The sequence below is a fragment of the Quercus lobata genome, chromosome 8, assembly GCF_001633185.2.
Source record: "Quercus lobata isolate SW786 chromosome 8, ValleyOak3.0 Primary Assembly, whole genome shotgun sequence".
NCBI classification, from domain to species: Eukaryota; Viridiplantae; Streptophyta; class Magnoliopsida; order Fagales; family Fagaceae; genus Quercus; species Quercus lobata.
Genome location: NC_044911.1, coordinates 21626449 through 21684457, shown reverse-complemented (window position 1 = coordinate 21684457; position 58009 = coordinate 21626449). Strand labels below are relative to the sequence as shown.

At 33.8% G+C, this 58009-nt stretch overlaps 4 protein-coding genes across 4 annotated transcripts; all 4 read left to right on the top strand.

Annotated features, from left to right (window-relative positions):
* Window positions 1-17325: 17325 nt before the first annotated feature.
* On the top strand, window positions 17326-20265 carry LOC115956598. Its single transcript, XM_031074926.1, has 2 exons — window positions 17326-20013; window positions 20122-20265. Exons 1-2 carry the CDS (start codon window positions 17326-17328, stop codon window positions 20263-20265), a joined length of 2832 nt encoding a protein of 943 aa, XP_030930786.1.
* Window positions 20266-28481: 8216 nt separating this feature from the next.
* On the top strand, window positions 28482-28910 carry LOC115956597 (translation initiation factor IF-1, chloroplastic). The gene has a single exon (XM_031074925.1). It carries the CDS (start codon window positions 28482-28484, stop codon window positions 28908-28910), a length of 429 nt encoding a protein of 142 aa, XP_030930785.1.
* A 3281-nt stretch (window positions 28911-32191) lies between these two features.
* On the top strand, window positions 32192-33338 carry LOC115958185. The gene has a single exon (XM_031076574.1). The coding sequence runs from the start codon at window positions 32451-32453 to the stop codon at window positions 33087-33089; it is 639 nt and encodes a 212-aa protein (XP_030932434.1). The 5' UTR covers window positions 32192-32450; the 3' UTR covers window positions 33090-33338.
* Window positions 33339-54254: 20916 nt separating this feature from the next.
* On the top strand, window positions 54255-54713 carry LOC115956596 (probable DNA-directed RNA polymerase subunit delta). The gene has a single exon (XM_031074924.1). It carries the CDS (start codon window positions 54255-54257, stop codon window positions 54711-54713), a length of 459 nt encoding a protein of 152 aa, XP_030930784.1.
* The last annotated feature ends 3296 nt before the right edge of the window (window positions 54714-58009 follow it).

Genomic DNA, 58009 nt, shown 5'->3' with positions numbered 1-58009 from the left:
GCAAAAGGGAGACTTCATGAGGAAGATCGCCGGAACGATCCATGCACAGAACAAAGAAAGCCCTCCGTTGGACAGCCGGAAAGGACCACAAGGGCCCTCGGATCAAGTCCGAGGATCCCATTCTTAGAGGTGGCAGTATGGCGGGGCTTTAAACGTTTAGGCCCAGTCCATTTTCCACAGGGATCTTTCTGAAATCCAGACCGGACCATCCCCCCGTGACCAAGCCCAAGCTTTTCAAGCCCACTCTCTACAAATCGTATTGTGAGGGATCTCTCCCGCGTGAACCCTAAGATGTCACTGGGCCGCGCAGGAACCGTGTCCCTACATTAACATTTTTTTTTTTCATTCAATTTATATGACATATTTTTTGGATATCTTCTTCTTCTTCTTTTCTCTTCCCCATTATCAATAATTTTCATTCTCTTACGATTCCTTCCTATGTTGTTTAGAAATCTAACTCTCCTTTGTTTTTTTTGTTTTTTTTTTTTTGTTTTTTTTTTTTTTGTTTTTTTGTTTTTGTTTTTGTTTTTTTTTTCCTTATTACTTAGGCAATTTGATGTTTGTGAAATTCATAGTAGAAGTCTTTATCAAACCCACCATCCAAACTATTACAGGCATGTATTTCTCTTCGCTTAATCCATTTATTATTCAAGAATTATCAAATTTTGTATTCTCTCCTACAACGAAGGTTCCATATGTATTCATGTTATGTTTATATATGCGTTATTAGATTAAATTAATTTTCTTGAGTAGTAAAAATTTTATTAATAAAAAGGAGAATAATTGAGCAATAGCATGATGTTTTAAAGAATTAGATTTTAGCTTCACACCTCCACAAATTAAGAGAGTTTGAATTTAAGTTTATTATTGATTTTTACTTTTAATGACACTCTTATGAAGATAGTTTTCTTGAGATTAAACTCTATTAGCTAAAGTTTTAATAGTATAAAATTCTATTTCCACTAAATCTAGAGTAAGTTTACAACTTTTAAACCATTGCTATATTAATATTTGGATAGATTCAAAAGTTTATTTGTTGACATCAACTTTTTTTTTCCCTCTTCATCACTATATGAATTATCTACAATTTTTATTTTATCACTATACTTTTTTGTCATATTTTAATTTAAGTGTTAATTTTTATGCTTTTAAAATTTTCAATCCACACACTTGAAAAAGTTTAAGTTTTACAAATTTTAGTTTTTTTCCGTGAATTAAGAGTTTTAGTTTAGTATTTATTTTACTTTTTAATGACACTCTTATGAAGAGTTTGTTTGTCTATTTGGTTACAAAATATGTGAAGATTTCATATATAATCATCTCAAGCAACTTTACTCCACACATATGGTTAACACTTATTCTTTCTTTGTTTACATTATGCATTATGAAAGTCAAAATAGTGCTCATAAGCCTCAAATGCCATGTTTTATCTCCTCAAAATGGCCAATCCTTTTCAAATTTTTCCTTTCAAAATTAAAGTTTTTTGGTAATAGGTTATACTACTCTATGCATACTGTCATTAATTATTAATATAGTGACAATAGATAGCTAATGCAAATCAAACTCTTTTATCAATAATTTAAAAATCTATTTTCTAAACTATAAGAAATTTAAAATTCTACTTCATCTAAGATTCCATTAGCAAAAGTTTTCAAGTAATTTAAAATAAATTTAATATTTATTTTAACTGTATATCATAATTTTATGTTTTAATATGTAAAATTTATATATTACACACCGTGCTCATAAAAAGTGACTCAAATGTATGTATTAATTATATGTCATAACATTAATGTTTTTTATAATGTGACTAACTAATTATTATCTATATACATATATAAAACCGAAGCCTCTGCTGGCACCACAATTTTTCATGTCAGCACAATATTTAAAAAATAAAAAATAAAAATAAAAACATTATAACATCTCAAAACCCTAGCAACCTTACCCCTCTCTCAAGTTAAGAAATATAAAGCCATAGTTTCTGCAAACTCTCTCTCTCCAAACGTAAATATCAAATTCAACCCCTTTAATTTCTCTTTATATTTTTGAGGCTTCAATAGAGTTATAGTGAGTTATACTGATTTTGTTTTTTTTTGTGTGTGTGTATAAATGGTCATAATACTCCGGTATTCCAAGAGAAGTTTGTGTTTTTGTTAATTGAATGCCTTAAAGAGATAAGTGTTGCAGTTTGGAACAACAATACAAAAGACGATTTCATTGGCAGCGGAAAGTAATTTTGTCTCATATTTTTGTTTTTTGAATTGATTTTGTGTGCTTTTTAGACCCTTTTGGATCAATTTTGTTAATTGGGTTTTTATTATTATTATTATTTTTTATAGGGTCCAATTGGGGAAGGTTCTTTCAAAGGGTTACGACGACCGCACTTGATGTCTGTATACTAATAGTGGGGGGTAAGTGGTATAAATTACTAACCCTTTTAAGTGTATAATCTGTTTCTAAAATTATCTATAATATTTTGTCCTCCAAAAATTTTCTCTCTTTAATTTTAGTATATTGTGTTTCTTAAGCTATAGACAGATTTTCTTTGTTTCTTATTTTCAATAATAAATCATTTTATTGCAATATCGGTAATTGTTTGAGAAATCCAATATGTTCATATTTCTATAGAATAGAGAATAGTAGAAGCCAATTTTATTACAACTACTTAAATTGAGTTGACTTAATTCCGTACAATTACAAAGTATAGCATGAAAGATAATGAAATTAATTGTTGTAATTTTTATTTTCTTTCCATGTTTTGAATTTCCATGTTTTGTTAGGGCTTAGTTGCACAATATGTGTAAATTCTTCAGAATGCTACTTTAAATAGTAAGTCAATGTGTCTCTTACATTTGGGTATTAGTTAGAATTATTTTCAAATGATTGTACCAATAAAAGTGAATGTGTATAAATTTTGTTTAAATATCCCGTGCATCGCACGAGTTAGCGACTAGTTAATATAGTTTTGAATCTTCTAATTTATTTACATATATCTTTTTAAGTAAACCGTGCATTGCACGGTCTTTAACTAGTATAAATATAAAGTAAAACTATATATGCTCAAACATTTTAAAAGGTTATACACTACAACCATGTACGTATACGTGTCCCTTAAACTTCTTTAATTAACATCTCTAGCTTAGGGAAGAACTGTATGAGCAGGGACGGAGCCAATCATTGGCTTTGGGGGGCCATGGCCCCTCCTATTTATTTATATTTTAATTTAGTATATATGTATAATTAATTTTAGTAATTTTTGTAAAGGTTAGGGTGTGAAGGTTAGAAGGTTAGATGTGATGGTTAGAAGTTTAGATGTTAATTTTTTCCGTTGGTTTGCATTTACACCATTCGCTCCGCAGATCACCTTTATGCAGTACCATTTCAAAGCCATCAGATGAATACACAAGATCATAATCGCAAGCTTAATATAATTCTGGGAGTAATTAAAGGGTCAACGATTCGAACAATCTAAATCTAAATATTATAACGTTTGATTCGATTGTTGAATATCGCAGTGATCAAAAAAAAAAAAAATATTATTCAACCAATTAAGCAAACAAACCATTTATATATATTCTTGGTGCGATGAGGCTCTTTTCCAGTGAATAAAAAAATCATTTATATATTTGCATGCGTGACAAGACTCTTTTTATTTATTTATTTTAGATTTAATGTCATAATTTTTCATTTATTCATTTTAATTTACTGCAAAAATAACATTTTTTTTTTAATTGAAGCAGTTCTTAAAAATGAAATGAATGAATAAACAAAACCAAATCAACATGTACCTAAATATAAATACAATGACATTGTTGGTAATGATTCAACTTCTACATTTGACTTTAGAACCATCAATGTAAAAGAGAAACATACACTTTCAAACCAAATCAAGTAATAAAATAAAAAGAAGATAACAACATGTCTAAATATATGTACCCCAAACCCTTATAATCTCATGTTTCTCCCTGTATAAGGTGTCTGACTCCAATGGCAATGCAATCCCATTCACAATCTATTCATAAAAATTAAATTAAAAAAAAAAAGGAAAAGAAACTCATAATTGTTAACACAATAATGAATAAACTAGAAAAAAAAAAAAAAAACCTTTTATTTGTAAACCAAATGAAATAAATAGTACAAAGAAAAAAAAAATCCAAAGACAGAATTTGATTCATTTTGCAATACTAAACTACCGTTTATCTCTTCAAATACTTGAATTTGGTTTTCTAATATTTTGTGAAAGAAAAAAAAAATTGAATTTGATAATTGAAAAAAAGTGGAGAAGTGCCGTTTTAGGACGTGTTACCAAATAAAATCATAAATTTTTGAGGACAATAGGCATGTGAAAAAGATTAGAAACATAAGCAAACAAACCTGCCACATAAAACACTTTCCATCTGTATCGATATCAAAATCTAAAGCATAAAACAAAGGAAAAAAAATTTAATTTTTATATAAAATTCATTGGAACTAACTAACTCAAAAAAAGAGATTACCTGTAGGATTAAAATCAATGATGTTGGAATCTTCCTCTGTTACAAGATTATGCTCTGTATTTTTGCATAGTTAAATGTGCTTCTGTATAGTGCTCATGAACTTCTGGAAGTTATTTTTGGGAATTTAGGACTGTTTGACACTGTTATTTAAACAACAGTTTTCAGAATTTAAATAATAATAACACTTCTAACACGTATTTTTATAATATTCAAACACGTATTTTCACAACACTTAAAATTAAACAACAATACTTAAATACTACTACCAAATGAATCCATTTGTTTGAGTTTGAAAACCAACTAGAGTGTGGTCTTATTTGGGTTTAGCTTACATCCAGTACTTTTTAAAAAGAAATCTCCTTTTATTTTAGAGAAGTGCTACGTCCACAACATTTTCACAACATTTTTACAACAAACCATAGGTGGTTAGTTGTTATTGGTTCAAATTTGAACTTATCACTGAGATTACTTTTTTGACTTAACAATAACAACCAGTAACAATCTGTCACTTCGAATTTGTTGTAAAAATGTTGTGAAAATATTGTGGACATATCATTTCTCTTTATTTTAATAAGAGTCCGTCACATCACCCATTATCGGGATTAAAACCCACAACCACTTGCTATTGTGTATTTAAAATAAAAGGAAATGTTCAGTAAAAAAAGTATTAGAGGTAAGCCAAACCCGTCCTATTTTTTAGTCATTGTTTTACGTGGAAATTAGAAATGTGGGAGTCAGAAATGTATTTTTAATAGATTGTCCTTCAATTTTGTCTTTACTTAAACCTAGGAATGTGGAGGTATTTTTGGGGTAATTATTGAGTACTCTTGAAGTACTATAAATGTATACTTCTCCCTCTCACATAACTTTGGGTTCCACTAATTAAATTTATGTTGAAACTCATAATTCATGTGAAAAGGGAGAGTACACATTTATGGTACTCCAAAGTAATCAATAATTTTTTGTATTTTTGAACCAATCAAATGTGGGAGAATTAGACAGTCCTTATGATGAATCACATCACTTATCCATTATTTCACTAAAAGAGTCCCATTTGTTTAAAATGTTGAGTCAGTAATTAGTTTTTGTTTTAAATTTTTTTTTTACTTAGCAATTTTAAATAGATGAGAGTCTTTTAGTAGAATGATAGATCACATCATTTATCCAATGTCCACCATTTTCATTTTTTTGGTAAGACAATGTCCACCATTCGTACTTTATAAATTCTCCAAATGTGGATTCCAAAATTATAACTTTGCAATGAACATGTTGTTTCACTGAAACCTAATCATAACACTACAATAGTTTTGGGAATATTTCTGATGCGGTAGCCGTAAGAGCAATTACATCAGCTTGTGCATAAATGTGCAAAATGAAAAAACTAACTACTTTTACAGAATTTGAGCAAAAAATCACCAACATCAATGGGTGTAAACTTGTGTATAAATACACAATTGTTACAGTAACTGTGCATATATGCACGGTTACTGTAGCATGTGTATTTATTATTTTATTAATTTCACGTTTGCTCTTTTTTTTTCTCTCTCTTCTCCATGCACAACGAACTCAGTGCTTCTCCTCTTCTCATCTTTTTTTTCCTCAGATGCACACAAATACACCCACGCACAAACACATCCACACAGACAAATCAACACAAAGATATACAAACAAACCCATACGGACAAACCAATAGAGAGACAGATTGGTACTTGTGGGTCTTGATCAGTGCTTGACTGGAGCTCGTGGGTATTGATCAGAGCTCGTGGGTTTTGCTTGATCGGAGCTTGATCGAGATGGGTCTTGCCTAATCGGAGCTAGGGAGATTTGACCGAGAGGGAGAGTTGATTTGTGTTGGTATAGAGATGGGTAGAGAGATGGGTCTTGCTGGAGATCGATGCTTGCTTGGAGATTGGGTCTTGTTTGAGGAGTGAAGATGTCTATGGAGATTTGACCAGGTATAGAGATCTGACCAAGTATAGCGATGGATGGAGATGGGTACAGAGAGAGAGCAATAAATTAGGAAAAATGGGTAGAGAAAGAGAGAGAGCGCATGTATGTAAAGGAGTAGTTGAGAGAAATAATAAAAAAATTGAGAAGAATAAATATTTTATTGAAATATCTTGTAAAATAGATAAACTGATGTGAATATTTTGTAAAAGTAATAGTGTAAAATAAAAAAAGTAGATTTTAAGTATAAAATAGATGGAATCTTATGCACAAATTGATGTAATTACTCTAAAGCTTGTAACCGTCAAGAAAGGAACTGTGCCTTCTGTAACTCATACAAAATTTTTTAATAGCACACATAGTACAACACATTCAATCAAATCAATCGATGAACACAAATAGTAAATCCACCGAAATCAGGTTAACGATTTATGAAACTTTTTGTAGAATCACAAAAATAAATTAAGAAAAACTTCAATATATATTGCATTACTTTTGTGATTATATAAACCAAAAAAAAAAAAAAAAAAAACAACGTAGATTTAACATGCAAGAACAATAGATAGAAAAAAAAAATAATAATAATAAAATATTATTATTTGGACAATAAGGAATGCTAAAGCAATGAGTGAAAAAAAAAAAAAAAAGTTTCAACAGTTGACATATTTGAAGAGTCACAATGACTATTATATGGTAAAAACTCAAAAGGCATAATAATTATTAAATAGATGGCAAAAATATCATTTTTGTTTCTACATTTTGGAGTCACAGTCAATTTAATCTCTATATTTTGGTAACAGTCAATTTGGTCTCTGTTATTTTTAATTTACAGTCAATTTAATCTCTGCTGTTAATTTACTAACGACAAATACCTACGTGGAAAAAGGTTTGTCCAGTTGGCATGTTTAGTGTTAAAATATTAAATCAAAAGCTGATGTGTGGCCACATCAGCGATTACATGAAAAAAAAAGCCATGTCAGCTTTAATATTTTTTTAACCAATTTTTTTTTTCCTTTTCTTTATTTCTTCTTTGAATATTCTTACAATTTTTTAACCAATTTCATTTTAATTCATTTCTTTCCATTTCTTGGTAACCAAACACTAATCTATAGTCCAACAATCACAGATCATATTCTTTCTAACCTTCAATTTGGATTTCATTCATAGCAAATTTTATGCCATCAATCAAGAAAGATCAAATCAACTCCATAAGTTTCAGCCAAAATCCCCAAATTCAGACCAAACCCCAAACCTAGATTCACTGCAACATAACCGTCCAGCACCATAGATCCATCATAGAGCAAGGAGATCGGCGATGTTACATGTATTTCAATACAAGATCGGCAATGGTGTCTTGACTCTTGAGGCATTTCGCGGTGGTGGCATGGCTGCCAGTGGGGTGGATCTGTGGCCACGGACTGGGTACCATGTTGGTCCTGTGGTACTTGAAGGTTGGGTTGTGGTGAATCTGAGTTTGGAGATGCTGGGTTTTCACACCCATCTTCTTCAAAAATTTGAAATTTTCAGAATTGACTCCTAGACTTTTCCACCATAGAACCTGACAGAAACATTTGGAAGAGCACCACCAGAAAAAAACACAGCCACAGCACAAATCCATTAGAAGTAATTAATCTAACTTTTTAAACAACAATAACCTTGAGAATCTTGCATTGGGTCTTTATGAAAATGGGTGCTCTCGGTTCTCCCAAAAGAAAAATACTAGAAAAGGTTCTCTTTTTAGTGGAATCCCAGATCTCAAAGAATCCATTTAGAGTCCCATCAAAATAAAGAAACAAATCAGAGCTAAGAAACAGATTTTCTTAGTATATTTCTCAGTAACAAGAGTTAATAGGTGAAGGGTCAGAGAAAGAGATGGATTGAGATCATAATAGGGATGATGATGACCTATATTTGGTCGTAGTCATAGATTAGATTTTTACAATACTTAATATATGCTACTGATTCTCAACAACAACAACCAAAAAAAAAAAAAAACTTGGAGAAACATGTTTTTTTTTTTTGAAATCAAATGTATGTTTGTGGTCTAGTTTTTTTATTTAGGAAAGGAAAAAAACTGGTACAAAAACAAATATTTTTAAAAGAAGATAAGGCTTTTTTTTGCCATGTAATTGCTGATGTGGCAACTAAAAATTAGACACATCAGCATCTAATTTAATATTTTAACATTAAACGTGCCAATTGGACAAACTGTTTGCCACATAGGCAGTTTCCATTAGTGAATTAACCGTAGGGATCAAATTGACTGCAAATTGAAAATAATAGAGACCAAATTGATTGTTACCAAAATATAGGGACCAAATTGACTGTGACCCTAAAATGTAAGAACCAAAATGGGGTTTTCACCTAAATAGATTGTTGACATAAACAAAAGAATGGGATGACAAAACCCTCTCATAGGACGTATTTGCGGTATATTAGTTTTGGTCAATTAGGCTTATTGTAATTGATGAGACGACTTTTGGTTGGATCAATTGCGTTATGTATTGCGTAAATTAGGGTTTATCAAGGTTTAATTTTAATGCTACGTAACCATTTTTACCCCTTTTATGCATCAGCTTACGAATAATCTCCTGAACAAGAATAATATTATCACTTGTCTAATGCCTCGGAACAAACCTTGCTTGACAAGGATTAATAATATTTGCAATATAGGGTTTGATACGCTGTAGGATAACTCGGGATTCCAAATTATATAGAGTATTACATAGACTAATAAGTCGAAATCGATTGATCATCTCTATGTGAGCCACTTTCGGGATAAGGACAAGATTGGTTATGCCCCGATTAGGCAAAATAGTTAACTTTTCAAAAATCTCTTGAATGACCTGAATCACACTTGGCCCGAGAATGTGCCAATTCTTTTGGAAAAAAATTGCACGATATCGATTCGGCCCGGGGCCTTCAAGGGAGGAAGAGAGAGGACATTCCTAGAAATCTCCTCCGGTTGGGAATACTTAAGAGCCACTAGTAATGTTCTAAATAGGGTCTATTTTGACTATGTTTCTCGCCTAAACTGGCTTTTGACCTTGTTTGAGATGAAGTAGCTGTAAACAAAATTTTAAATGCATCAATAATATGGGCAGTTAAAGCATCCCCAGAGAGCCGTAGCCCTATCCCATCTTTGAGGGTCATAATACAAGATTGGCTGCAATGTTGTAAGTTTTTTAGATGAAAGTATTTTGTGTTAGCATCGCCATAATTTAGCCATATGATCTAGATTTGAGTTGCCAATATAAGTACTCTTGGTGCAAGGTGGTGTTATATTCTTTGATAAGCTGTTGTTCCAGTGAGTATAGGAAACCTGAGGGTTTTCTAGTTAAAGCAACTTGGATACCACGAAGCCTAGCCAAAAGTTGGTTCTTTCACTAGAATAAATTTCCAAAGTGGTTTCTATTCCAATCTATGATCCTACCTGTTAAGAAATCTAGGCGTTGTTGGAACTTGGAGAGGGAAGAGGAGGATGAAGGAATAGTTTTCGAGGACTTCCAGCTTGTTTCCACTAAGTTGGGGAAGGAAGGGTTTGTGAGCCACATCTGCTCGAACCTAAAAGGCTTTTGTGATTTGCATTCCAGTGAGTCAGTATTTAGCAAAATGGGATAATGATCAGATTTAATCCTGGGGAGATGATGTACTTCTGTCTTAGGAAAACGTAGTTTCCATTCCACATTTCCTAGACCTCTTTCCAACCGATCTTTTATATTACAATGCCAAATCGGATTTTTATTTTTTTCAATCATAGTTACTGCGATGAGTGATAACTACAACCCTTCTCAAGTTCTCATATTTTCCCTTTGGTCTCTAAGATGAATCAAGATTCTTTACCTTTCTCCTTTACACTAATTTGTATCACAGTGAGCAAAAGAACAATATAATGATTGTTTCAATTGTTCTTTTCTCCTTTATGCTAATTTATATTATAGTGAACAAAAGAACAATATAATGATTGTTTCAATTGTTCTTTCCTGTGAAATTTATTGGCTTCTAAGATTAATCAAGATTCCCTAACTCTTTACCTTGCTCCTTTACACTCATTTATAATCTAGGAAGTACAGGCACTTTATTTGGGGTGTTATACTCGTGTAATACCTTTGTTGTATTTGGGTCTTACTTGCCATGTCTTGTTATAATTTTTTAAAAATTGCTTGTATCGCTAACTCATACCTGTATCCATACCAATACCCATACTTGTGTCTGTGTTTGGGCTTCCTAGTTTATAATAAAGTGAAGAAAGGAACATACCATATCCGTATCAATACCCATATCCGCCGTGTCCTGTTATAATTTTTTAAAATTTGCTTGTACCACTAATTCATACTTGCATCCATTCCAATACTAATACCCGTGTTTGTGTTTGGGCTTTCTAGTTTATAATAAAGTGAAGAAAGGAACATTCTAATGATTCTTTCAATTGCTCTTTATTGGTCCATGGTGACAATTTCCTCGCCTTTAGAAATTGTCCCACCATTTTTTCCCCTTTTGCTTTCAGTTTCTTATTTTATTAACTATAAAGCTTACAAACGGCCTCACTATTCAAAGATGTTTATAGCCATGACAATTCTTCTTTAGCCTAATGAGAGATTAACGCTCTGTTTGTTTCGATGTAAAATATTTGTAAAGGTAAAATATTTTACCTATAAAATATTTGTGGGAAAATATTTTCATTTTATAGTGTTTGGCAATGTATATGAAAATGTTGTGTAAAATATTTTCCAGTGTTTGGCACAACGTAAAATGAAAATAAAAAAAGGTAAAAATTTAAAATTGTACTGTGACATCACCACCAATGACTAAGGTTGAATCTACTTATACAAGTTCAAAATAATGAATAACATTGATTATGATTGTTTAAGGGATACTATGATAAATTTTACTGAGACATCACGATGGTTAAAAAGGCTAATCTACTTATAGTACCACTTCTTTGAGCTTTAGCTGAAGCTTGTAAATCATCTTGTAAATCTCAAAATTGTTACAAAAGCCACTAGCTTTATATCTTATGGCAAACCCAAAATCAAGCAATCATCTAGTTTAACAACTGTGCCCAGAACAATGCAAAACCAATTATGTAACACACATCTAGTTGCTAACAAAACATACAAACCCAAAGAATAAATGGAAGCAAATGTTTCTATTTTAAATGCTTCCAAAAAAAAAAAAAAAAATCCATTTGCCTAAATCTGTTGTATTCTAACCCCACTGATCACCAATCCATTTTTAGATTGAAAAATTCAAATAGGCACGCACATAGTATTAACTAAAAATCAAAAACCAAAAACCCAGTAACAAGAAGCGAGCACAAAAGCCAAAATGAAACAAAACCATACGACACACACGGATATATAATAATAATAATAATAAAATAGATCAAACCTAAGAAAAACCAGAGAAGGGTTAGAGATGAAGAAAAACGAAAATAAAAGGAGAAATCTAATCTAAAAGGGCAAAAAAGTACCTGGTTTGCCAGCGATGGGCGACGCTGGCAGAAGCTGGAGCTGGCCGATGGTGCCTTGGACCTTGGAGCCGAAGATTGGCGGGAGAGGGGACTGAAGGTGGCTGGGTTTTTTGGAGAGAAATATGAGAGGGTGGTTGGATTATTTTGGAGAGATATACAAGAGGGAGAGTTTTAGCGCGAAAGTGTGGGAGTGATAAGTATCGGGGTGTGAAGGATTGAACAAATGTAAAATGTTTTCCCAAAATTTTAAGTGTAAAATATTTTACATAAATTTGCTTAGGTTTTTTTGGTTGACTAAAAATATTTTACTTTTGACCAAATATTTTACTGCAAAACAAACACAATAAAATTGGAAAATATTTTCCTGAAAATATTTTTTCGTTGAAACAAACAGAGCATAAGAATAATAGCCCGCATAAATTTTGTTGGACAAAGAATTAATTATTGTTTTATCAGGTTTGATCTTTGATACGAACAGAAAGACACACACAAAGCTAGCTTACAATACATATGACATATCCAACTTAGAACCTTTGCTCAGGTCTACCATCCAGTTGGATAGAATTCTGCCTAGGTCTATGAAATACAAGATTATTGAGTAGGTGCTAAGCTCAGCAACTCTTGAAATGCAAACGTGGGGAATAATAATTGTGCCCCCATGAATATTGTCTAAATATATGATTTTTACGGAGCCTTGTAAGTTAATTGTTACCTCTGAATGTTTACTGTTTAGGACTGTTACCTCAACTCAAAAAGTGCTACAATAGAATAACTAAAAATTAGGTAATGGACCCTAAAAATATGATAGCAAGATTCATCTTTATTTACCCAACTTCACGCTACAATTCTTCTTAAAAAAAAATCATTCTACAATGAAGGTAACGCACTGAGTATTTAAATTCTCAGTTTATGATTCTATAAATAAAATACATAAATAAAAATTTAAGTTTATTCCTATATAAAGAGCCTTTTAAACTTAAGCATTAGAGGCATTGAGAGCCTTTAGGCCGCCACCACATTGTTGTCCTTTGACTCTCTTCTTTATTAAATGAGTCATGCTAACGAGTGCCCTTAGGGCACTCCTTAATAATTTATTTTAGGAAAGTTTTGATACCATTTTTATGGAAAGTGAAAAAAATTGTCAAAATATTAATTTTTTTTTTTTTCATTTCCCATAAAAACTTTCTTTAAATGGATTATTAATGAGTACCCTAAGGGCACTCATTCGCATTTCCCTTATTAAATATCCACATCAATTGTGCAATGAACATCAGCTTCATTAATCCTTTTTATTTTTATTTTTTGATCCTTAAGATAAAAGCCCTTTTTTTTTTCTTTCCATAAAATGCTTTTCATTTATACCACCTACAATCCACCATTCCCAACCAACTGCCCAATTAGTGAATTATCATGTCTATTCAATCTCACTACTCAGCCCTGAATTTTAAAAAATAAAAATAAATGAAGCTTCATAAATTATAACCTTCTCTCATTTTTCCACGTGTGTTAAAATACTTGGTATACAGAAGAAAAAAAAAAAAAAAAAAAAAAAAGAGGAAGAAGTCCAAAACGAGCTTTTTTTTTGGGCTCAATAGTGACCTTTAGACAAATCCGAATGAGCACTTGTTGTCTTCTCTTCCTCTCATACTATTTGCCTCCTTTAAAAAATTCATATTTTTAATGACATACCATCTAATATATTATTTTTTGAAATAATTAGCTAACAATTTTCAACTACTCTTCTTAATATTAAAAAAAAAAAAATCAAATAAAAATTGAGTATCAACTTTTCAAATATATTTGATAACAAATTAGGAGAGTAACCATTTGTGTCCATTGACTTTTCTATATAAACATTATTTTGGAAATTTTCAAAATAAAGAATGAATAATAGTATAATGCATTAATGCTACTAGCTAAATAATGACACTTTTTTCTTCGGGCTAATTACACTGGTACCTTTGAACTTTATATCATTTTACAATTACCTTTTTAAATTATGAGAATACATACTTATCTTCTAAATTATACCAGTTTTACACTTAGCACCTAAACTATGAGAATACACAAGGAAGATTTCCACTAGTGTTTCCCCCTCTTTTTTAATAGATTGAAGTTTATCAAAAAAAAAAAAAAAATTATCTTTTTTCTGTGGCTAAGTCCAAAAGCCTTTTTAGATATATATCACTGTCAGTTTTTTTAAGGCCTTCTCCCCTTTTTCTGTATGTATGTTAAAATACTTAGTATTCAAAAAAGAAGTCCAAAATGAGCGTTTTTTTGGGCTCAATAGCGACCTTTAGACAAATCCGAATGTGCACTTGTTGTCTTCTCTTCCTCTCATACTATTTGCCTCCTTTAAAAAATTCATATTTTTAATGACATACCATCTAATATATTATTTTTTGAAATAATTAGCTAACAATTTTCAACTACTCTTCCTAATTTTTTTAAAAATATAAATCAAATATAAATTGAGTATCACCTTTTCAAATATATTTGATAACAAATTAGGAGAGTAACCATTTGTGTCCATTGACTTTTCTAAATAACAAACTAGGAAACTAGTTATTTGTGTCCACTGACTTTTCTATATAAACATTATTTTGGAAATTTTCAAAATAAAGAATGAATAATAGTATAATGCATTAATGCTGCTAGCTAAATAATGACACTTTTTTCTTCGGGCTAATTACACTGGTACTCTTGAACTTTATATCATTTTACAATTACCTTTTTAAATTATGAGAATACACACTTACCTTCTAAATAAATTATACTAGTTTTACACTTAGCACCTAAATTATGAGAATGCACAAGGAAGATTTCGACTAGTGTTTCCCCCTCTTTTTTAATAGATTGAAGTTTATCAAAAAAGAAAAAAAAAATATCTTTTATTGATGACTGAGTCCAGAAGCCTTTTTAGATATATATCACAATCAGTTTCTTTAAGGCCTTCTTCTCTTTTCCCGTATGTGTGTTAAAATACTTAGTATTAAAAAAAAAAAAAAAAGTCCAAAACGAGCATTTTTTTTTTTTTGGGGCTCAATAGCGACCTTTAGACAAATCTGAATGTGCACTTGTTGTCTTCTCTTCCTCTCATACTATTTGCCTCCTTTAGAAAATTCATATTTTTAATGACATACCATCTAATATATTATTTTTGGAAATAATTAGCTAACAATTTTGAACTACTCTTCTTAATATTAAAAATAAAATAAAAATTGATTATCAACTTTTCAAATATATTTGATAACAAATTAGGAGAGTAACCATTTGAGTCCATTCACTTTTCTAAATAACAAACTAGGAAACTAGTTATTTGTGTCCATTGACTTTCTATATAAACATTATTTTGGAAATTTTCAAAATAAAGAATGAATAATATTATAATGCATTAATGCTGCTAGCTAAATAATGACACTTTTTCTTCGTGCTAATTACATTGGTACCCCTGAATTTTATATAATTTTACAATTACCTTTTTAAATTATGAGAATACACATTTACCTTCTAAATTATACCATTTTTACACTTAGCACCTAAACTATGAGAATGCACACTTTACATCATTAAACTATACTCCTTTTATATTTACCTTATGAATTATGAGAATACATACTTACTTCTCTAAACTATAACTTATAAGATGGGGTGCAAAATGTTACACAAGTAAGAGTTTACGGGGGGTATGTGTACTATTCCATAGGTAATATGAATGCTCGAAAATGTGTTAAAAACACAATAGCTTGTTTAGACCCCCAATTAAAAATTACGGCTAGATTGCTTTTACTCTAACTTATCAAAGTGCAGAAATAAGAGTAAATGAAGCGCAATCAACCGATACTACTCTAGTGCATAAACATGACTAGTAAATAATAAAAGTAAAGCACAAGAGTAAGGGAAGAGAGATGTAAACACAAGATAACATGGCGATGTGTTATCGAAGAAAAAACCGAAGAACTCTGCAAAAAACCTCTCTGCCGCCCTCCAAGCGGTAAATCGATCCACTAGACAATAAGTTGGGATACACGAATAGCAAGAGACCCTCCAAGTTTAATCTACCCAATGTATCTAAACCCTCCAAGCTCCTACTTTAACAAGGCTTCTCAGAACCGTGTCTTGTTTAGCTTTTCGGATCCTGCAATATGTCCAATTGCATCCGCCAAGCTTCACCGGCTTCTTTTGGAAAATCCCCAAAACTTCCCAAGCTCCAAAACACTCACTACACTCTGAAAAGGTGTGAGTTGTATTTGGGTACAAATCTCCTCTCAAGGTATGTCAATGGGAGAGGGAAGGAGAAGAGGCTAGAATGATTTTTCACTAAGAATGAGTAGTTCTCTCTCTAAAAGATGGGTGTGTATGTTGTAGAAAACCTATCTATGACTTTTCTTTTTAAACGGCCTCTATTACTTTTGTGAGTAATGGGGGTATATATAGTATGGGTGAAGTGTAAGAAAGTGACACTTAAAAATCCTCCAGACAGAGAGTTTCGCGAGTATCTCGCAAGAAGGCCTTACCCGCGAGACACTCATGAAATCCTCCAGGCTAGCATGACTCTTCAGCTTCCAGCATGTGCTTCTCATGTGGCTCTTTTGCGGGTTAGCTTCTAGCGAGACACTCGCGAAATCCATTGATTCTTCATTTTATGCATGATTCTTCACCAACTTAATACTAAACCCAATACAATAAAATCTCACAAAATAAAAGGAAATAAATTAAAGCAATTACAACACTTTTTGTCATGGAATAAAGCCAACATAAAACATAGTTGTAAATCACAACTTTACATAATAGTTTAGGAAAGTAAGTAAATTCCCATAATTTAGAAAGCATATGTTTCATCAAAAATAATTTAGGAAGGTAAGTGTGTAATTTTACGGTTTAGGGGCAGGTGTTAAGTGTGAATATTGTGTGAAACATTTCTTAACCCTGACCAGAGTAAGAACCAATAATTGGTCAAGAAAGAATGGGTTGCGTTATAACTTATAAATGAGCATGTATAGTCCAGTCTTCGAGAAACTTTGGCATGTTTCGGAAACATGCATTCTCCCCCTCACAAGGGGGTGGACCCTACATATAACTTATAAATGAGCATGCGTAGTCCAGTCTTCGAGAAACTTCAGCATGTTTCGGAAAAATGCATCCTCACCCTCACAAGGGGGTGGACCCCACATATAACTTATAAATGAGCATGCGTAGTCCAGTTTTTGAGAAACTTCAGCATGTTTCAAAAAAATGCATTCTCCCCCTCACAAGGGAGTGGACCCCACACATGTGGGGTCCACCCCCTTTTGAGGGGGAGGGGGAGGATGCATGTTTTGCAATACCATCTCCCAGTCTTCAAACACCAGTGTTGTTCTTGTTCATCTTTCTTTTCTCTACAAGAAAGAAACAATTACTAAGGCCATGAACTCCTTTGCAATGACCAACTCTTCACCAAAATGGCACTCACTGCCATGGTTTTTCATCCTTTTCTTTCTTTCCACCACCTTCCCATTCTTCTCTGTCACTTCCTCTGCCTCTCAAGATATTTACGATGAACACTGTTCTTCAACCGTCGCTGATTCCAAACCCAATCAAGTTCCACTCCCAAAATTGCCACTTCCTCGAACACATAATGGTTACTACACTGGTGGTGATAAACTTCACAACCAAGACTCGTATTCTTACTATTCCTCTTTCTCAAACTCCATTTCACTTCGCACCAGAGCTGTTCATGAAACTGATAACCCAGGCTTATTCAAGGTTGATCTGAGTTTGACATTTCAAGTCTCAAATATCTACTACCAAGATAGGCCTCAAAGAAATTCAGTAACTTTTAAACTACAAGGTTACTGGTCAGAACCAGTGGGGAACCTTTGTGCGGTTGGAACAGGTTTTACTTACTCCAGAGAAGATTATTTGCTCAAGCTTTCTGCTGTTCTTAAGCTCTCTAATCTCACAAAGTCAACTAATATTACTAGTTTGATTACTGGGACTTTAGAGAGTCTGAGTTCTGATAATAAAGATTCCTACTTTGATCCGATTTCCATGTTGTTGTTTCCTCAAATGAATTACAAGTACTCATATGTTTCCGATGATTCCAAAGATCGTTGTTCTGGTGGAAGTGATCATCTTCCAAAAGGCTTGTCACTTAGTTCTCTGCCAACACGCAGTTTCTGTTCAATAGTCGCAAGGGCAGTCAATCAATTCAGTTTGAAATATTCAGGGGGTTGCGTTACTGCAAAGAATTGCAGCAATCCTTTGGATAAGAATATCGGATATGTGCCAAATCTTATGTCTTTGAGTGAAATTGAATGTTCTGAGGATAAAGAAAGGATGCGAGTCCTGGTGGAGTTTGCTAACGGGAGCTATATTGATTATTACCGGCATTTCAGTCCCAACATGGCTCTGGTTGGGGAAGGATCATGGGATGAGAGCAAGAATCAGCTCTGTATTGTTGCTTGCCGATTTATGGGCATGGCTCAATCTTTTTCTGATGCTCATCTTGGTGATTGTTCAACCATGTTGAGCTTAAGGTTCCCTGCAGTCTGGTCAATCAGAGGTGTTAATAGCATTGTGGGACAACTTTGGAGCGAAAGGTCTGTGAATGAATCCGGTTACTTCGATAATATCATGTTTCAAAGTGGTAGCAATCATATGCAAGGCGGTGCCGCTGTGTCTAGTGTGAAGTATGAGTATTCCAAGATTGACATAGCGAGGAAGTCATGCTCAAATCCTGCTAAAACCAAAGGGAAAGTGTACCCAAATGCGTTTTCTCATGAAATGAGATTTGGCATGTCAGTGAAAATTTCGAAAGGAAAAATGGGTCGGGGCTATTCTACCCCAATCTCTGTTGATAATCAGCTCTATCAGTACTCAAGCTATATGGGGTCTGAAGAGCCAGCGAATTTCAACAGCAGTGGTCCAGTCAATATCAGCTACCACATAGGCCTCACAACGTACTCGAGTAACTTGACGAGCTCTCCATTCAACACAGCTTCAAAATTGCAAGAGCGCTTTGAGATCTTAGCTGAAGGGTTGTATGATGCTGAAACAGGAATCTTGTGTATGGTAGGGTGCAGAAATCTTGACTCAAATGATTATTTGGATTGTGAGATTCTTGTCAATTTTGAGTTCCCTTCAACAAATAAAAGAAATTCAGGTCCTATCAAGGGAACCATTCAAAGCACACGGGAAAAATTTGATAATCTTTACTTTGAAGTTTTAAACTTGACTGCAAATGTTTATTACGGGGATCAAACCTCCATTCCGAGGATGGATGCAGAAATCATCATGGTACTTATCTCCACAACACTTTCATGTGTTTTTGTGGGACTCCAACTCTTTCATGTCAAAAGGCACTCTCATGTGCTTCCCTTCACCTCACTTGTCATGCTGTCAATTCTCACTTTGGGTTACATGATACCTCTTGTTCTCAACTTTGAAGCCTTGTTCCTGGGAAATTATCGTCAGCAAAGAATATTGCTTAACAGTGGTGGATGGATTGAAGCAAATGAGGTAATTGTAAGGATGGTTGGAATGGTAGTTTTCTTGTTTCAATTCCGTCTTCTGCATAGAACATGGTCCGCAAGAAGGGGTGAAGGAAATCAGAAGGCTTTGTGGGTTGCTGAGAAGAGGGTTCTCTTTGTGGTTTTACCATTATGTGCAGCTGGGGCTTTAGTAGCTGTGATAGCCAACTGGGTGAATAATGAAAATACCTTAAGAACCAATGCACGTTCTTATTGGCGTGATTTAAAATCTTTTGCTAGTTTGGTCTTGGATGGGTTTCTTTTGCCTCAAATACTGCTCAACCTGTTTTTGAACACCAGAGAGAGAGCTCTCTCTTGTGCATTCTACATGGGGAACACTATAGTCAGATTACTACCTCATACATATGATCTTTACCGGGCTCACAATTATTTCCACCAGTATGATGGGTCATACATATATGCAAATCCTGGGGCAGATTTTTATTCCACTGCTTGGGATGTGGTTATCCCTCTTGGGGGTTTGGTTTTTGCATTGATCATTTTCTTGCAGCAGCGGTTTGGTGGTCGGTTCATCCTTCCTCGGAGGTTTAGAGAGTTGGAAGGGTATGAAAAGGTGCCTGTGGTTAGTGACGCATAATTTCCAGAGGAATCTTACATTCCCCCATCTATGGCTTTTTACATATATTGAGCATGTTGTATGTTTTGTAAGTTATCTGTATGATCTCTTCAGGTTATCTTTCTTGTAATTGAGTTTTTGGCTTTGTCAATACCTGTCCTAGCTGAAGTTATCTCTATTTGGTGGTGCTTTGTTTCATATATCTATAACTATAAGACTATAAGGATCAGATTCCATGAATCTGAGTATGACAATTAAAGAACCAAATATTTTGCAGTTTACTCTGCCTCTTAATCCTAAACCTTCACACGCATTTGTGATTCAATTAATTAGGACACTTGACTTCGGTATGAAAAAACAACTTGCGTCCACCATCTAACAGGCTCTGTAAATAAATAAAGCCTTGAAACGTCAGTGTCACTAGTGAATAAATAAGTTGTATTCAATCTGTAATCCCATGTACTTCAATGTCTGGCGTGTAACAGAAGATATAAATAGCTTATACATGTATTTTCCATTCGGGTCCTAGTTCAAGTCCATCAAACGAAGCCCAAATGTAAGCTTTAGCAAATGGGTTGGTGTAGTTGGGAAAATTTTCTTGGACTAGAAAAGGTAATAGTAATGGGAATCAAAGGGAACTTTGATTTGCTCATTTTACAGCTACTAGTACTGGCACACTGCTTTGCCTTGTTTACTTCCTGAAATAAACCCAAGTCAATCCAAAAATAAAAAAATAAACTCTGGTAGAAATTTCCTTAGTTTTTTGATATTAATACTTAATTCTTTTTCCCTTTTGGATACTTGTTTCAATAACCAATAACAGTTTATAAACAACCTTAAAGAGCTTACCTAGACTCATCTAACCCCAAGAGGCCCAAAACCGGATTTAGCCGGACCGACTCCAGATCCATCTTTTGAAACTCGGCACCTTTTCCTCATCTACTCTTACCCTTAATTAAACATGGTAAACGGTTGGTCGATTGGGTTCGGGTCCAAAACTGATTGACTAAAACAGGTTGTTATTTGACTTATTTCAACGACCCTTATCCGGTCTTTGATGGGTCCTATTTATATGGGATGATTCTTATTTTTTCACATACAGAAGAAAAACTTTAACATACTTTCTAACATTTTTTTTTTTCATATTTCATTCAATACAAATAATTTTTTTTTATTAAATACTCAAAGAATAAAGCTAAATAATATATAAAAGACAAAGTTTGGCTATAACTTCTACTAAAAAATTAAAATAACTATATATTTTGAAAATTTAACCATTAAATTGCATTTCCTTTATATTATTAATACATATGGAAAATTTTGTACTACTTGGATGTCATTTATTGAAAACTTTTTTATATATAATTTAAGACTACAAAAACTTGAAATATTAATATTTAATTGATAACATAGCTAATGATTTTTGAACTTTTGGAGAATTTTCAAGCATGTTAGATATAAGAAAACAATGAAATCTAATGGAAAATTTGTCAAAATTTATATCTAATAAAAAGATATTGAGTAAAGTTATAGTCAAACTTTGTCCATAGATAAATCCTTTAGTTTCAAGTTTGACAATTAATTTTAATAGTCTACTAGTCTAATAATTCCAAAAAATAAAATAAAATAAAATGTGTATACATATTGTAAATGATACATGAAATAAAGTTAAATCATCTATAAAATAGGTGTACTTTCAAAGTTGTTTTTTTGCTAAAATTTGTCAAAATTATAGTTGTACTTAAACAAAAAATTTGATGCATTTATACAGTTGCATAAAAGCAAATTAGTTAAAAAGTCAAACGAAAAATATTGATCCAAAACGCATAAATTATATAGATCGTTAAAAATAAAATATAATACATTAGATAAAAAATAAAAAATAAAAAGAAAAAAAATCTATAATAAACTCAATATAAGTTGTAGATCTGACACTAAAAACATTTGTATTTAGAACTGCTCCTCAAGTTGATGAGTAACGTCAAAAGTATTTTTATTTATGACATAGAAAATTTAATACAAATTTACGCTCTGTTTGTTTCAGCATTAACGTTTTTTGGAAAATTGTTCATTTTTCAAAGAGCATTTTCTAGAAAATTGTCTTATTTTCCAGTGTTTGGTAACGACCTTGAAAATGCGCTTGAGAATGTTTTCTGGTGTTTGGTATGCAATTTTTTTAAATATTTCTTGTATAATTTAAAACATGTATATTATGTAAACTATCTAATGTAATCATTATAAATAAAAAAATAAGAATGAATTTGGTTTTCATACTAATTAATCTAAAATTTTGACAATAGATACAATCAAAATTAATTAGTTGTCAAATTTCATGATCTCTACCACTCATCTTGCTCATATATATAGACAGTAACGTATGCACACACATACACACATATTAACCATTTGTCTACTATAGTCAACCACAAGTCTTTAATATTACTCTAAATTATGTATTTACATAATGTACTGCATAATATATCATCACTACATAATATCTGTCAACAAAAAATATATTTGCCAACAAATGCAATTCTCCTAAACAATTATCATTCATTATATAACAATATTATTAGTCCATGGTAAAGATTGTCCCATGTAAAAGCAATTTAGAGCAATATAAGTACTATGTTTAAAATTTTCATTTTTTACTTCTTTCATTCTTTCTTCTTCTTCTTCTTCTATTATTATTTTTTTTTAATTTTATTTTTTTGCACTTTATGTACGAAAAAGAAGTAACTTCTGCCTGGAATCCATCAAATCGAAAATTTCTTAGAGAAAAAAGAAAATCGAGCTTGAAATTCAAAGCAAGGAATTGAGATTTTGGTAGAGAGGAATGAAATAATTACCACTGAAAATTTATTCTCCTTTGCAAGTCGGAGCTATTGATCAATCAGTGAAGTAAAGAAAAATCTAATCAGAGAATTGTGTTACAGAGGGGAAGAGAAACATGGAGAAAAGAGATAAGAGAGACAATTAAAGAGAGAGATCTATGGGAAGAGGAGAGACTAGAGTTAGTGACGGTGAGGGTGTGAGGAGAGAAAAAGCAAAGGGAAGAGAGACAAAGTGAGAAAACTTACAATGAGAGAGAGAAGGCGCCAAAAAATTATGTTTTCCACGGCTATAAATAAAGATAATATTTATAAGAGATGCAATGCATGAGAGAAAGATTGTTTTCCAAAAAAATTTTTTGGAAAACAATTTATAGAAAATAAGCCTTATTTTTATTAGAGTTTTCCGTTGACCAAAGATAGTTTTCCATTGACCAGGTTTTTTTTGTACTACCAAACACTGGAAAATGTGGAAAACTATCTTTACAGAAAGTTTTCCAGTGAAACAAACAAAGCGTTAGTACATGACGGGTAGTGTAAAATGGTCGTCTATAAAGTGACCATCATTACTAAGAACGATCGTCATTATTAAGGATGACCTTTATTACTAAGGACGATCGTAAGCACACATTAATGCTTAGATATAAATTCCTCACTTAAATCACACAAGTGTAACGAACGTACAGCCTTTCTAGCCACTAGCTCGTAGCTATTATAACCATCTTAAGCTGACCATTACACAACTGTTATAAGACATTGAATGGGGATGGCTATTAAATGAGCATTTTAGCCTCCAACTCAACCATAACTGATGGATAGCGATAAAACGCTCGTCCATATTGCAAATCGTTCATGTTAATGAAAAGTAAAAGTATGGATGAGTGTAAACGCATTAATTCCAGATAGCATTTAATATCCAAATGATAAATGAGCACAGAGCCATTACTACCGTCCAATTATGCGCATTTAATGGCTATTACAGACGTTAAAGGGCTGAAGATAAATGGTCATTATTAGGCCATAAATCCTCTAGTTGTGGTACAACGTTAGAGAGGCTAGTAGATTGAGCGTTTACTTATACAAAGGCTATATAAAGCCAGGAGAGACAAGCAAGTGAGGCATGTTGAATACACACACAAATTACTTTATAGATTACAGATTTCTATTTGTGGTGCCTGGTAGTGAAGAGTTTCCTCCAATTTCACACTTGCAACTTCTTTTATTGTGTCCGATTTTACCATAGGCTTTACACTGTTTGGAGATACCAACTCTCCTACCTGCTAGTTCACCAGGCTCCTTTGCTCTCTTCTTCTTGGGCCTTCTAGGTGGTCTTCTTTTGATAGGAGGCTGAACAGGTTGGATACCACTGGGCCTCCACATATTTTGCCCATTGATAGGTGCAATTATTGGCTCATAACAGGCCTTATGTGTGAAGACATGAAAACACCTGTGCACATACTGCTCAGCATCTTGCCTATTGAAGAATATGTAGGAAATTACATGGGCACATGGTATGCCAGTTGTTTCCCATTTCCTACAACTACAATGTCCTTTGGCCAAGTCCACAGTGGAGCTTTGCAGTCTATTTTTAACCTCAAATTGTTTATGACCTGCCCAATAAGCAAGCCATCTACTACTTGCAGTCTTTTCCCTATGCAACCTCTTAAGTACTTTAGGGCATATCTTTGATTCCACTCTCATGATCTTTTGTCTGTTCTCTTGAAACCTGGTCATAAGATATAACTTGATGGACTCTAGCAGCAATCACACACAAACTGTTAATCAAACAATGTATCTGACTAATTGTTACTCAAAGGCTTAGATTCATACCATAGTAATTATAGGCTTAAATCTAAACTTCAAAATCTTGGTGTTAAAACTCTCACACATGTTGTTCAGTACTGTATCACTCAACCTATCCTCACTAAACATGTGTTTGACCTATATGGTGGTTGAATGATCTTGCAACCAGCTGTGTGCATCCTCATCAATTCCCTTTAGTTCATCCATCAGCCTATCAAACTCAACTTTATAAGTAGTTTTGGTTGCTTTCCAAAACAACTCTCTGATCAGAACACCAAGATGGTTCTTCCTGAGATTATTGTAGAGGTGTCTGCAGCAGATCCTATGCTCATATTGTGGCCAATTATCAATGAAGGTCTACACCAACCCCTATCAGTATAACAACAACAATTGTGGTGTTAGTAACTCTATACATCCAATATGGTAATGCATATAGATATGGTAATAAAGATACATACCTTTTGCTGGTCTGATATAAATGTCCATCTTGTGTTCTGTCCTATGTTTGCAAGTAGTAAATTTATGAACCAAGTCCAAGAGTCTTTAGTTTCAGCCTCCACTATAGCATACGCAAGTGGGAAGTACTCTTCATTAGGGTTTCTAGCAACTGCTATGATTAATTGCCCACTTGACTTAGTCTTCAAGTGGCAGGCATCCAAACTAATTATTGGCCTGCATTGGCCAGCTATAAATCCTTTCTTGCAACCCTCCATGCATATGCACAACCTCTCAAAATAAGGAACCCTACAGACCAAGTCCATCTCAGCAGCCAAATCACCTTCATTGAAGGTATGTACCTTCATAAGTATGGTACTGCTAGGGTTAGCCCTCCTCAACTCCTCACAATACTCCCAAAGTTGATTGTACTATTGTGTGTGAATCCCATCAACATATTCTCTTGTCTTCTCCTTAGCCCTGCTGGTTTTTCTTGCACTTATGTTTCATGTAAACTTCTCATGTACAGCATCTTGGATGTCTCTTAGTTTCATGTTAGGTTGTCTTCTTACCTTCTTCATCAACTTCTTCCCAATGTATGAAGAAGTGCACTTTGGATTCTTATAACTCCTAGAGCATGTGTGTTCTATATTCAATATTCTTAGTTGGTAGCTCTTCTCTCTTGGCAGCTTTATTAGATATGCTACAAACTTGCAATTTTCCTGTCAAACTGCTCTTACCTTCTACAAATCATTTTTTGCAAATTTGATCCCTCAACCACCATGAACTGCATCAGTTTTAACTTCTTTGAATCGCTTAGGTGTTGTGAACAACATATCTTTCTCAAATCTGATATGTTTAGCCTTAGCAACTAGCTTAAACACTGAGAATGTCCTCTTTTGTCCCCTTCCCTTTCCCACAAGTGTTTTCAGTTCATCTTTAGAGTTATTATTACTATCATCCCCAATAGCATCATCAGATGATGATTCCTCAAGATTGTGCAACTCCTCACTCTCATAATCAAAGTTCATTACACCAGCACGTATTTGTACTTGTTTAGTAACATCCTCATTAGAACCATCCCAACTATCACTACTGTCCTCCACAAACTCCCTCTCATCAGGATTCACTACATCTTCATTCTCTAGGCCACTTCCTTCACCATCACCTCCTCTACTTCCACTGTCAATACTTTCATTAGGGTCCTTGTCCTCAAATGGGTGTTGAGTCATATGTTCCTTACCTGCTCTCCTAGAATACACCTCTACAACATCAACCTCAACAACATTATCATCAATCTTCTCAACAATTGGTGTATTACCTTCTTTCCTGGAGTAGGCTTGTTCAGCATCTACTTTCATGGGATCCTCATTATCATTGTTATGATCTTTACTATTAGAATTACTTTTGTCACTACCTTCATCATTACTACCATATCCCAAAAGGTTTTGCTCCACTACCAATGGTTGCACATCTGCCCCAATATGATCACCTTCATCCATTAGTATAGGATTATCCACAGGGTGCTCTACAAACACATGAATTTCTTCATGACCAATCACTAAATTTGTCATAAACATGGCATCATCATCATCATCAACTATCAAATGGAAATTAGCTCTTTTTAGATCATTACCAGGCATTTTATACCAAAACCTGCTCACAGAGGTGTATCCAAAGTCCCTAACTATACCCTTAATCTTGGACCACCTATTAGGATCACAATTGTCCACTATATCCACTTTACCTCCCACATATTTTCAAAGATTATCAGTAAAATACCAACTATGATGCATAGACAAACTAAATAGCTCACTCATGCTACATGCAAAACACATATAAATCATTTAAATAATACTGACTACATTCCAAAACAACACTCATTAGTTAATAAAATATCACACATTATATAATATTATTTACCGAAACAGCACTCATCATTCCACAATCCACCTCAGCTATTTCGAATTATAAAAATATGGCAATGCACATTATCTTCAACAGGGGAATAGAGGGACCACATTGGAAAGTACAAACAAACACATGTTAAACCACAATGTCATAAAAAATAGACACATGCATAGTAATCCACAAACAAATACATGTTAACATTATATATCATAAACTCACTTTAATAATGACTTAGCATTTTGGCCCACTAATTCAGAATACAACACACACAGAATCAACCATTATCTTCAACAGGGGAAAACAGGGACCACATTGGAAGCCACAAAGAAACACATATCCAGACAAGGACCAACAAACAGTCAAAAAGTCACTAAACAAACATAATAAAGTCACAACCCAAACAATGAATATACAAAGCAACATTGTGGCCCCTACGAATGATATAAAGCTAGCTATATATAAGGACATATAGAGAGAGAGAGCTAATACCTGTGTGTTTGGTTTCAATTCACAGAGATGGAGATCTCATTACTTTTCTTTTCTCTGCTATTCCAAGAAAAATGGGTTTGGATATATATATTTTTAGGTTTGTTTGTTTTGCAATGGTGGTTTGTTTGTTTGCGATGGTGGTTTGTATTGTTTGCTATGGTGGTTTGATGGCTATCTCAGATTGAGAGAGAGGTGAACTGATTTAATTTGGGGGTTCACAGAAAGAGAAGGTGAACTGATTTGGGGGTTCACACACGCTGTAGGTGGTTGTAGTGAGGGTCACGTGTGACATAAAGGGGCGCGAAACCCATGTGGCATGGTTGACAAGAGCCATGGTGAATTTTTATTAATATTTTAATCTCTCCGTTAGACACCTCAGCTATTTTTGTCTTTTGACTGATAGAAAGGACTAAAATAACACACATTAATTGGTTTAGGGATTAAAAGTAGTGAAATGAAAATGTAGGGACCAAAATAGAAATAGGGCAAAAATGTAGGGACTAAAAGTGCATTTAGGCCTATATTTATTTATTTTTTTTAATGGGTCTTTTTTCTTACTTGCTATTAACTTCTTTACACATTTCTAATCTGAACTTTGATTGTAGACTAGCACCATGAGCATAACACCCACATTTGTATGTAATCTTGTGTCGACCTTTACCGCAGCTAATTGGACCCTCATAATTTCTCCCCCGTGGGCTGGGCTACTCTTTGTTGTAATTTTGGGCCTATGACCTTCGAAATTCCCCACACCCTACCTGTAAACTACTTTGTAACAACTTGGGCCCTTCCCCTATTTACAACAACGTTGGTTGGGCCTACTCTTCCTTCAGATTCCCCCAAAAAAAAAAAAAAAATGAAAATCCTAGAACCATATAAAAGCCCCTTACCCTTCTCTTCTCCTTCCCTCTCTACTAGCCACAGAAAAACCAAACAATCAAACCACAAAACAAAGACCCCAAAAACAAAAGGCCAAAAAAAATAAAATAAACACACACCATCACCATGTTGAGCTCACTCTCACCTTCATTCCAACCCCATCTTCTCCCAACAAACCGCACTCTCCTCTTCTTCCCACTCTCACTCTCACTCCCCCAATCCCAAACCCACAAATTCTCAAACCCACTTCTCATCCCCAACAACAAGAGCTACCCACATCTGGTTCTTCTAGCCAAATCTCCCAACTCAGACCGAGCCCCAAAAAAGGCAGAGGAACAGAAATGGACCCACGAAGGCTCAATCACCGAGTCACTCCCCAACGGCATGTTCAGGGTTCGGTTGGACAACCAAGACTTAATCCTCGGTTACATTTCTGGTAGCATCCGAAAGAATTACATTCGTATACTACCTGGGGATAGAGTGAAAGTTGAAGTCAGTCGCTATGACTCCACAAAAGGCCGCATCACCTATAGAATTCGCAAGCCCAAAGAATAAGATTCTTCTTCTTCTTTTCTGGGTTTTTTTTCTCTCTTTCTTTCTTATTTTACTTTGTATTTATTTATATCCGCAGTTGGAATTTCTCGCTTTTCTTATGTCAACAATTTTTTTTTTTTTTTTAATCTTTTTAATGTTATCAGTATTTTGCGTGCGGGTTGTCACTGAATCTCTGAATTTTGTACTATCAATTATGTATATTTATTATAAGAGGTTGGGCCTTGGTGCGCTGACAAGAGCCTTCCACCTAAAGTGCTCGGGCCTTGGTGCGCTGACCACCCAAAACAACAAATTGCAGGTGAGTCTGATTTAGTCTCCACAAAAGTGGGAGTTTTGTGTACTGTATAAACGTTTTTATGTATATTTATTATACATTTTTAGTTGTTTAAAGTGTATGGATGGAATTGAGTGTGCATTGCATTGCTATTTGTGTTCTGCTTTTTGGATGTTACATGGGGCTATATTTTGAATTTTTTGAGGAACCAACAATTTAAAATGATCAATTTGACAATCTGAGTTCTTGCTGACATAAGGTTTTAATCATTGGAAAAATATTAGTTGATAAAGTTCTTGGTGATGTTAGAGTAGAGACTGAATGTTAGCCTGTGTTTGTTTATAAGATGTATTGATGCAACATAACTTTTCTTCTATTGGGAATGTATTTCCAGTGCAAAATGAATGAAGTCAAAATCTAAATTTGGAAATCGTTTTAGGTGTATTGAGATTGATAAATAAAAGCTGCAGAGTGCTGAGAAATTATATTAAATAATGATTTATGCAACTAAGTTGGTGCATCAGATATTAACCATCTTGTTTTTGTCTAGTTTTCAAATTTCTTAGAATTTTGGCCCTGTTTCTGAATCAATGCAAACGTATATGTTGGATTAGTTTGTTGTATGAGCTTATTTGTCTGGTTGGATAGGATACAAGCCAAGTTCCCAAGCCTCTGTTTCTTTTTTTTTTGTTTCTCATTTTGTTCATAATTCTTAAATCACAACTTCATCCACAGTTGCCTAAATTGTATTATATGTCTGTATGCCCTGATTACTATTATGAATCCATATGCTAAAGCAGCACTATGAATTTAAAAGGTTGTAACTTATTTTTTTAATGAAATCCTAAATTAAGGTTTGCAAGTAGCTGTTGCTTTTAGAGTTCAACAACCCCCTTTAGAAATTGGACAGTTTATATTGACATAAACTGAAGAGGAACGATGACACCTGATCTGATCAAGTAAAATGGTACATGGCACTTCAGAGCCCTTGAATGGGTCATGGAGTTTTAGATTACATGGGTTTTGTTTAAAATTAACTATGAGCTATGCACAGTTGTATCTGGTTGCAATTGCTTGTAAGAAGGTAAATTTCTTTATATTGCTGTTGTTCTTATTCTCAATATGGTGAGGATTTGGGTACTAGAAATTCTGTGACCAGTTTGATCAGTGTTACTTTTTAGAGGTCACGAGTCCTATTGATTATACTAACCTTACCAAACTAATTTAACTATTGGTTCTTTACTCAAGTTAATTACAGCTTGACTGTGGTGTTGGAAGACTTTGATATTAAGTATCCTTATGAAGTTAATATTCTGAAGAATCTCTGGCATAGTTTACAGCTGAGATATGAATGGTATATTTTTGAAACTGTTAAAACCAATTGATGGTTTTAAATTAAAGTTTGCAGATGATTGATTCTAAAGAGTCTTTCAATCATTTGGAGAAGGTATGGGTTGTTTTCTCAAGACAAGCCCTTGTACACATTTCACTGATAAATCTTTATAACTTTTAGCAGCTTACTCAAAGTTGCTATTGGGTGCTACCATCTCAAGACAAGGTGAGTTGGGGAATAGAGGGTTGGGAAGTTGATTTATATCATGAGCTGTTGCTTTTAGGCTAAGTCTTGGGTTAGATCTTGCATTAGAGTTTGTTCAATTAGGTTGAGGATGAGGTGGCTGTGGTCTGGTTAATTGGAAGTACCCTTGCCATTGTTGAGCTGAAGGCCAATAAACTTTGTTGGTGGGGGGGGGGGAAATGCCAGCTGGAACTGCCCATACACTATCAGCTATGAAAACCAGCTTAGCCTTGATACTTGGTTTGGAAGGTGAAGGGTAGGATACTGGAATTTCTATCTCCATGAGTTTTGGATATGAAAAGAATCTCCACTGAAAACATTTAGGATGCTGAAACTGGAAGCATGGAGTATAGTGGAAGTAGGTTCCACAGTCAAGTTGAACATTTTGATTTCAGTAACTCCGAAATTATTGTCAATCTCTACTCTTTCCCACTTACTCTAAAAAGAATGGAGGGTAAGTGGTTGATATGCGTTCTATTTTTTCAATTTTCTGTTAGGGTGGGCTGCTTGTGTGTTCTAGTAAACTGTCAAGTATGAAATAAGAAGAAACAATTGGTGAATTGGACATCTACAGCGTACAAAGATATAACATTTTAAATAACTCTCTCTCTCTCTCTAAAAAGACAGAATTATATAATTCTCTTGAGTTTTACAAAAATATAGAGAATTATATTTGGTGTGCGGTTGGATTGAAATGAAAAATTAAAATTATTTTACTATTCAGCTTATTTTTGTTACTATTTATGGGTCTTACTGCACTTTTTGACATTATTCATGAGTTTTACTGTACTATTTCAACTAACTTTTACTTTTATCTACATTACTTTCAATAATAATTTTTCAGTTTCAGTAAAATAAGCAGTATTCAAACACACCCTTGATATCCATGATTAAAATGAAGACGTGAAGTACATGTATGAATCAAAATAATAATATATCCAAAAGGCAAAGCCCAAAAGATACTAGAATGTTATGTAATGATATTTATGCCTAAAAAAAAAAGCAATAAAATGCATTCTTTTTTATAATTTATTTATACATAAGATACTAGATGCTCATTAACATATGAAAATCATCTTTACAAGATTGGCAATCCGCATAATCTTTGTCATCTAATTTATTTAAATCAAAAGCCTTAGGAAGAGTATGTTGTGAACTAGAGCTTAGAAAAAATATCTGATACTAAATGATACAACATAAATAGTATCAAAATCCAATAAGTGAAAGACATGTCTAATAAGCAGAATTATGTATTGGATACATCAGTCATCCCTCGTATATGAGAGTTGTGACCTTTGTGGGATCTATTCTCTCATATAAGGGAGGACTTACGCGCACGATACATGATATATTATATATTATGTAATCTTTTTACCTACTAATATTTTAGAATATTTTACAAAACTCCTGTAGCTTTAGTTTTCAACTTTTTTGGAAATATATAAGCTAATGAATTAGTAGTGAGTAGGGCTTGAAATGGGAGATGAGTAGAGGACTCCACCAAGAGGATGTAATATAATTTCTCTAGATGCAGACCAATACGGCAATAAGTAGGTGATGTTTTATTTTATATATTTTTTATTTTTTGAACTAACATCCCCTGTTAAAAGAGAATTTAATTTAAAACCTTTCCACCAAACCCTAAACCCTTCCTTGCCTCTCTGCGGTCACCACCCCACAGACAAGGAATATGTTGAACTCGTATGCGGCAGTCAAAACAACGATGATGCAAGGAGCGCTAACCTTTCAACATCCGATTCTCAATCCTCTTCCTCTCCCTACCTTTGCTCCAAAGAATCACACCCATTGTCCTCTTGCATCCAAACCCAACTGCATATCCTATACAAACAGCGCTTCTCCGTTTTACAAATCAGTTCTTGCTGTTGGAGCCCGTGCAGTTCATCCCTCGCTTACTTCCAAATCTCTCGTAACTGGTTTTCTCAATAGCCCTTTGGAGGATAAGCTCAAGAACCGACGGGATTTGGACTGTCGCTACCTTGAAGAAAAACGCCTTGAACAAAAACGTCGTGGTGGTGGTGGTGGTGATGGTTATGATGACTACCATGCAGTCCCTGAGCCCCGTTTCAATGAATTGGTGCGCGGTGATCCTCAACACAGGGAGGCTAGAGTTGATGATGACCTTGTCTATGGAGATTCTGAAGATGTGAGTGAAGAAGTTAATGACTTTGCCAACCAGGATTCCAAAAGCAGGAGTGGCGTTGATGACGATAATGACTTTGGTCATGAAAACAAACCCAAGCCCAAGCCAAGTTTTGAGGAACTTCTTCCCTTGCTTAAGTGGTCACACTCACTCCAGCATACACAGTGATGAAAAATACATTCGCAAGAATGGTGTTTGATGTATGGTTAACTTCATTTGAGTATTTGAATATGCGTTCATGTCTTTTTATCTCTCAATGTCTCCTTGTTCCTTTCTAGTTTTATTCAGATTTATTTTGTTTTTGGTTGTTGGTTGCCTTGTGTATAGATACTGGTAAAGTGCTTTAGCCTTCTTACACTTTGGGTGGTACCAATGGAAAAGCATTACTGGTGAAGCAATTAATAGTCCCCTTGAATCATCAGAGTAAGAAAAATAAATTGAAAATTGAACAAGATTATAGCATATTAGAATGCCATTAAGAATGTTAAGTACCTTCCTACCCCAAAGCATGTACTGATTGATTGGATTGTTAGAAAATGTGTTGTATCTTTACTCCCAAGATGAATGTTTTAGGGGTCCTAGTTATTGATGATTGCGCTATATTGGTGCAATCAGATTTAGCATTGGCAGCAAGTATAAATACAACTTATTTCTGTACTTTAGCAAGGTGGGATATTATTTCGCATTAAGGCCGGTTGCAAACCTGCAATCTATTTCAACAGGATCCATGGTTGTTATTCCCAGGTTACACATTACTTGATTACGTCCCCCCTACAATGCATATGCCTGAGTCATCCTTAGCTATGTGGATGTTGATCCTTTAGAATTCCGTTTTCTACATCCTGCTAGTTTTTTTTTTTTTTTTTTGGGTACCATAGGTGATCAATGTACTTAATGTACAGTCTCAGACTGTTTCTAGAGTTCCGTGTAAAAGTTGGTCGATAGTAGATTTTTTATGATGCACTCAACAGGTGAATGCTACAAATAAGTTTCAAGATTGTATTGAGAAGATGAAAACAATTTGCTTCTCCTCAAGTTGGTTGGACTGTAATGGATTTCACTTCCTAGCTAGGAAGCTATATTTATAATTTTAGAACATGATGTCGTGGCCTGAGCTATCTATTTTTTCAGTTTTTGAACCAAACCTTTGACATAGTTCAACTACCCATGATTCAATTTGTTTGGGGGATTAGTGCTTCTAAACACCAATCCATTTTAGCTGATGATCCAATCTTTTTGTGTAAGCAATCAAATAGATGTATTATTTGGAATTAGAACTATTCATCGTCTTATTTGTCATTTGGAAGCGCAACACCATCTTAGCTGAACTGATGAGGCTGTCCTATATACCGTGTGGGTCTTCCGGATTGTTTGAATCAATGCAGCTGTATTGAAGCTTCAATTGCTACTTGCTAGTAGTTGCTCAAGCATGACAGTTTACACTGTCATGTAGAAGTGTGGGTGAGTCTTGTAATAGCCTTTGACAGTTACACAAGTTAATCCATAAATCTGTACACACGGAAAACTAAAATGGTAACTTGAAATCATAATTGTGTGGATTAGTGTGTGTGACACTACTCTTATGAACATAATCCAGTATCCTTGAACTTATACCAAATTTGCGATTGTTACTCTCAACAGAAAAGTTTTGGATCCTAGGTCTTTGGGACAAGGGACGCAAATAGAGCAAATAGAACTCTTCCCTTCTCAAGAGATCTACTTCTATACCATAGGCCATCCAGTGACCCACTATTTTTTAATATTGATAGTTTAAATGACAAGTAGTTTTTTCTCTCCCATGGATTCAAGACCACTGTAATAGGAAAAGAAAATGGTAAGAAGGCCAAAAAACATAATAAAAGAAAAGAAAATGCATTAATGTATTTTTTTTTAATGAATTTTGGAAGTTGCAAATGTATTTTAGTCAATTTTTAGGCTTTCAATGTATTCTGGTTATATTTTAGGTTTTCAAAGTATTTTAGGCATTTTAGAGGCTTAGAAGGTATCTTGGTCCTTTTTTAGGTTGTAGGGATAATTCAATCATTTTACGATTTGGGGTATTTTGAACATTGGAGGTTTTAGGTAGGTATGTTGGTAATTTTTAGGTTTAAGGTATTTTAATCATTTTGGAGGTTTTGATAGTATTTCAATCATTTTATGGATTTTCAGGGTATTTTAGTCATTTAGATTAAGGCATATTTTAGTCATTTTAGAGGATTTAAGGTATTTTTATTGAAGTTTTATGAATAATTTTATAATTTTTAAGTTTTATTGGGCATTTTGGTTTTTTTGATATCGAAGGGTATTTTGGCTATTTAGGAGGTTTTAAGGTATTTTTTGTTATAAATATTCATACATTATTGTGTAAATGGATGAGTTGGTTATACCTTAAATAATTGGATTGGGTATGGGTTGTAACTAGGTTAAATGGGCAATAGATGATAAATGTATGTTTAAGCACCCAATCCAATTACGACCCACCCAATTGCCACCCCATTAACAATCTACTAGAAAAATTAATTAAATTTGATTGTTAGTTGGGTGTCAATATTTAAAACAACCCATGAACATGAAATTTTTTGTGTGAGTTAGTGTTTAGTTTAAATGGGTTAATGTCAAAAATGGGTTGACATGCTTAACTCGATTATTAAATAGGTCAATTTTGTGTTGAGCTATTTAACCCACAATCAATCTGAGATAATTAATTAGGTTATTTTAAGAAATAAATTTATCAATATGACCATTACAATTATTTTATTAATATATCAATATGACTGCAAGTTGAAAATAATATGGATCAAATTGACTGTTACAAAAAATGTAGGGATAAAATTAAGGCGAAAACACAGTCAATTTAATCCCTACATTTTGGTCCTTACATTTTGGGATAAAATTAAATGATTGTAATTTGGTCCTTACATTTTGGAAGCGGTAAATTTAGTCCTTATTATTTTCAAGTCATAGTAAATTTAGTCCCTACCGTTAGATGACTAACAAAATTTGCTTAGATGGCAAACGAAATGCACACGTGGCATGAATTAAATATAAATATAAATAGTCATCCTACGTTTCTTAAATGGTGCTTCCATGTCAGCTCTTCCACACGAACTTCCACTTCTATTAATCCTATGTGACTCTCATATGACCCACTTATTAACACCCTTATTGTCAAACATGATTCAATTCAAAATCCCAAAATTAAAATTCCAACCCCTAACCCACGATGAACATGAACTCCTTCTTCACAACCATGTCTTTTCTCTTCTAATCCCCATGATTAAAGCTCCTCTCATCTCGCCGTTCCACTCTCATCTCGCCAACTACATTGCCAATTCCCATCAGAGCTCTTGACCCTCAACAAGATGAAGAAATAGAGAACCCAAACATCAATGACAAAATCGGTGCTTTCACATTCTAGGTCACTCTCTTTCTCTCATATTTTTCCAAAAAATGTTCAATTTACCATTTTTTTTTTTTTTTTTTTGTGGGTAACTTTATATTTGGTTAGAAGATGTGCACCCTTTTTCTCTAACCCTGCATGTGTGTTTGACACCTTTTTTTGTTAGGGCTTGGTGCAAACATTTGCTGAAAACTGGCCACAATATGAACAAAGGATTTGTTGCAAACATTTGTACAATAATTTGAGGAAAAATCACTCTGATGTTCTTATTAGAGAGTTTTTATGGAAAGCTACGAAAGCAACATATCTCCAAGAATATGAGAGGGTCATGAATGAGCTAAAAGAAATTGATGAAGGGGCATACAATTGGTTACAACACCATTCAACAATAATCTGGTCTAGAAATATGTTCCGTGGGGATGCAGTGAGTGAATACAATATTGAACAATATGTGTGAGAGTTTCAACAACAAGATCTTGAAATTTAGAGGGAACTCATAATTAGCATGGTGATCTATCTACGTTCTTCTATAAATTCTCACTTTAATGTAATTCAATAGTTTGATATTTTTTTTGTCCATTTGTTTGTTTGTTTAGCTTGAGGACATTAGGTTGTATTGCATGAGACGATTTCAAGAAAACAAGGAAACAAATTTGAAAGTTGAGTTGGAGTTGTGTCCTAAGGTTAGGAAGAGGTTGTACAAGGAGAAGCTTAGAAGCGGCGAGTGGCTAGCTTGTTGGGCTGGTCATGCCAAGTTTGAGGTAAAAATGGGGTTAAGAGTTTCATTGTGGACTTAGTTGAATACAAGTGTAGTTGTCAGAAATGGGAGATCACCAGCATACCTTGTTGCCAAGCCATTTCATGCATTTTTTTTCAATAGAGAAGATGTTGAAAAACATGTAAATGACCGCTACAAAGTAAATGCATATAAGGCATGCTATGAACCAATGATGGAGCCAATCAACTGGGCTTCCTTTCGTGCAACCTCCCATTAAACGTAGGCCACTTAGTAGGCCTAAAAAGAGTAAAGGACTCTAATGAACCAAATTGCAATACCAAACTTAGAAGAGTAGGAGTCTTTAAGAAGTGTAAGGCATGCGGGATATTAGGACATAATAAAAGAAGTTGCAAAGGGGAAGTTGGAGGAGATTCTTCACTTCCAGGAGCTACTAAAAATTCAAAAAAAAAAAAAAAAGGTAAATACTTGATCTAAGGCCTTATCACTATCTTGTATTGTTTTTTTTCCCCCTCAATTTTTATTATTTTTTTATGTTGTAATTTTGATTATTTGCCTTAGTTAAAATTAAATATAATTGCCTTTTTTGTATAAGCCAATTTAAGATTTTGTTAAAATTATGGTATTGTATTTACTGTTTGTAGTAGCGTGAGGTTGGTCTAAGTGGTGGACCTCCTACCAGTGAACCTAATCAGTCAAGTGCACCACCCACCACCAGTCAAGAAGAATTCCCAAGTGCACCATCCAACTCTAGTGCTGCAACTTCCACTCCAAGTAGAAACAATTGTAGGGGTTCAACAAGGTAAAAAGAAAAAAGAAAAAAAAGAATAGTCATTGATGAGACTTTGAGAGCTACTACAAATGCATAATGTATATGGATGCATTGAGGTTTACTGAAAGCCAACCTCTATGCATGTAAGTAGGATGTGCTAAAGTTATTTTGTAGAAGAGGACAGCTTAATATTTTGTCACTAGCTAGACCTTATATTAAGATGATTGTAATTAATGTTTATGGTCTCCTTGATTTTTGTAATGGCCTCTTTCACATTTGTTTTATAATTGCCTTGACTATTGGATTGTCCTTGATTGTTTACAAGTTGGACATTGAATTTTATTAGCTAAGCAATGGTTTTAATTGTCAATGAAATCATAATTTATTTTTACTTTTGTTATATGTTTATGAATGAGATTCTGTTTTGTGGTTAAACACACAAGTTATTTATTGTTGATAATTATGGTATTGAAATTGATTGTTTATGGTGGTAAACCCAACAGGTTTATGGTGGAGTTAATGGAATTATTGTCAATTTTGTTGAGCCATCATAGGGCATTTGGTGCAGATAATGCAATTGTATTTGGCAGTAAGTGCAGTGTAGTTACTGTACAATTTCAATTATTGCACAATTGGCACTTATTGCACAATTTCAATGCCCAATTTCAGTTATTGCACAATTTGCACATTACTTGATTTTCAAACCCCGTAAGCCCATCTATAAACACACCAACTCAAATGCAGATTACACAACAACAAAAGGAGAGCTTATCTTCCACACCCACGAGTAACCTCAACGGCCACGATGAATGTTAGGTTTTAAATATATATATATATATATATTTTTTTTGGGGAGTTTCACAAGTTCTCTCAAATTAGTTTCTTCCAATACCCCAACGGTGGTCATTAAGGCCACTTATTTGTAAATCCAACAATTATATGTTTGTATTTTTTAACAACTTTAGGTGTCAATTAAATTTGTTTCTTTGTACTAAAAACACAATCATCATGCCAAAATCATGAAGCAATTGCCATGTTGCTGGCATGTATAATACTTTTCATGCAAAATATGGCCACAATGTTGTAAAATATTACCTTTATTTAATAGATAGTAAGTGGGGAGGGGGATGTGGGATTCGAATTATGTACATTGAACACCAAAAAAGTGTCATTACTACAATTCTATACCCCAAACATTACTTTGACTTGTATAGGTTTAAAAGAAATAGACTATACAGATTATAAGACCAAAATGGTCAAATATCACTGTTGGCCAAAATTTTAGCAAACTACCACTGTTTTCAAAATATTTAGGGAAGTACCACTCTTTTGGAACTCAAGTTATATGTAAAACTCCATTTTCAAGAACTCGAGTACCATGTAAGAAAAGAAAGTAGGTTTTCATGTGCTGTGTAATTTGGTTTAAAAGTTGAAAATTTTTCACTTTTTGCGGTGTGGGTCTTTGACACTCCAGTTAGGTAGTCACATGAAAAAAGGAAGCTCCAAGACTGTTTTTTCCCAAGCTCCAAGACTCTTCTTTTCCAAGCTCTAGGATTTGCATAGTTTCACATTTGTTTTTTGTGAGGTTGGACTTTGAATTTTTGAAGAGAAACTTTACTCCATGTCAAAGATGTGGCCTTACTTCAGGATTTGCACTGTTTCAAAGCTCCAGGATCTACACAGTTTCACATTTTACGGAGCTTGTCTCACAAGTTTTATGCGTGTGGGACAAGTTGAAGTGAAGAAGAAAAGAAATAGACTTTGGTGAGGAGAAGTTTTACCATACTCAAGTTTTATAAACTTGCGTAAAAGTGGGGAACTCAAGTTTTTTAAACTTGAGTTACATGTTGTAGACACTAGATTTTGCACCCATGATTTAATTAAGGAAGGTGACTAGAGCGACCATTCATGTACCCAAAATTCATGATTTCATTACGTGCATTCATTTTTTCATTGCATATCAAAAAAATGATCTTGAGATTCTAACGGTTGCGATGGTATGCCCAATTTCCAAATCGGACCGTCGGATCGAAAGATATCGCATGATCAAGTTCGCACAGTCAGCATGCATTGTGTCTAGGTAGAATCAACCATGCATGATTAATATAATTAATTCTGATTGGTTAAACAATTAAAATTAACTAAATGATTTTGTGATTGGTTGTTAGTTAGTATCAAAAATAGGCTTGCTTGCATGGGAATAAAGGGGATAATTGGATAACAATAAAATTGTGGATAATCAAGATTTTTTAAAGTATTTATCTACAAGATAATTGTTGTTGAAAAGACTAGAATTGTCTGAAAAAGAGTTTAATTTTTAGACTGTGGATAAAAATGTGTCTAAGTACAAGTCCTGGCTCAAAAAATTTCAAAAAAGGAATCCAAAATGGACCAGAACTCAAAAGCAGGCCTGGCACCCAAAAGTGGCCTAGCACTTTTGGAGTGCCAAACGGCACTATTCAAGTGCCAATTGGCACAAACGTAGGCCTTAGCCCGAGGGCACTTAGATTAAGATAAAACTCATCCTTTTTGATTTTTTCGAGATAAGGACACATTCCAGTTCGTATTTTGATCATTTTGCTATTTTTTTGAGCCTCCCAACCTCTATAAATAGAGGTTGCATCTCAAAATTCAGCACACTTTTCCACGCTCTCTAATTTCCCCTCTTTCTGACTCTCATTTCTTTTATTTTCTCTCTTACATTAAAGATAGTCTAGAGGCTCTAGCCTTAGGAATTTCTTTTTTGTAAGCAAGATATTTTAGGTTTCAAAGATAATTGAATAAATTTCTTTGAACCCTAAAATATTCCCTCAATAAGAAGAGCATATTTAGGCAAGAGGTAGTTTTTCTTTAATTTTTTTTTTCTTCTGTCTATTTTAATTTGGTAATGCATGAGTAAATGTTCTTTTAGTTTTAATTTCTAAATGCTCATATCATGTGTTGTCAATATTTTGTTGAAATATGTTCTCAATGTTTTTATTGTCAAGATCTTTTTTTTTTAGATTCAAAAATCTATTTATCATTACATCTTTTTCAAAAATCATAAAACTGATTTACATCTTCCTTAGATGTAAATCTGAATTTTTCTAAAACCATAAAATTGATTTGTATCTTCCTTAGATACGAATCTGAATTGTTCAAAATAAAATTGATTTGTATCTTCCTTAGATACAGATTTGAATTTTTTTAAAATAAAAACTAATTTGTATCTTCCTTAGATGCAGATCTGAATTTTTTCTAATACAAAAACAGATTTGTATCTTTCTTAGATGCAGATTTGGTCTTTTTTAAAAACAAAAAACAGATTTATATCTTTTTTAGATGTAGATCTGATTTTTTTTTTTAAAACATAGCAGATTTCGAAATAAAAAGAAGGTCATAAGTAGTAATTTGCTTTTTTTGTTTGATACAAGTAGCGTAGGTTTATTTCATGAATGTGGTTCTCTTCTTAAAAAAGAAAAAGATTTTTATTTTTATTTTACATAAAAAATAGATTTGATTTTTTCTAACTCTCAAAAAATCTAGATTTTTTCATCCATAAAACATATCTGATTTTTTTTACATACAAACCAAAATCTTTTTTTTTTTATAAAAATTTTATTACAAAACATATCTGATATTTTTAAACCAAAAGAATTTGTTTTATTTAGTAAAAATAGACCTGATTTTTTTTTTTTTACCAAAACTAATTTTTTTAACCTATACCAATAAAAATTTGATTTTTTTATTTTTTATTTTTATGAATCAAATCAAAATTTTTTTTTTTTACTCACAAAAACATATTTGAATTTTTAACAAAGAAGAAGACACATTCAGAAATAGACTTATGTAACTTAGTTTAGTTAAGTGTCTCATGTATGAAACATATCATTCATATCATGCATAAAGGGGTACATTGGTCATAAGAGTTTAGAAGACAAGACTCTGTCTGGGCAGAATGGGTGCCTAACACCTTCCCATTCCGTAACCTAGCCTCCAAATTTAGTGTCTTTGAATTGGTAGACCTAGGCTTTATCTTTGTTTTTATTTTGGGTAGATTGTAACTAGGACAAAAAGCCATGTAATTCTTTGGTAGTTTGTAACTAGGACCCAAAACCATGTAATACTCAATTTATCAAGTTTGTGTTTTTTTATTTTATTTTATTCAACCAATGAGAACAGAACATTTTAGTCATGTAAAGTTCTATTTAATTTTTTCTTATTTTTTGTATAAAAAATAAGTGGCGACTCAACACCACTTACCCAAAAAGAGAGGTGTCTAGAAAAAGCACTCAAAAATCTCTTTTTTGAGAGCACCTAATTTTTTGGTCTCTCACAGTGGCGACTCCACTAGGGATGTCGAGGGCTAAGCGTCATGTTAGACTTAAGTGACCAAATAGGTACCCTTGTTTTTGCATGGTCTTGCATGATATTATTGTTTGTTTGTTTATGTATGTTTTGAGATGTTGTATGATATTTTGTTGTTTGTATTGTTTATTAAAAGGTTTTCCTAATTGTCATAGTGTGTGCCATCAAAACAACAAATATGTATGCACCCCTTCCAACAACAATGTGATGGTAGTAACCATGGATCACCGGTCTTCATTAGATTTGGGTACCTAGTGGCGAACTCACCAACTCATAAGTGGCGAACTCACCAACTCATAACCTAAAGTCATTAGATCATTTCTTATTGACTATAAAGGACAGACCATGCCATTTGGACCAACGCAATGTTCATTACATTACAAGTTGGGAGGTGTAACATCCTAACTATGGGAAACAATGAAACAACAAACCCACCCTACAACGTAATGACTTAGAACCTATCCTTAGGCTGGTCCATGTTAAAATTGCATTGCATGGAGTGTGTGTTTGTTTTGCTTGGTTGGTTGATGTAGATGGCAACCTAGCTTTAATTGACCCAAGAAAGCCCGAGAGAGAGAGAGAGAGAGAGAGAGAGTGTGAAGGCAGAGTTTGGTCAAGATCAGATGGAAGACTCCAAAGAGAATCCAAGAACGACACTCAAGTTAGCAATTCCAGTTCCAAGCCCATCACGGTACTGAAGCCCATGAGCATTGAAGACACTCTGCTGTTGCAACATCACAATCCCATGTTTGACCTAACAGTTCCAGTTCCAAGCCCATCACGGTACTAAAGCCCGTGAGCATAGAAGACACTCCATTGTTGCAACATCACAATCCTGTGTTCGACCTTCAAGACAACCCAAAGCCAAAATCCACCGAGATTTCAACCTTTTGGATCACAAGTTCATCAAAAGTCAAGCCCATCAAGCCTAAGGAAGGTTCAACCTTAATGAGTCAAGAAAGGATTGAAGATGTTCTCAATTCCATCCTAGAAGGTCAAGAGAAGATAAACAAAGAGCTACCCTAAATCTCCTAGATAGCCAACTCTACATTACAATTCAGCTTAGCCAATCAAGCTATGCTCTCTACCTTGTGCATGGATAATTCACCATACCCGAAGAGATCCCACACTTCCAATTTCTAAAGAAAAGAGCTAGGGATTTCAATGATTTTTCTCTCCAACTATCCTCTCCAATCAACAAGAACATGTCAATAGACTCTATCCCAAAGGAGGTAGTGCCTTACCACATCAGTAACAGTGTAGTCAAACCATCAACTAGCAATTGTAGGTGTTGAAGGAATTTTTCAGAACTACACATGACTTTGAGTGAAGCCTTGGAGAAACTACAAGCTAAGTGAGTACTGAAGCCATTGGATCCAAAGCCAATACCATAACCCATGCCTAGAAGCTACAACCCTAATTCTGATTGAAAATATCATCAGGGAGGAGGCCACACAATTGACAAGTGTTTTCACTTAAGGCATGATATTCAAGATTTGATTGATCAACAAGTCATTACTCCGCCTTCATCAACCATTCATCTTGACTTTGTTTGAATTTCATTTTACAAGTTTTTTTTTTAGATTGACTCTTTGGTCTTATTGTTTATTAAAATCCATGCTATGTTTGATGCATTTGGTTTGTCATGTTATGTATGTAAATCAAAAAAAAAAAAAAAAAAAGGGAAAAAAGAAGAAGAGAAAGGGGTCAAAAAAATTCGAAAATTAAAAAAAAAAAAAGATTTTTCAACTAGGGACATTGGGCCCTTAAGTCATTTCAGTTCATTTCCCCAAAAAAAAAATTGCACTAGGGGCATTGGGCCTTCTTAGTAACCTTTTTCTAAAAACCTTTTTTTTGTTCCTTCAAAACTCCAAAATATTTTTTCAAAAGCCTTCTTTTCAAGAGAATACAAGTAGATCCATTTGACAAAACTTCTTTCAAATCATGGTGATTAATTGCTCTACCAATCAATTTGTTCCAAAGAGGGATTTAACTTCATTCAATCCATATAAGGACTTTTGCTAAACATTCAAAATATGATAAGAAAAGGTCCTATAAGTCAATGAAAGAAATACATCCATTCATCCAAATTTCTCAAACCATATACACTCAACCCCAGTCTCTACAGAATTTTTCACATTGTTGGAGCATTTATACTTCTGTTCCAAGAATAATTTATTAAAAGCGTTTAAGTCACTGTGCTTCCAAGAAAGCATCACTAGGGATAGGAGGCCGCCTTCGGTAACCCACATTATTCCTTGACACCTATTACAATAATTATCCATTGCTAGCCAACTTGAGCCTTTAAACAGTTAGCCTGTTTATCAATGAACCCACTAAAAACTTAAACCTAGGGTGGGGAAATTAAGTATGCATGCTTAAATCTCAAGATGAGGAAGTGTTGACCTCATGGATCCAACACCACTTGGTAAGGTCCTCAATGAAGACAATATGACAAGTTCAAAAAAGGAAGATTCATCAAGTTCAGAAAAGAGAGTTCATCAAAGCTAGATAGAAAGGAAATCCATCAAGGAGAGATAAGATTTTGAGAAAGCATCAAACTGTGTGAAAAAAGAAAAGAAAAAAAGAGAAGGCCATCAAGCTAGGAAAGACTTCAACCCGAGAGAGAGAGAGAGAGAGAGAGAGAGAGAGAGAGAGAGAGAAGTGAATGTAAGAATTTACATTAAGTTATGAGAGAATACTAATTCATCAAAAGACACGAGAGATATGAGATTCCATGAAAGATCATTCAAGTTGAGAGGGAGGAGCAAAAATGAAGATTCATCAAAAGCAAAATTCAATCAAATTGAGGAAGATGAGGAAAAAAAAAGTAAAATACATTTCATAAAAAAAAAAAAGGTGTGTTCAGTCAAGAAACAAAATGAAAATGCATTAGAAAGGATAAGAGGGTATCAAGGAGAAATACAAATTCATCCAGGAAAGATGAAATTCTGCTAAACTGAAAGAAAAAATATTTAGTTGAGTGAAAGGCAACAAAATTCCAAAAAAATAAAAATAAAAACAAAAAAAGCTCGCTAGGCTGAAAACCCGAAAGGGCAGTTTAGGCAAAAATTAGAGCCCAAAAAAAAAAAAAAAAAGGCTGAAAACCTGAAAAGGTGGTCTAGGCAAAAATTAGGGCCAAAAAAAAAAAAAAATCACAAAAAATGAGAGTGAGTGATCTGACCACAAGATAGGATGCTAAGAAGACCAAAAAGAGGAAGTTGTTGAGCTAAAAAAAATCAAGACCAAATGAAAGGAATCAATGAAGACCGATGAGAAGATGATGAACATGACAAGGATTTTAGCACAAGAGTCAATGATGAAAGATGTGAAAAAAAAAAAAAAAATCTTCCAATGCTTGAATTTAAAGTATTGCATACTTGGGGAAACATCATAAGGATTTTTTAAGCCTTTTATATCCTTCCTTTCAATAACTTGAACCCGGCCTACATTACAACCTTTGAATAAAGTCCTCATTGAAGTCTTACTAATTGAAAGCATGCATTTAGCTCTGATAATATTTTCTCTTGGATTAAGAAGGAAAATTGCTCAAGATTATCAAGCCCCATAGGCTGATATTTTTAAAAGACAAATTTCACAAATTCTCAAGTGACTGAAATTTTTTTCTAAGCTCCAAACACTCACTTGGTTTGCTCCCAACAGAAAATAACTCTCAAGAGAACAAATTTCCAAATTCTCAAAAATTTTCAAATCTTCAAACTTAGGATTTTTCCCTTTCTTTCTTACTCCCAATATGTGTGATTCCCAAGCATTTCATTTCTTTGATTGTCTTTAAAGACTTAATCTAAAAAAATTTTAGAATGAAGAAGCAAATTTGATTTCATGTTTTTAATAATTTCAGATCTTTTCTAGCCAATAAGATCGAGTTAACAATTGAGCATCATGATTGGTCAAAGAGGTTGTTGAAAGGATCAACTTTTGTTCATTTGAAAAAGAGAAAATTTCAAAAAGTCTCATCCTCACTAAATTGCCTTTTTTTTTTTTTTTTTTTTTTTTTTTAAAAAAAAAAAAAAAGAGAGAAAAAGAGACTGATTTCAAAAATTCATTTTTCAAAAGAAGGTTTTCAAAAAAACTTTCTTCGAACTATGTTTGGACTTGATCCTCTATGAAAGAGGTACATCGGCAGCCTTTTCAAAGGCCTGGTCACAATCACCCAAAAAGAAATTTCATTTCAAAAAAGATTTTTCAAAACTTTGATTACAAACTATGTCTGGACCTGATCCTCTATGAGAGAGGTACATAGGCAGCCTTTTCAAAGGCCCGGTCACAATCACCCAAAAAGAAACTTCATTTCAAAAAATTTTTTTCAAAGCTTCATTTTTTTTCAAAACTTTGTTTTTGAACTACGTCTGGACCTGATCCTCTATAAGAGAGGTATGTAGGCAACTTTTCTAAAGGCCCGGTCACAATCACTCAAAAATTTTTTTTTTTCAAAGACTCAAAATCAAGACATTTCTTTGTGTGAATTTAGGCTAAGAATCTGTTTTGCATTAAGCATATCATCAATTTTCTATGCAAGCATGTCTAAACTAGGGGCATTGGGCCAAAACATTTTTATAATAACTGATTACTAACAAGCTCATGGAAAGAATCTTTTGCAGGAGGTGGACATGGATCTTTTATCTACTCAACAATCACCATCAATCTTCAGTTTAGATGCTACCATCATTCTAGCAGTCCTTGTTTTGCCCAGTTTTGTGATTTTGATCTTGTTCTACTTAAATTTTTCTTTATTAAGGTCCCTACACAATAAGATTTTTCAAAATTCACATTGATTATTGAACTAGGGGCATTCGGCCATGCCTCATCCATTTTGAAAAAAGAAAAAGAAAAAGAAATCATCTTGTCCTCAAATATCAAGGTTTTCAAAAAGTCATGCATCAATTCATAAAATAGGGGCATTCAACCATTCCTCATTCATTTTCAAAAAAGAGACCACCACCATCATCCTTGCATAAAAAACCAAGATGTCAAGATTTCAAAAAATCATCATGCATTTATTTCTAAACTAGGGTCTTAAAAACACAGATCAAGCATCATTGGGACTCCAAGTCCGCCAACGTGAAGATCTCCTCGACCCACCTCTAGAGGAGCCACCTTCAGTGTTTCCTTTCTGACTTGCATAAAACTGAGATTCCTGCTGCCGATTTTGAAGCTCAAGATTTCTAATCCTTTCCTCCATAGATCTTATGGTGGCATCAGCCAATGCCAGTCAACTCACCTGAAAAATCAACAAAGACAAGTGTTAGACCGATCATTAGGATAACCAAAGAAAATCTCATGCCCAACAAAAATTTTCAAAGACCAAAAATTTCATGCCACCATAAATTTTTTCCAAACCCATACCCACAAAATTTTGCCATGCTCATGAAATAAGACTTACACATGCCAACAAATTTTCTGCACTCATCATGAATTTGTTCAACCAAGCCTATACAACAAATTTTTCATAACTTCAATGCCCCTAAAATTCAAGCCAAAATTCATTCAACAACATCACAAATTGCCAACATTGCCAAAATTCATGACTCACCAACATTGTTCAAGTTACATCATGCCCAAAAAATACAACAATTCAAAAAATGTCCCAAAGCCAAGATTACAATATGTTCAACCACGCAATACCCCAAATTTCAACAAGAGCACACGACAACAAAATGACAATCTCTCAACATCAAACTCTCAATTCCAAATGTCAAATTTTCAATCTCAAGTTTTAAGTTTTCGATTCCAAATTTTAAAATCCCAAATTTTCAAGCTTCAAATTTCAAGTTCACTTCCAAATTTCCAATTTCAAGTTCCAAATTTCAAACTTCAAAGATAAAATCTTTTTCAAAGTGTGAGAGATTGCGCCCCCGGCCCGTTTTTTATAGGATGTTGGGCCAAACCCACGTAAATGGGTGGAGTAGTGTTATTGTCTCTCAAAATGGAGGTTCGACTAGTTATATTTTCCCCTTTAGATTAAGAGTTTTACAATGAAGTCGCCACTTATTTAATTATTGGAGTAAATAAGAAAACCAAAATTGAAAAATTCCTCATTTTATTAATTTACAATTGAATTTACATTGATCATAGGAAAATTACATGGCTTTGATCCAGATACAATCTAAGATAAAATACATAGCTTTGTTTCCTAGTTACAATCTAAAAATTGAAAATTACAAGGATAAGCACTGGTCTATCAACCTTTGATCTAAGTTCAAAGGCTATGTTACAAGGTGGGAAGGTGTGAGGCACCCACTTTACCCGGTGAAACCGGTCTTTTAGACTATGGTGTCCAACATTCGTATCACATTATTCAATATGTGATCAATCAATTTGCCTGTTGAATTTAATGTGTGTGCATGTGATAAACCCTAATTCAATTTATTAAGTATTGCATTTGGATTAAAAAAAAATTCTAGTGAATGTGTGTGGATGGTGATAACCTAGATTCAAGGATTTGAAAGAATTATTAAACAAACATGTTTTTCATATTTTTGATGTGGATTTAAGATTAAATCTAGCGATATGCATGGACATGTGATAAACAATTAAGAACATGTGAAGAACACATAAGAACAATTAAAAACATTCAAACATATTCAAGAGAATTTAAATAGTTACTATCATGCTTTAATCCTAAATTCTCATCATGGAAACACAAAAAAACAAGTTAGGGAAAGAGATTATACCTTTATGCAAGATCCATATGGTGGAGGAGACTCTTGGTAGAGGTCTTAAGGGTAGAGGAAAAGAAGAGTTAGGAGAGGAAGAGTGAGTCTCAGAAAGACCAAGATATGACAAAACTACTTAACTTCACTAGAATTCAAGAGAGGGGAAGAGAGGGGGTTTTTAATTTGTGTCCTTTGGAATGAAGGAGAGGGGGAGTTTATATAGTAGTGGTGGAGGAAATATGAATGAAAGGTCATTTAATAAGGGTTGAAAAAAAATCATGAACCTAGACCTCATTTTAGCCTTAGGGGAAATTTGGTGCATTAAATGGAAAGATTGGTGGGAGTGAGGAGCAAGCCAAAATTTGGTTTTCCTGTAACTGCTATAGTAGCCCGTAGAGCTAATTTCGAAAAATCATATCTGACTCAATTCTGATCAGAATTGTCTCGTTCTTGTGCTCAAATTAAAGCCCCAGATGTCTAGTTTCTGAGACAATTAACCTCATTCACAGATTCAAAATATTCTGAGAGATATCGATGAAATGGTGAGCAGAGATCATTTGTTAGAAAATGATTTCAACACAATTAACATTAATAGGTCCCAAATTAGCTCCCAATTAACATTAAATGGCTCCAATCACTCCCATTTCAGACTTAATTGGTTCCAAATTTACCCTAATTAAAAGATAATTTCACAAATTACTCATTGAATAATTAATATTTGACTATCTAGTTAATTAGATGTGTGCAACCCTACCATAAAATGTAGTCCTAACCAATCAAATTATGACACATCATCATTCTCAAATTGATTATATTTATAACCAATTGAAATCAATTATTCATAATCACATATAGTCAGACTCAATTTGTGATAGTGCATTTTGGTCATTAAAATTTGATTTGATGATAACTTTCAATCTGATGGTCCGATTAGGGCTTATGACCAGTCGATTTGATCGTTACAATATCAAGATCATTTTGGTGAAATGAGATTAAGTATCTAGTGACCAAAATCAAGATGTATATTTCCAATGTGAAATTACCCTTTTATCCTCCATGTGAGGTTAAATGCGGGTTGCAAAATGGGATGTCAACACAAAAAAACTACAAAAACCAATCAAAGTTTTCTTCCTAGAAATGAAAAAAAATTCAAATCAAGAAGGAACAAATGGAGATCACACATCTCAAAAATAGTGGGACCACAAAGCACTCATCGTTTAAAGTCTAATCCCAAATTTTGACTTTTTGCAAGCAACAACAAGATCGAAGTAGAGAAGCCCTTTGATCGACATTTCAACAATTTAGGATCAAAGTAGAGAAGAACTTTGATCGTCATTTCAATAGTTCAGGTCAAAGTAGAGATGCCCTTTGATCAACATTTGAACAAGCTCAGATCGAGGTAGAAAAGCCCCTTGGTCAGTATAACTCCGGTTCCGAGGTAGAAAAGACCCTTGGTTACCTTTCATCAAGATCGAGGTAGAAAAGTCCCTTGGTTACCTTTCATCAAGACTGAGGTAGAAAAGCCCTTGGTCGCCCCAGCTTCGGTTCCAAGGTAGAAAAGCCTATCGGTTACCTTTTATCAAGATCGAGGTAGAAAAGCCCCTTGGTTGTCATAGCTTTGGTTCTGAGGTAGAAAAGCCCCTTGGTCACCCCAGCTCCAGTTTTGAGGTAGAAAAGCCCCTTGATTACCTTTTATCAAGATCAATGTAGAAAAGGCCCCTTAGTCGTCACAGCTCCGGTTTCGAGGTAGAAAAGCCACTTGGTTACCTTTTATCAAGATCGAGGTAAAAAAGCCCCTTGGTTGCCCCAGTTTCGATTTCGAGATAGAAAAGCCCCTTGGTCATCACAGCTCTGGTTCCAAGGTAGAAAAGCCCCTTGGTTACCTTTCATTAAGATCTAAGGTAGAAAAGCCTCTTGGTTAACTTTCATTTAGATCGAGGTAGAGAAGCCCCTTGTTCAACCCTCCACATTCAGACTGAGATAGAGAAGCCTCTCAGTCACCCCAATCATCAAGAATCACTTCAAAATTCATCAGCTATCAAGTAGGTCAAGTATTCACAATTTTCATTTTTGTCAAAGAGTAAGGCACTAGTTTTATATTCCAAGATTTTAGGTTTGAGGGCTAGGTAATCTTTGAAAATTCAATCTCAATTAAATCATGGCCGCTAAAATCAGTGTCTTTGTTTTACATTGACATTCACTTTCGAAGCTCTGTCAATGAGGGGCATTCTGTAAACACTCGATTTTGCACCCATGATTTAATTAAGAAAGATGACTAGAGTGACCATTCATGTACCCAAAATTCATGATTGCATTACGTGCATTAATTTGTTCATTGTATATCATAAAAATGATCTTGAGATTCTAACAGTTGCGACGGTATGCCGGTTTCCAAATCAGATTGTCGGATCGAAAGATATCGCATGATCAAGGTTACACAGTTAGCATGCATTGTGTTTAGGTAGAATCAACCATGCATGATTAATTTAAATTTATTCTGATTGGTCAAACAATTAAAATTAATTAAATGATTTTGTGATTGATTGTTAGTTAGTGTCAAAAATAGGCTTGCTTGCATAAGAATAAAGGCGATAATTGAATAACAATAAAATTGTGGATAATCAAGACTTTTTGAAGTATTTATCTACAAGATAATTGTTGCTAAAAAGACTTGAATTGTTAGAAAAAGAGTTTACTTTTTAGAATGTGGAATAAAAATGCATCTAAGTACAAGTCCTGGCTCAAATAATCTCAAAAAGGGAGTCAAAAATAGATTAGAACTCAAAAGCGTGCTTGGCACCCAAAAGTGCCTTTTGGAGTGCCGATTGGCACAAACACGGGCCTCGGCCTGAAGGCACTTAGATCAAGATAAAACTCATCCTTTTTTATTTTTTCAAGATAAGGACGTGTCTCAGTTCATATTCTGATCATTTAGCTATTTTTTTCGAGCCTCCCAACCTCTATAAATAGAGGTTGCATTTCAAAATTCAACACACTTTTTCACGCTCTTTGATTTCCCCTCTTTATGACTCTCATGTCTTTTATTTTCTCTCTTATGTTAAAGACATTCTGAAAGCTCTGGCCTTAAGAATTTCTTTTTTGTAAGCAAGATATTTTAGGTTTCAAAGATAATTGAATAAATTTCTTTGAACCCTAAAATATTCCCTCAATAAGAAGAGCACGTCCATGCAAAAGGTAGTTTTTCTTTACTTTTTTTTTCTTCTGTTTCTTTTAATTTGGTAATGCATGACTAAATGGTCTTTAGTTTTAATTTCCAAATGCTCATATCATGTGTTGTCAATATTTTGTTGAAATATTTTCTCAATGTTTTTATTGTCATGATCTTCATTTTTAGTTTCAAAAATCTGCTTATCATTATATCTTTTTCAAAAATCATAAAACTGATTTACATCTTCCTTAGATGTAAGTCTGAATTTTTCAAAAACCATAAAACTGATTTGTATCTTCCTTAGATACAGATCTGATTCTTTCAAAATAAAAATTGATTTGTATCTTCCTTAGATGCAATTCTGAATTTTTTTTAATACAAAAACAAATTTGTATCTTCCTTAGATGCAAATTTGGATTTTTTTTACACAAAAAACAGATTTATATCTTCTTTAGATGTAGATTTGATTTTTTTTAAACATAACAAATTTTGAAATAAAAAGAAGGTCATTAGTAATGATTTGTTTGTTTTGTTTGATGCAAGTAGCGTAGGTTTATTTCATGAATGTGGTTTTCTTATTAAAAAAGAAAAAAAAATTTATTTTTATTTTACATAAAAATAGATTTGATTTTTTCTAACTCTCTACAAATCTAGATCATTTTTATCCATAAAACAGATCTGATTTTTTTACATACAAACCAATTTTTTTTTATAAATTTAATTACAAAACAGGTCTGATATTTTTAAACCAAAAGACTTTGTTTTATTTAATAAAAACATATTTGATTTTTTTTTTACCAAAACTAATTTTTTTTAACCTAGACCAAAACAGATTTGATTTTTTTTATGAATCAAATCAATTGTTTTTACTCACTAAAACAGATCTGAATTTTTAACAAAGAAGATGACACATTCATAAATAGACTTATGTAACTTAGTTTAGTTAAGTATCTCATGTATGCAACATATCATTCATATCATGCATAAAGGGGTACATTGGTCATGAGAGTCTAGAAGACTAGACTTTGTCTAGGCAAAATGGGAGCCTAACACCTTCCCATTCCGTAACCTAGCTTCCGAATTTAGTGTCTTTGGATAGGTAGACCTAGGCTTTATCTTTGTTTTTATTTTGGGTAGATTGTAACTAGGACAAAAAGCCATGTAATTCTTTGGTAGTTTGTAACTAGGACCTAAAGCCATGTAATATTCTATTTATCAAGTTTGTATTTTTTTTTTATTCAATCAATGAGAACGGAACATTTTAGTCATGTAAAGTTGTATTTCATTTTTTTCTAATTTTTTTTTTGTATAAAAAATAAGTGGCGACTCCACACCACCTACCCAAAAAGAGAGATGTCTTGAAATAGCACTCAAAAATCTCTTTTTTGAGAGCATCTAATTTTTCGGTCTCTCACACATGTCAAACTCGAGTTCCCTAAATTTGAGTTTTGATACATTGCTATATATTTTATAAACAGTGGTAGATTGCTAAATATTTCAGGCAAACATGTTTTTTGACTATTTTGGCTCAAATTAGAAAAGAGAGAGAAAGTATATAATTTTGTATGCAACAAATGTATATATAGATTATCTGTCATAATCAATACGGTCCGTGCAAAAAGATAAATATCTGGGGGTTGGGCTAACCAACTCAATGATAACCTCAAAATCTCATATGATGAGGATTGTAATAATATTATTAACTCCAAAGGATTGATTTAATGATTTCTAAGGTCTTACGAGATTTATAAGGTTCTCTATAATTATGTTATTGGCATCATCTCAAAGAAATTTTCCAGTAATTATCAGATGTGTGTGAGATGAGAACTACAAATACCTAAGAGTATTGTTAACAGAGAAAAAAAATCACAGATTTTGGAATGGTTATTTGTGATTTTTTTGGGTCATATTAAACTAATTTTTTGTGATAAGACTTAAAGAGTATAAATATCCCTAATTTTTTTTTGGAAGGATCAACAGCAGTCGGGCTCATATATACCCAAAATTGAAACAGGCCTAAAATGCAACCTTAGCAAAGCCCAATCGCAAAAACGTGGCAACCTTTACCAAACAGGAAGTCTCTAGAACCACCTTCTGCACACACCAGAAGACCACATGTCCTCCTAAAACCCTAAACCTAAAATCCTAAACCCTCCATATATGAAACTACACGCTTGGCTACTCTGTACTCAGCCTCCACTTCCATAGTTTTCACTTCCCTAAGACTTAACAATGGCAACCAGAATGGTACTTGGAAACACCAAAGTTCCCTTCCATATCCTTCACAATCGCATCGTCCAGAAATGCAATGGCATAAACAATACCTCCAAGGTGGCTGCTTATAACATTGTATTCAAAAAAAGAGAATGTGGGTTCTTTGGGTTTGATCTAAAGGGGGAGGAGGGTGTTGTAGCTGTTGACAAAGGCGAGAGGGCTAGTGGTGGCGTCTTTGTTGAGAAAGCTGATAAAAAAACTGGTTTGGTAAATGGGTATTTTGCCAAGGACCAGACTCGGGTTGTAAAGGTTGCTAGTCAGCGACGTGTCGATGATGATGATGATGAGGAATTGGATGATGAGTTGGATGGGTTTGATGAAGATGAGTGGGATGATGAGGATGAGTATGTTGATGATGACTTTGTTGAGGAAGAGGATGAAGATGACGATGATTTTCAAGCTAGGAAGAGGAAGTGAGTCTTTGATCATCATTGATGAAATTGTTTTTTGACTATATTTGTTTTCCTTCTTCTTAAAGGGTTAAGATTGTAGTATTGGGTTGTACTCTTTCAGTTGCACATTTTCTTGGTTAATACTATTAGATTTAGTACTTGTTGAATATTGATTTTCTCCCTTTACTGTGGTTATTACTTACTATCATGATGGCGACGAGTGTGTCTATGAGAAATGATTGAATGTATACAGGGTCTTATTTTATGCTGGTGAAATCAAGCATCCCCAATAGCCTCTCTAAATGCATTTTTCTCTTAATTTTGGAGAGAGAACCCTCTAAACAACACTCTAGCAGTTTCTCCAAATATTTTTGATAATGCGATTTCTTAGACACTTTTTTACGCTCTCTTCTTTTTTCTTTTCTGTTCAACAAAGAATAATTGTTTGTCTGGAAATTAATTTGAACATTGTAATATGTTTTTTTTTTTTCATAATGTTCTTTAAGACACATCAATTCCTTTTTCAAAATGATACTAGTTGTTTCTTTTCATGTTCTGAATGGTGTCATGTGTGCTTGGCATGGTGCTGAAGCAGAGATAGGATTGGTAAAATTCTATGGCATGTTGAATAATGGTGTGAATCTATCTGTTGAATGATGATTTTTTTTTTCTTTTTTAAGATAACCAAATATTCCAAATTGAGAAGATAAATAGTAAGGACCAAGGAAGACAATGAGAGATAGCATTGGCAACATATTGAAATGGCACCATGTAAATTGGTACAAAATCAATTTATACACCGACGATAATTTTTGGGAGATTCAAGGGAATTACACTTCGGACACCACATTGTAGATGATAGGGGAATGGAAAATAAGATAGTTCTTATACGGATAAGGCCATGAGATTTTCAAAGAAAAGTGAATAAATTAAGGTGATGCTTGCATTATCCAATTCTAGGATTCAAGATAAGTGGAAGAAGTAAGGTTATGGCGAAGGAATTTGTAAGCTAAAGAGACTGTACAAATCCTTGAAAAGGAGTTTTATATGAGTGTTTGAGAATTTGATTAAAATTTGGAATGAGAGTAACATTGATGAGATTCTTAAAGTAATTCAGTCATTTAATGGAGAACAAGATTCTTAAAGTAATTCAGTCATTTAATGGAGAACAAGATGGATGTTCCAAGTAAAGGAAGGGGAGAGGGGGAGATCACATATCCTAAAGTAAAAGACAATTTCTCACACGTTTGAGATCCTAAAAAAAAAAAAAAAAAAACAAACAAACAAATCTAGGGATCATTGGAAGCCTTTTTTTTCTTTTTTTTTTTTTTTTTTTTTTTTTTTTTTTTTTTTTTTTTTTTTTAAGTGAGAGTGGAGATAGGTAGAGGTGAAATTTGAATCACCAACATGAGGCATCACAAATGATGTTATTACTGCTAGACTATCACTTAAACTCCCGAAAACCTTTCATTAGTAACACATTACCTGGTAGAATAGATTCTTATGTCATTGAGGAGTTTTTTTATTTTTTTTATTTGTTTGATTGTGGCTTGAAGAAAGTTAGTATGTGGAAAATATTCTATTTTAAAACCTGTGCCCAAAGTATTTGGATTATGTCAAAAATGCCAAGGAGCGTGATATAGAAATAGAATTCCAAGGCTAATTTTATAAGGAAGTATCACAAATTCCTACCCCAAAGCACACTGGCAACATAGTGGGTAGTCGAGTTGATCATTACAGGCAGGAAAGCATAGGAACGACTATCAAAAACTCCTATTAAGCATGGTACGTAATGTCTTCAAGATTGGGGCATTGGACCGATGGAGAAGGGCGGGGGGGGGGGGGGGGGGGGGGGGGGTGGTGTGGGGCATTCACATCCAAAATTGTCGACTCTTTCACATCATTTATAACAAGTGGACATTATGCGAAACATTATACATTTGAAAGTGTGAAACAATAATTTTCCAACATGAAGTGGGGAAGATAACATTCAAGAAATCTCGTTCCCATGATTAACTTACTAAAATCTGCTTCCCATATGCAGTGAATGGTAGCAGAGCATTAATTATGTAAAAGTATTTTATGTAATTTTAGGATATAAAAATAGTCTATGCTTTAAATTCTTATAAAATATGTGGGGAAGCTGGGCCAATAGGATGGAGTCTTTGGGCTCAAACTTCCATTTTATTTGTATTCTGGTTTAGGCTTATCTCACAGTGGGAGATCTAAGAAATGATGTTACGGGTTTTTGATGGAAGCAAACGGTTGTTGGACCCCAAACTCTTACAACTCTGGCCTAGCCGAGACGTTGGCTATATTATCAAGCCCTCTCTCTCTCTCTCTCTCTCTCTTTTCTTCCCAATTTTTCCAACCCCCTTCCACCTTCCCTTTTTCCCCTCTTATAATCTTCTATTAGTGGGTTTATCATGATGAAGGCTAGTCTTTCCCAAGTAGGAATTCCCTCCCAGCTCCATATTCCTAACTTGAAGGGACCCACTACATGCTTCTGAGATGACCTTCTTGGAGCTTGCACCAGACGCCAAGATATGCTTGGCAGACAAACTCCCCAAGGCATTACCTTTCATCCATGGCTAGATGGGTGTTCGACTTGATATTCTCGGTAGTGTTCGGCTCACTGTTGAGATGGGCCTGGCTAGTTCGAGATAGCCGATCGGGGTGTTGGGCCGACTTTGAATTATGGTCCATACAATATGAATTAAGAAAATCAAGTTTCAAATAGGGGTGTTAATTCGGGTTAGTGTGTCGGGTTCATGTCGTGTCGAGGTAGGGGTATTCGACTAAATGGCTCAACCCTAATCCGACCCATTTAATAATCGTGTCATGATTTTTCAACCCAAACTCGACCTGTTAATAAGGCGGGTTGACCTGACCCATGCCCATTTGACATGCTTAATAAACGAGTTGTGTTGGGTTGACACGAATTTAACACAACCCATTTTAACCTACATAATATTAAATATAACATCCATCTAGAAATTATTATTTTTACATCTCAAAAGCAATACATACACTTCAAGTCTTCAACCCACATTTAAAATAATATAGTTCAACAAAAATATAACATTCATCTAGAAATAAGTTCTTTACACTCTAAAAGAAGTGCATACACTTCAACCCAAATTCAAAAGAATATAGTTTAACAAAAATGGAATAACATAGTTCAACAGAAATATAATATCCTTAGAACTCGCCAAATGCTAAGTGCCCGTTTGTTTCCACATTTTGAGCCCAAAAAGGGCTTTTTGAAAAAAGCCAAACCTAAATTTGCGTTTGGTTAAGCCCAAAACGCAACTTTTTGAT

Coding starts and splice junctions, on each gene's coding strand:
- LOC115956596 (XM_031074924.1), top strand. CDS start 54,255: ATGGCAACCAGAATGGTACTTGGAAACACCAAAGTTCCCTTCCATATC.
- LOC115958185 (XM_031076574.1), top strand. CDS start 32,451: ATGTTGAACTCGTATGCGGCAGTCAAAACAACGATGATGCAAGGAGCG.
- LOC115956598 (XM_031074926.1), top strand. CDS start 17,326: ATGAACTCCTTTGCAATGACCAACTCTTCACCAAAATGGCACTCACTG. Junction 20,014..20,121: donor GGTATGAAAAGGTGCCTGTG/GTTAGTGACGCA, acceptor TGATCTCTTCAG/GTTATCTTTCTTGTAATTGA.
- LOC115956597 (XM_031074925.1), top strand. CDS start 28,482: ATGTTGAGCTCACTCTCACCTTCATTCCAACCCCATCTTCTCCCAACA.